This window comes from Mercenaria mercenaria, chromosome 7, assembly GCF_021730395.1.
Source record: "Mercenaria mercenaria strain notata chromosome 7, MADL_Memer_1, whole genome shotgun sequence".
NCBI classification, from domain to species: Eukaryota; Metazoa; Mollusca; class Bivalvia; order Venerida; family Veneridae; genus Mercenaria; species Mercenaria mercenaria.
The window spans coordinates 57591169-57663257 of record NC_069367.1 but is presented as its reverse complement, the minus strand read 5'-3'; the positions used below and the strand labels follow the sequence as shown (position 1 = coordinate 57663257).

At 34.8% G+C, this 72089-nt stretch overlaps 2 protein-coding genes across 3 annotated transcripts; one reads left to right on the top strand and one right to left on the bottom strand.

Annotated features, from left to right (window-relative positions):
* Positions 1-20853: 20853 nt before the first annotated feature.
* Positions 20854-30511, top strand: LOC128558624 (uncharacterized). Of its 2 annotated transcripts, none has more exons than XM_053548484.1 (5): positions 20854-21026; positions 21508-21614; positions 29036-29092; positions 29868-30059; positions 30260-30511. In XM_053548484.1, exons 2-5 carry the CDS (start codon positions 21533-21535, stop codon positions 30421-30423), a joined length of 495 nt encoding a protein of 164 aa, XP_053404459.1. In that variant the 5' UTR covers positions 20854-21026; positions 21508-21532; the 3' UTR covers positions 30424-30511. The 2 variants fall into 2 exon arrangements, with proteins under 2 accessions (XP_053404459.1, XP_053404458.1); XM_053548483.1 differs by having other exon boundaries at positions 20856-21026; positions 21467-21614.
* Positions 30512-45426: 14915 nt separating this feature from the next.
* Positions 45427-67082, bottom strand: LOC128558623 (steroid 17-alpha-hydroxylase/17,20 lyase-like). The gene is made up of 11 exons (XM_053548481.1): positions 66966-67082; positions 60859-61018; positions 60477-60554; positions 58353-58451; positions 56218-56311; positions 55812-55967; positions 55072-55286; positions 54100-54228; positions 48522-48626; positions 47690-47824; positions 45427-47281 (listed from the first exon to the last, which is right to left on the bottom strand). The coding sequence occupies exons 2-11, from the start codon at positions 61007-61009 to the stop codon at positions 46935-46937; spliced, it is 1509 nt and encodes a 502-aa protein (XP_053404456.1). The 5' UTR covers positions 61010-61018; positions 66966-67082; the 3' UTR covers positions 45427-46934.
* Positions 67083-72089: the final 5007 nt, after the last annotated feature.

The following is a 72089-nucleotide window of genomic DNA, read 5'->3' as shown; positions in this document are numbered from 1 at the left end:
ATAATAAGAAATCTTATGACGACCACATATGACTACGCCCTCATGTTTTGTGAGGTATCATATGTCACGGTACGGACTTGGTCACGTAAGAGGAGAATATGTGTCAGGCAGCCGGTTAGCTCAGTCGGTAGAGCACTCGCCCTGTAAGCGAGAGGTCCCGGGCTCGAGCCCTGGACTGACTGCATATTTTTCTCGCCCTGTGACATTCGACGCTATTTTGATGGTTCAGTCAAATGCTTGTTGAAACGAGTCGTCTGATCGGTTCAAATAAAAATAGATTTGCGAAAATAAAAATAGCAATATCGGAAATCCAAAATATACAGAAGACGAATGTGAATGGGTCATTCTCAGATCTTCGTTTAGAAGATCAAGTACTTTAGTCAGATTGGGAAACGGATCGGTTTGGGAGGAAAGTCATTCTTCATCAAGGTGGAGAAGTTTGCAATAATTTAAACTCCGTCAACGGCTGCTCTAGGTGCGATTGTTCCAGTTATCATGGGCGTTTAACATGTTTTGGTCGGAACCATGCAAAACCAATGTACCCAAAGAGATCAAAAATAGATAACTCTAACCGAATTTGAAAACGGATTGATAATTCGTGACGTCAACACCTATAGACGTAGAGGTCCTTAGATCAGAGCTAGCTCAACATCAAGATCAAGCGTTTATATCCTATCTTTGTGATGGTTTAAAAATGGTTTCGATTCTATGCTAGAAACAACACCTTCAAAACATAACACGAATCGGCTTTACATCAACTTGACGAAGTCGGCAAAGTGATAAAAACTAAATTAGAAAATAAGTTTTTACAGGGACCATTCAAGAAACCAACATTCACTAATTATCGTGTGTCTCATATCGATATTGTCGAAGGAAAGTACTGGGGAAAGAAAAGACTGATAGTTGATTATTCGTCACCACATAATAACAATCACACAACAGCAAAACTAGTTTAATCGACAAAGGTTTGTGTAGTCTAAGTTATGTTACAATTGACGACGTTATACGAGCCATCAGAGAACAAGGTCACGGGGTGCTAATGTGCAAAATAGATATTAGTAATGCTTTCAAACTGTTATCAATTAAACCGGAACAAATGCCCTTCTTCATGGTTAAATGGGACAAAAAATTATACGTGTACACAAGCATTGTATTCGTTTGTAGGTCTTCAGGTCGCCGCGGGCAATTTGTTGGATATAACATGAGAGTCTTTTCATATTGAATTTACTAAATGAGTTGGATAAAACGATAAAATGCGAGGCTATGCCGAGCATTTTATCAATTTTATTCAACGAGTTTTATAAATTCAATATGGAATGTCACAAATGTAATTAACAAATAATCAAGGCCTCAAAGTGGTTTATCGTCTAATTTACCACGGGTCAAAGTTCTGATGCGTAGGAATTCAACCACGAGGGCGATGAACCGTGGTAAATTAGACGATAAATCACAAGAAGATCTTGATTGTTTTCAGTCTGACATGCTCATTGACACATTTTGATAAATATTATGCTGGACTTAATTTAATTTATTTCTGAAAATCAAGTATTGAAATACTTAACTTAGCTTAACTTAACAAAGCTACAGGTTTAGATGGTATACCTTCCCGTTTTGTAAAAGATGCAGCTTCCATTATTGCTGAACCTCTTGCTCATGTCATAAATTTGTCCCTCATTCAAGGTGTGGTACCAGATGATCTAAAATTAGCCAGGGTTGTTCCTGTTTTAAAGAAGAATGACAAAACTTCTGTAGGTAACTATCGCCCAGTTTCAATTCTGAGTATTGTATCCAAGGTTTATGAAAGGGTTGTATATGACCAAGTTGAATCATACTTCAAGGTAAATAAATTATTGTACAAATTTCAGTCCGGTTTCAGAAGTGATTTATGAACAGACACATGTCTAATCATCTTACAGATTATATAAGGATGGAGATGGATAAATGTAATGTAGTAGGTGTGATTCTTTTAGATCTCCAAAAGGCTTTCGACACAGTAGACCATTCCATTCTTCTTATGAAGCTTCGTTCAGCAGGACTTAGTGATGACATTTTAAGATGGTTTCAGTCATATCTTTCAGATAGACAACAGCTGGTGGATGTCTCCGGTACTCATTCTGCTACTGCTCCCATTACATGTGGAGTTCCACAGGGGTCCATACTAGGCCCTTTTTTATTTCTAATTTACGTCAACGATGTGTCAGCTGTGGTTAAAATCAAGCTTTTATTATATGCCGATGATTCTGGCATACTTGTTTCAGGTAAATGTAAGTCATCTGTAGAAAAATCTTTGAAGGATGACCTGCATCTTGTCAGTCAATGGTTGGTAGATAATAAGTTGTCACTTCATTTAGGTACAACTGAGTCAGTCTTATTTGGATCTAAACATAGAATCAGGTCAAATCTAACTCTAGATATTACATGTAATGGCACAACTATTGAACCAACTTCTACTGTCAAATATCCTGGTGCATCCCTTGATCAGACCCTATCTTTCGATTCCATGGCTCGCTCCATATTAAAAAAGGCTAACGCAAGGTTAAAAAATCTATATCGGAAGAAACGTTATCTTACTCAACACACCAAGAAACTTCTTGTCATGGCCCTAATCCAATGTCATTTTGATTACGCCTGTTCTATATGGTACCATAGTCTGACTCAGTTACTTAAATCCAAGCTCCAAACCACACAGAATAAGTTAATGAGGTTTGTTCTTGACCTTGCTGCTAGGTCGCAAATTGGCCCAGAGCACTTTAAATCTCTCAACTGGTTACCAGTCAACAAACGTGTAGACCAGATTACCCTGTGTCATGTTTGTAAGATAAAAAATGGCTTAGCCCCGGACTACATGGGAGACAATTTTATCCCACAGGATACTGTGCATTCATATAGGACAAGGTTAAGTCACAAAGGCGCTTTTGCTGTTCCAAAGGTCAAAGGTTTTGGGTTAAAGTCCTTTTTCTTTTCCGGTATTTCCCTATGGAAATTGCCTGCTAGTATAGCACAGACTGAAAAATTACCTGTTTTTAAAACATTAGTAAAGAATCATTTACTAGGCAGTTTAGCATAATTACTTTAATGAGTTTTAACAACTATTTAATGTGTTTTAATAACTATTCAAATGGCTTTCGATGTATGAACATTTTAGCTTAAGCTCGCATTTTACTTTTTGATAGTTGTGTAATTTCCATCTAGACACATACCTCAATTTCCATCTAGTCACATAATTCTGTAAACTCTGTTATGCCTCTCTATGTCATGCCACCAACACAAAGGACCACAATGGAAATAAGGGTTTTCTCTTTTTTGTGTAATCCTTGGTGACGGTGTGCCTGTCATGGCTATTTATAAATTCATGTATGCATAATGTTATTATGTTGTAATTACTATACATGTTGTTTTTAATTGTCCATATATGTCACCTCCTTACCGAAATAAATCTATCTATCTACCCGAGGAGTAATGTATTGGACGTCATGCGACAATTTGACGTCATATTTTAACGTTATAATGCGCTCTTACCGGTCCGCGCGTTAACCGTTGTTTATCGTAGAATATACAGAGCTTGATTTCCGTCTTTGTTTAACTGGAAATCAAATCGAGCCATGGTAGAATATTCTTTTTATCACATGTTAGCTTTTCCTGTCGAAACATCAAAAATTCTACTTTCTTTTACTATATAAACCAGTCAAATTGACCAACGTCTCATATACTATAAACGACGTCGACGTCAAAGCTTTATTACACTAACTAGTGTATTATCATTTTTATGTAATGGCTTTATTACACTCCCGCGACGTCAAACATCTGATAATCTACTATACGAAAGAGTACTACAAAGAAAGCTTACGCCCAATGCGCAGGTGTCCTCGGGACGGATATTTCTATCCAATCAGATATTATTAATACGGTAAAAATAAGTCGGCGGACGCTGTCTATTGTATTGGAGATAACAGCAGACGTACTTAATGATAGCGCGAACATGTCTCTCTCCCCTTGTTCAAGCGTGCCTCACACATTCATTAAAGCGGCATGCCTCCAGATCGTTCAACAAAAAAAAAATATTTTAGATATCTTGAAATAAATGCTATATTTCTTAAGAAGGCTTTAAAACTTAATTACTGACAAAATTTATGTTACGGAAACACATGAGAATTTGCAGTTTTTACTACTTTTTACGATGAAAATCGAAAAGCGTTTGTCACGCTTTTACTCCAGATAAATTTTCTCGATTATAATATTTATATTTTGAAGTCATTTTTCACTACTTCAACTATAGCGCTATTGGTTACGACGTCGTTATTGCCTCGGCGGTCCGGGGTTCGATTCCCGACGCGGTCATCTTTTGTTTTTATTTGGAACTTATAAAATATTTTAGAAACAAATATTCGTATTCTAATGTTCATAATATGACCAAACTTCAATTTGAAAGAAAGATTATTTTTAGCCAAACCTGGAGGCATGCTGCTTTAATGTTTCGTTTCGATAAGGTATTGTGACAACGGGTATATAAGACGCTTGTAATCACTTGAATCGTATTCATTTTTTTAAAATATAAGTTCTGCTGAAGTATATAGAGTTATATTTATGCAGATTGTAGAAGATAGAAAGTAAACGTTTCATTTTTATAAAAAGTTTCATTTATAAATTAGATAAATGTGTTTAAACATTGTCATTGTAATGCAGGTAAGGGTGCGCCTCGACCCCTACATTGCCTATGACGGGGCAAATGACAAACGGTGTCATTCCTTAATGGGGGCCTCAAAAAAAAGATAATACCTGATAATCTTCTGAACCATATATTACTAGTATATAGAGGATGTTTGTTTCAGTGTAAGATCGAAATATATTTCACCGAGTGAACACAATAATTACATATTTTCACGAGTGAAACAAACAAATTTTCATTTTTATTGTATGTATTTTCAATGGTTTTTAAACAAATTAAATCCATTTACCTGCGCATCCTCACGTGCATCGCATTAAGACGTAATGAAAATATCTATGTTGTTTAACTGTCAAATAGTTCTTTGACGTTTCCAGACTTCTTTTAGATTATATAATGATGGAACATATATTTTTATGATCCTGTAAATATTAATGTACATCTATATCTTTACTGAAATATAGTTTGCATGGAATTTTCTATTATTCATAATTCATATTCTTTCGCATATAAGTGCAGTTCCGTACCAATGAAGAATAAAAATGATATTTACACTGTTTGAAACAGTGAACATATCAATTTGATTTCACTGATAAATTTCAGTATTTCTTGGAAAAGCATAAAATAAATTATTAAAATACCATTGTATAGTATTAAACAATCTATTGATGACAAGGTAATTCTATAGTTTTAACATGATTTGTTCTGTTACTGGCGGCACACATATTCAGTTAATCTTAACCAAATATTATATGATAATTTCATACATACTAATTAGTATATACTAAATAATTGTGTACTTAAAACAACTTGCAAACTGTTTGATAATGAAATGCACTTTAGTATATATTTATATTAATTTATTCTTTTATTTACATCTCATCTGTATACATCATATACATAGAACATAGTCAATTATTTAACAAATAAAAAGTATACAGCCGCTCTATACAGAGCTACAAGAGACAATGCATACTTAAAACCTATCAGTCAATTTAAAACCATTAACATAATGTTAATAAAACACCTAGAATTAAAATACATATAAAATACAGAATAAAAAAACAACAAAAGCTGCCAATGGACAACGTGCTCGACTATTCTCAGTGCCTGATAGTATAATATAAGCTACGAGTAAAACTTTAACATGACAATAAGCATATTCTAAGTCGAAAAGGGGCCATAGTTCAGTCAAAATGTTTGATAGAGTTGCCTCCTCCTTTTTACCGACTGGGGTCATGATGGTTAACAAGTATGCAAAATATCAAAGCAATATCTCAATGGACTTTAAGAATATTTGGGGTGGTACACAAACTTTAACATTACAATAAACATACTCTAAGTCGAAAAGGGGCCATAATTTAGTCAAAATGCTTGAAAGAGTTGCCTCATCCTTTTTACCGACTGGGGTCATGATGGTAAACTAGTGTGCAAAAAAAAAAATCAAAGCAATATCTCAATGGACTTTGAAAATATTTGGGGTGGTACACAAACTTTAACATTACAATAAACATATTCTAAGTCGGAAAGGGGTCATAATTCAGTCAAAATGCTTGAAAGAGTTGCCTCCTCCTTTTTACAGATTGGGGTCATGATGGTTAACAAGTATGCAAAATATCAAAGCAATATCTCAATTGACTTTGAAAATATTTGGGGAGGTACACAGACTTTAACAATACAATATACATATTCTAAGTCGAAAAGGGGCCAAAATTCAGTCAAAATACTTGAAAGAGATGCCTCATCCCTTTTTACAGACTGGGGTCGTGATGATAAACAAGTATGCAAAATATCAAAGCGATATCTCAATGGACTTTGAAAATATTTGGGGTGGTACGCCAACTTTAACATTTGTGTGGCCGGGGCGAGTAGGCTCGAATAGTCGAGCTAAAAAGAGACATTAAGCTATATGTCTTATTCCAAAACCTTAAGTTTGAAAGCCGAACTGAATGTCTATGATCTCCGGCTTATGTCAAAATGTGACATATCAATAACCCCACAAAATGTTGAATTTGTATACCTAACCAGTCACGCTCGATTTTTCTCAATGTTAGACGATGTGGCTTAACTCAATAAAATAAATATTAAATTTTGACAGATTTGTTTAGTATGATTTTAATTTATAGGTATCCAGTTTCCTATTTTATCTTTAGATATTTTCTTAAACTGTTGACAATCCTCAGCAAATTATTTAACTTTACTAAATAAACAACTTAATTAATTGTATATGTAGAGCTTAATAATTACATGTCATGCAGTAACAGTTTTTTGTTTAATGGTAGTGCGCATTGATACAGTGTTTGACTATACATACGTATTACGTGTGTACTATTTTAACCTTAACATGCGGTACTGTTTATAAACAATAACTTCGCAATTTTATGTTTACAAAATGACACATGAACTTATATAACACTGAAACACATCAGTACAAATATCTTCCATTGATAAATGGCGTGAATTCTATAGCAGAAGCTAATGTTTCGCTACTGTTAATATGGTGGCTGATTTCTGCCATTTTGCGTTTTCCCCCCTCGACCCCGCCGAGCAAAAACACGAGAAATGAGTTAAAATGGCGGGGGCGCGGAGCGAAAACACAATAATTAGCGGAGTCGCGGGGCGAAGAGTCGACATTTAGTAACTCTAATGGCGGGGGGCTCGGTGCGAAAACTCGACGTTTGAAAAGCGCTAATTATTGTGTTTTTTCTCGCGTCCTCGCCATTTTAATTACTAAACATCGACTTGAGCCCCACAACCCCGACAGTTAGCGAGTTTTCGCCCCGCGCCCCCGCCATTGCAATGCTTAAATTTCGCCTTTTTCACCTCGCGACTTCGCTAATTAGCGGGTTGTCGCCCCGCGACCCCGCCCTTTTATTTTTCGACTTTTCGCAGCGCGACATTTTGCATTTTCGTTTTGTATTTCTCAAATCCGAAAGACGTCACTACTCTTTCAAGAGATATAATGCTTTTGATGAAAATAGTAAGCATGACAATAACTAGAGGGGACAAACAGGAGGGCCATGGTGACCCTATAACTTTCATCTGAATCATGTTATACAAGTAACCAAAGCAAAGAAGGTCATAATAAAGATGAGCCAGGGGTATGTTCTAAAATTATTTTTAAGAATGTTGAGCCCATGTGTGTGACTGTAACTGTGAGCTTATGTTCATCTACGAAGTTTCAGGGTCTTAGGACCAAGCGTGCTTTTTGTTGCTAAAGGTCATGGTGACCTTCATTATGACCTTTACCCTCAGGGTCATCTACTGGTCAGGACCAGCATTCCTACTAAGTTTGAGGGTCCTAGCCATTAACATTGCAGAGTTATAAGCTTTTCTGGTACTTAAGGTCACAGTGACCTTGATCTTTGACTTAAAGGTCATCTACTCTTCAGGTCAGACCTATTCATTAATTTGCGAGTCCTAGGCCCAAGCACTGCCGAGTTTGTTTGTTTTTTTTGGTTCTATGTAAAACAAGTGACCATCGAGCCGGGTCTCTTTTCACCCTAGGGTCATACTTGGAACAATCTTGTTAGGGGACCACTAGGCAATGCTACATACCAAATATCAAAGGCATAGGCCCCTAACATTCAGATAAGAATATATTGAAAGTTTTTTTTTCCAATAAAACAGTCTATGTAAAACTTGGGATGACCCGATTTTGGGCCACTTTTCACCCCAGGGGCATAATGTTTTGCTATTGTTTCAAAACAGAAGATTCAAATATAAATACATTGAGAACTAGATAATATTTTTAACAAAATACTCGTTATTGTCAAGTACGGCTTATAACATGTACTTAAGAAACTTAAGTAACCCACATGTAGAAAAGCTTTGTCAGAGTGAACTTTTATGTGACTGCTGTTGGTAATGTCAGCCGACCCATGTTTTTTCGACTAGACTTTGGAGTCTGTCCTTAAAGATATCTTATCATATCTAACAAAAGCCTGTACATTTTTGTGTTGAAAATTATAATGTTTCACATGCTTTTCATTCTACGAGGCAGACATTTGATTACAAACAAGTAGTAAATCTGATAATGAAAACACCAAATGTATACCTATATTCACATGTAGGATATCTACATTTATTGTGCGGCATTTGACACTGTCGGCCACGACATTATTCTAGATGTCCTAAAAGCACAATATGGCGTCTGTGATACCGCTTTTAAATGGGTAGACTCCTATGTAAGGCCTCGTACTTGTAAGATTAATATGAACAATGTATATTCATCAGACCTCCATCTTGAATGCAGTGTGCCCAAGGGCAGTTGCCTTGGTCCGTGGCTGTGTTTCACCTAATAATAAAAATGTATGCTGGAACTCTTTTTGATGTCATTCCAAAATCCATACATGAGCTGAGGATTATATAGCAAATAAAAGCTTTCGTCCTACATCTGTTTCCGTAGAATCACAAGCGATCGGAGACCTTGAAAAGTGCGCTGTGATAATCAATGATAATCATTGACTGGATGAACAGAAACAAACTGAGAGCACTTCCAAACACTTCCAAAACTGAATTTATTATGTTTGGTAGCAGACCACCATTGAACAAATGTTTTACAAATTCCATTAACATTGCCGGTGATGATGTCAAACGTGAAAGCACAATTAGATATCTGGGTGCATTTCTTGACGAAACCTTGAACTTTAAAGATCATGTAAATCGCAAATATCGTACAGCCATGTTGAATTACCCACGAATTAAGAATTCCGAAAATACTTAACACTAAGCAGCCACTGAAATTTTAGTTTTAAAATGCAACGTATTCAAAACATGTGCGCAAAACTTGTCCTTAACACGATGAAATCTGACAGTTCTAAACAAGAATTGTATCACTTACATAGGTTGCCGGTTCAAGATACTTTCTTTCATGTATAGCTGTCAAAAACGAAGTTTTACCTAGTTACGTAAAGCTTAAGCAATGGGACATGCATTAGACGAAGACATGTGGCAGCTTTTTTAAAATGGTGAATTTTTAAAAGTGTTGAACAGTCCAGAAGCGTTGCCCCTTCATGCAGTCCCTTTCCGGAGTTCAATACATATATGAGTAAATTGACAATAGTTTTGTGGAATAATATAAATGTTTTATAGTCTGTTTAATTTTCTTTTTATTATTTTGTGATGTTGGAACTTTTTTCTCCGAAACATAGGCCTAACTCTTATGGGTAAATCAATTACATATGAATATATGTTGTGCAAATTGTTACGATGTTTTGTTTAAAATAGTTTTCATTTTTCAATAATTATTATTATTATCATTATACTAGATTTATATAGCGCCTTTTTCATGATAAACACGTTCAAAGGCGCATTACGTATAGCAAACGCAGCCACAAAGGGCGCGAAATTATCCTCTACTAGTACAGACGCAGAGCGATCTGACCAGAGGGACACAATGAGATAAAGACCCCATAACAGATAAAGAGAAATCCTTTTAGATACAGGTTTGCCTAGCTCGTTGCGAATAGACAGTCTGGTTCTTAAGCGTGCCAGTGGTATAGCACCGATACACGCGAAGCCGTCTTTCCTTGGAAGAACCAGTACAGGCCTCTAAGGTGAGATACACTCAAGAGCATCTCAGACATTTCCAGTGCCTGGACCGGCATTTGAACCCCTGACGTCTGGATTGAACTTGAATATATAACTGCAATGATAGTAAACATTTATATATCTCTGTTTGTAAGTATTTTCTGTAAGCAAGATTTTGTTCACAGCTTTGAAATAAATATTAAAACTTCGGTTTTTGAAATAAACAATATTTTCATAAAAATCACATTTTGTAAAGTCAATTTCTTGTTATTCGAAGGACATAGATATCAAATTTTATTTTCATGTTTTTCTCTCTTTGAAAATTTAAAGGTCTACTTCCATAGTTTTGTTTTTAAAGAAATTCTACAGATTTTATTTTGAACACAAAAATTGCGTGACTGTTTCTAATTTCCGTACCATGAAATGGAACAAAAATAGATTTTTAAATGGGCCGTTTAATTCATTTATTGTTGGTTTTTAACTAGAAGTGTGAGGAGATGTCATTTTATGAATCATGAATATTGATCTCCAATGGAATCTTGAGAAATTAACTGCGTTGAATTACTTTTATGTAAACTGTCCCTCAGTCTATCCCATTTTTATTCACTCATGGATTTTCAAATGTTTAGCTAACATTGACCATAACAGAAAATGTTCTGGTTGTGTGATAATGATCAATATTTCTTCGGATATAAAGCAGAAGGTCATCGGGTCTTTTATACCTGCTTGGAGCAAACGTCATTGCATTCTTTCTTCAATGCCATAATTTTATGGTGTAATTATGATAAGAAAGGGCTATTGTAAGAGTTCATGTAGCTTAATTACGGATGTTGTATTCGGCTCGAGTGAATTTCGTCAGGTCGGATCTCACGAGGCGCGCAACCCTTTCGTTACACACCTCCACCAACTAGTTTATTTTAGGTAAAGAAGACTAAATAATCCTCTGAAACAAATAACCATTTATCTAGCTGAAATGTATACGCGCACGAATGCAGTATTCTAATCAGTTTGTGAGGTGTTCAAACCCGTCAGTTACTTTCGGAGCCTTATTTTGAAAAGAATAAAATGTTCAAATTCAAAAAGCTATTTAAAAAATGAAATATTCTCAGTTGTATTAAAAATAAAGATAACATAAAACATCTTTCTGTTCGGTAAGTTATAAATGAACGAAATCTTCAATATAAGACTGATTTGTTTTTGTGTGTGTTATCTACAGAACTGTGTCAGGTCATGAACATTAATTAACGAAAGAAGTACAGCCACATGCACAATACAGGATTCACGTTTCGTATTTACTTGTGAAATAAAATAATGAAAAATATGAAAAAAGATCCTTTGGAAGCAAAGAACGCAACAATGTATCATAATAGCAGACAAGGTTTGATTGGGCTTGTTCACGTGAGCAATATCCTTCACTCGCACCGACTGAAACGGAATCTACAATACATCATGGTAATAGTGAATGTTCTAAATGATCCCAACGACCCAGATAATATAACAGCACTGAGGTATCCAAGTTGTACTACTTTTACAGATATTATGAAGGTAGATATAATAAAGAATATTATATAAATATAACTTTCATTTACGTAGGTTAGCAGGTATTGCGAACCCGAGAAACATAATGTCTACTGAGGCTATAGCGGAGTTTAACTATCAGTTCTTCCAAAGGACGTTAAATGAGACCTCATTTCATTATATACCGTAAATATATCTGGAATTGATTCTTTCAAAATAAATCGCTTTGGTTCTTAGTTTAGATTTAAATTTGTTCCGAAATACTGATAGAAGTGAGTAAAAAATCCAGTTATGATGACAAGTGGCAATGAGTGGAAGTCAAGATCTTGACCTCCGTAACTGAATCGTTAACTTCAATGACTTTGATGCACTTGTCCCTTTTATCTGTGGGTTCAATACTTGCTTGTGGTGTAGAATTTGTTCATGTGAGAAAGTCATTTAGGTTGATTACGGTAGCTTTGTGAAGGTACCTGAGGTCTTCCGTAGCCATTAAAATCTAGAAGTCTCAAAATTTCTTGAAGTTAGGTCGAGATGACGTTAAATCCAAAAATAAGAGATGAACACGAGAGTAATATTTTTTGTCTGTCATAGTTTTATTAACCTCTGGTTTATATCCTAGATTATCTAGTCTGCATCTACTGAAGGGAATTTAAAGATACATGTCATATAGAAAAATAGCTATGAGTGAATTTTCGTAGCATAATAATCATAACGCTGGCTTTATATAACATTTATTGATAATATTTATTGATCTCCCTTGTTATACTCAAATTTTCAAAATATTATCTCAATAGTTCACGCATGCGATGCATCTGTGGAGCCCGTAGACTGCTGCTCGTATCCCCCTTTCTGGGCGGCCTCCATGTTGATGCTTGTGGCGGCCGTGCGATGTGTATAAGGATTCACGGGCTCCGAAGCCGCTATGATTTTGTTTAGCGAAAAGTTATATAAATCTGAAAAAAAAATCAAAAGCCCGCAGCCCATAGACCTGTCGCAGTTGGGATTATACAATAACTGCACGGGCATCGTTAGGAGGCCGCGCGCTGATTGTCTACCCAACGTATGATTTTCTGTTGACATTGTGCCCAAAAGAAGTCATACTGAAATAGAAGACCTTCGCACGGCCCTCGCACAGCTGCCGCAAAGGTTGTAGCTTACTGTCTGTCCAGTACCCGTGAAATCGCACAGATATTGAACAATCATCGCACGGCAACCCTACAGAGGCTACACCATTGCCGTGCGACGGCCTTAATAATTATGGGCAAAACATTTTTCAGATGATTATATATATTGGCCATCTCCAGCTTGATTTCATTATTATTTATGTTCCTTCTTTTTACACTGCTGACTAATATTGGCGGCGGCACCGAAACCGTGTCTTCCCCGCGTAGCCTCTGCTCGGAAGCAGCACGGGCTTCGGACGATTTCTGTGGGAAGCTTGCGGAGACTGCACGGTGGCTGCCCTAAAATTTCACGATTTTCGTATAATCCCCGCGCAGTGTCCTCGTCTTCCAATGAGACTCTGTACAAAAATGGCACGATGCTCGTATATAGTGTGAAAATATACGCCGTAGCACGTAACCATCTACGATGCCCCAAAATCCGCAAGGAAATTCGTAGACTAATTTATCGCACGGCACATGGGTTAAATGTGAATTGGGCATAACCTTGAAACTATATCAAGAAGCTATCAATAGGCATCAATGGCAGTAAAAGTAGGTCACATAAACTGTAGCTCAATCTATTAATTTCAGAATTATTTTCCTGTACTTTAGTTTTCTCTGGACAATAATACTGACAAACTCGTTTATATGAAAACATACGCTAGGAAACAGACAGATTCATCTGCCCTCCTGTTTAGTCTATCTTTCATTTTCGTCGAAATATAAATCAAACAGTGTTACAGAAACCGATCTTATTAAAGTTTAAAAAGAAATTATCCATACATTCCGCGTCACATTATTTGAACAACCTCGTATATCAAATTGATAGCCGGTGTTTAAATTGCGTATAATTAACTATCGTTAAGTAAACAGATATACATTAATTAAATTTTAACCACGGTTTAAGATTTTTATCCAGTATATCATTAAATACCTTCTCCACTCCAACCATTTAACTTTACATTGTCACTGAAAAAGCATAAAATCCTGACTATGAATAGTGGCACCTATCAAAAAGCAAATATCTGTCAAATCAGTGTTAACAATGAAATAACGAGAAGTATTGATCTGATGATTTCTATGAAAGGAACAATTACCTTTTTCTTGTAAAAAAGAATTGGCAGAAATATGTCTAGAGCGCTTACCTCGCAAAAAAAATGTAGGACACAAACAAGCAGTAAAATTACGTTTATGTTTTTCAGTAGCTTAATGAAATATTAAAGGTATTTTGTATTCTTGTAGTTTTGCAGTGACATTATCAAGTATAACTTTACTGCTACGATACGTTATTTTAGCACGAACGAATATGAATTATAGATAAATATACAGTCTTAATTACACCAATATACTTAATAAAGACATCGACTAAACATAATTATTGACAAGAAAAATCGAAACCTACATTTTTAAATGCAAAATAAATCTATAATATTATAAAACAGTTTGGTTTTACAAACGGAAACATGATTAAATTTCATCATTTGGTTTAGGGTTAAAATGACATTGTTAATAATTGTGTTTCAGTATTTATTTGATATGAACATAAAAATGTATTCATTTTTTGTCATATCGTATTTTAAGTAAAAAATATATTGAACGTTTGAATACTTGCTTGACAAAGCAGAATGTACTACTAAATCCATTGTTCCTGATTACTTAATCACATCCCCATAACAGCTATGACTGTATAAGTCCATGTTCAACATTGAGCGTTGTGCTTTTCTAACCATGTGATTGTGCAGAATTATTAACAAAATTAAAGATTGATTTCCAATTCTTGAATATAAATAGGTGGGAAATAAATCATGCAGTGCTTTTCAAAACAGCGGAGGTTTTTAGCATGTGTTTTTAGAAATATGAAATAGTCTGAAAAGAAGGCTATTAAGAGATAAAAGGTAAGGCTGGATTTCCCGAAAGTAAAGTGCAACCCCAACACAGCCATAAAATGGAGACAAGTGGAAACTTCACAGGTCGCTCAACACGACAAAAACGAAAATGTTGCAGGCTCGGTTTGATTGAGCCTGTTCAAGCACGGTAGTGGAAATGCATGCTACCGTCCACGCCCTCTAGCCCCGGGTTGAGCAGAACTCAACATTTACACATGCTAAAAGTACAAAAAGTAATTTAGAGACATCCGCGGAGCTATGCATCGCAAAGTAGTCCAACAACAAAAGGAAGCTGTAATGGAAAAAATATAGTAGACAGTATGCTTCAAAAATCCAATAAGTGCATAATAAATATATGCAAAATATAGAAAACTCGGGTGGGGTGGTAAGGGGTAGATAAAATGTAGATGGTGGAGGAAGGTGGAGCAAGGATGAATATTCAAAAGGGAAAGCCGCGTTCCTTAAACGCAGTATTTCTACAACGTCGCAGACAACCACGTACAAAGACATCCCCACCCCTCATACACACTACAAAATAACATACACAGATAAACAGACCGGCAAGGAAAAGAAACTGCAATCACTTTTCATTCTGGCAACTTGGATATTTCTATAGACTTATTCGCAGTTGAAAATCATAAGGTTGCCTTGGGTAGAACTGTTAGAAAATTACGTACTATACATACTACAAGCAACACTGACATTAAACGAAAGCAATCACTAATAGGTAGTGAACTCGAAACTGGTTTATTAGAGACAACAACTACATTTAAAACAAACATTAAAAGCAAAAAAAGAGAAGCAATAGAACAGAAGTATAATTGAACTATGATTGTATACACACAATAGTTTTACAAAGTATAATGGTACTCTAATAGTACACGTCATAGTTTACAAGATCGTATACTAACTGCAGTCAAATAGTATACAATACATTGCTTATTGTGTACTGTAATACTAGTAGTATACTGACTAATATAGAATTAGCGTAAAATTAATAAATAATTAGTTGTTTGTTAACTTTTTCTGTTGGGTACGCAATCAGATACATTTACTGAGAATGCCAGTATTCACCTCAACGTAATAAATACCAAGCTTAGTCGTGTTAGGGTTAGCGCCGTTTTCAACAGTATTTCACCTACCCGAGATGAGATCGAATTCTAGGCCCTGGCATCAGTCGTGCTCTCTCTTTTGAACTAGCTGGCGGGTTGCTAAGTCATGTATTTACAGAAGACGACACTTCTTTCATAAGAAATGATAGACAAATGGAGACAATGTCATCAGTTCTTTAGAAACGCAATCAGCTCAAACAACAAAACATGTTACAATTTTCTCGTGAAATATTCCAATCTCTTCTCGGAGATATATTGTACGGAATGTAAATGTTCACCTTTTTAAGTCTTATATACAAAATTCCCCTTTTCGGTCAACAACACGAAGTATATATGGCTAAGAGCATATTATAAATTAACCACATGAGGTTGCCTGTATCGCTGGATCTGGAAGAAAAGATAATTTATTACACATCACAAAATACACTTAAGAAAATCTCGAACGCTCCTCCTCATAGCTTGGTAATATATTTCAAATTACCAATAATACATTTTGTAAGAGATTCGTACGTGTTTAATGACATATTTTAAACTTTCAACACAATCGAGGAATGATATGATACCATTTAGTTTATTTAAGACCTTAACCAAATTCTCGAAAAATACATGATGTCTTAAACCAAGTTTGTTATAGGACAGGAATGTTACGTAAAGAAAAATCCTTCCTAATGGAAACAAATTTGGTCTCACTCGTTTGCTATTTATTTTTATTCTGTTATGAACGAGTTCATGGTAAGTTTGTCCGCTGAGACCCAGTTTAGCAGTTTAGAAACCTTTAGTAACATGATATTTTATATGATTATGTGCAACCAATATCTTTCACAATAGTTAAAAACATATTTATTCATAAGAATTACACTAGGAGCTAATACAACATATTTAAACGCATCGTTTCTGGCCTAGCATTCAACAATTGTGAATAGTAATTTAAAAACAAAAGTACATGCTTATGCTATTGGCGACTTCACTTTTGAAATTGTCAGTTCACCCATCATTCGAGCAACATCATACGGTATCTATACATCACATCATATTCGTTTTACAAGAGCTTGCTCAAAGGTAGAGGATGTTAAACATAGAAGTCTTATTATTACCGGAATGTTATTATTGATAAAATAGGAATACCAATATCCCAAACTACTTAATGTTTCCACTAAATTGTACAATATGTCGTCCAACCTTTTAAAGAAATGTCACACAAGTCTTAAAACACTTCTAAAACTTGGTCTTACATATCCCGTATAACATGGAGTGTAGCTTATAAAATAAGGAATTTGAACTATAATGCTTATTTGCATCAAATCATATCTTATTTGAAACAGTCCATAGGCAAATATGAAATATTTGTAAAATCCGTTATGCAATTTGTTAAAACAGGCTACAACGCGATAATCGTTAAGCAAATTGCATGTTTAGTGAGTGACCCCTCCACAGACAGTCGTTATGCTTTCCTATTTGATGTTGCGATAACTACTCAAATGTGAGAATCGGCGATACATTTTCTTTTATATCCTAAAACGGACGATGGAAGGGGAAGTCTGTCTTGCAACTTGCTTAGTCGTGCCCGCAAACGCTCAGCACTTAGTGCTTTGACTATATATAACTACAAAGATGATTATATTTAAACCCTGACAACCAATACGATAAGAAAACTAAAAAAAATATTTATTTACAGTGACATTTGTATTCATATTGTCATTACAAACATCAATGTAAAAATCATCCGACCCAAGGGGCCTATATGTTACTTCATTATTGCAATATAGAATGTAATTTGATAAAATAGATTTAAACAAATACAGAAATGACACGCGATGTACGTTTAATGACAGACGAACCAATAACTGCGATCATAGTTTAAACAGTAATACAACGAATGAGTTACTGAGCCATCAAAATTACAGGAAAAATCTTATGACAAATTTAGCTGATTTTTCTCAAAAGTAGATTACGTAGGATTAATTAATCATTTCTTCTGTTATCGAAGATTACAGACATCGATACTAGTTAAATGGCATCCAAAACAGGAAGTTTATTTTATTCAACAAAATTGGTTTGACAGCCAAACAAGTATGCACATATTTAATTGTGAAATACAAGCCGATATGTTACAGAATTTATATAGGTAAATAATAAAAACAAATACAGAAGTGACACGCGATGTACGTTTAATCACAGACGAAAAAGTATAAACAGTAATACAACAAAAGAGTTCCTGAGCGATCAAAATCAGAAGAAAGATCTTATGATCAATTTAGCTGATTTTTCTCATAGAATAAATTAATCTTTTTTCTGTTATTGAAGATTACGAAATCAATACAAGTTAAATGTCACCCAATACAAGAAGTTTATTTTACTCAACAAAATTGATACAACAGACAAACAAGTACGAATGCATATATTTAAATCAAAATGGATGAAGCTTTCCTTTACAGAATTATATAATGTACAGAGCAAGCGAGTTAATACAATGTTATTTACAGTTTATAATTGAAAATAGCATGTAAACAATCACACGAAATATTCGCAACAGTTACGCTACATGTTGCTTTGTGTAAGAATTATGTATAATACTAGTATGCTTGACAATAAATCTTGCTGTTTTCCTACGATAATCACATAGAATAAATGTAGTTTTAATTTTAGTTTCTAAACGCATAGACAGCATTTTATAAATAAAGACCGTTCATATTTTCTTAAATTTAGTATCAAATATTTATAACGTAAAACATACCTAACGTTGTACCAATAACCGAAGACACTTAGAGAAAATGTGAAAAAAATTGAAACTTTTCAACAGAAGATAATTGCTACGACTAGGATTTTTTACATTCAGATGCCAGAAACTGAAATAAAACAAAAAGAAAAGTTTTATGCGTCTTAGAAAGTTTAGATATAATTCAATGATATGTTTGCACATGAGTAGGAGCAATTTTCGCTTTTAGTTGTTTTATTGGTTTTGTCATGGTGCTGGTCTTATTTGGACTAGCCTGTCGTTGGCAAGTATGTTCATGATATGGCATCGATGCAATATTCACACACCTGTTCAAAGTTTCATTTTATATGCCTTATTATTTGACAACTAGCACATTTTAAGGTATTATATTTTTAAAGAATTAGATGTCCCTTGGCAACATTTGTGCAGTAATCAAAGACGTCTGCGTAATTTGAACATTTCATGATCTATCAACACACATTTTGCTGATATATAATTGTACAGTTTTTGATTCTGATAGGTCTTTTCTCTTAGAATAATTACGGCAGTGCAAATAAGTCAGACAAGTGACAGATATGTCAGTGCTCAAACAGATAATATGAAACAATCCATATCCTTCTTACTGATCAAATGGAATTGCATCTCTTGCTGACGTTTCCTTTCTTTCAGGTAGTCTCGGTGGCCTAATATTTAAGGTTCCAAACTTCTAATTGCTTGCCCCCGCATCGATGTTGGTTCAAAACCACTCACAGGGTGGTAGAAATCTCCATGTGTGGAATGTTTCTAGCTTGCTTGCATAAGGTGCCTGTCAGTGCCTGAATCAATGGCCGAAGGGGCACCTTGGACCTTCTTCCACCATCATAAGCTATACAAGTCTCCATATGACCTAATATGTATTCTGTGACTCGTAAGCCGACAATAACAAACAAATGCTACTTGACTTTATGTGAAAGCCAGTTCTTACTAATGAAATGGAAAGACATCAACTAAATGCTCATATTGTTTCGCATGCAATAATCAGAAAATGCAAATTACATTACATTTTTGTTCATGATAATAGCCTACATTTTATGAGTCCAGAAATAAATGTTCTGTATAAATATAAAAAGCAAAATAGTACATTACGAAAACTTATCATAAAAGTATTAGGCATAAGAAATACAGATAGATATATTTGCATCGATACTAATCCTACCTGTCTTGTATTACAAAACCTGTTCTATTGTGACATTTTGGTACAAGCAAAACTGTATTACCTTCACAGTAGAACATTAAGTGGTTTTTGATATTTACCATAGATAGGCTAACAGAAACATCTGAAGTAGTTTTAAGGGTTAATCAAATACATAATTATGAATAAATCTTCATTGTTTTGATGTGCATTGTTATGATACTGTGTCTAAAATTGTTTTTACTTTTCAACTCAATTGTATAACTGCAATGGTTGTAGACTTTTAGATATACTTTCCGTAAGCAAGAGCTGTTATTCTCTGCGGGTCACAGCTTTAAAATAAATATTAAAACTTCGGTTATCGATATAAAATAAAACTTTTATAAATTTCACATTTGTTAAGTCATTTTTGTTTTGGTATTTGAAGGACCTGGAAATAAATTTCTAGGCTTTATTTTTTTCTATTTTTGAAAAGTTAAAGCGTACTCCTATGGTTAAGTTTTTAAAGAAATTCTTCAGATTTCATTTTTGATACAAAAATTGTGTTACTGTTTCTAATTTTCATACAGTACAATGAAACAAAAAATATATATAATATTTTAAATGACGCGTTTTAATTTATTCATTGTTGGGTTCGGAAACCTCGCTTAGGATGCAGACTTCTTTCATGTGAGGAAGCATCCAGCTTGATTACCAAACGGTTGTGAAATATTTCTCTGAATGGTACCAGGAGTCTTCCTCTTATATGAAAAACTTGGAATAAGTCCTAAAATTGCGTCTGAGTTACGTTAAATCCAACAAACATCGTTTAGTCCGAAAAAGTTCCTTGTTCATTTCATAGAAATCATCCGAGCCTTCGTTCACGCAATCTCAGTGTTAACACTGATTGGACAGAATGACTTCGACAATCTACAATAAACTTCCCCGTAATAAATAACTTTAACCGTGGCTTATACAATTAAGATGGTGTATCAAATAACAATGAGATAACGGGAACGAAAGTTCGGAAGATTTCTACGAAACGGATAATAACAAAAAATGTAAAATATACCTACAGCGCACCCCTCGCAAAAATGTATAGGACACGAACAAGCAGTATAAATAAGTTTATTTTCACAGTAGCGTAATATAACATAAAGGTGAAGTGTTTGATTATAGTTTAAGAGTGCCAATATAAAATAGTTCGAATATAATTACGGTTATGGCGAGACTACAATTAATTTTGAATAAGCTAGTGCTCGGATTTTAGCTGAACTCAAACGTTTGTAAGTAAACTTTAAGTAATAAATAATGATATTTTTAGAAATAAAGCAAAGAAATTTCAATCATGATTTTTAAACATTCCTTTACTATTTTTTAATAAAACGCATCTTCACTTATATTTGATAAAACGCATTTTAATACATAAATCAATTGTTAATTAAGACAGATGGGTTATGTCTTACCGAGATGTTAATGTAAATAAGTCAGGATATTTCCTAAAAATAGAAAATAAGATTTTATTACGACATTCCAAATAAGATTTTAACGATTTTATCATCGGCTGCGTTTGGACGATCGCCTATTATACCGAACAATTCATCACCTGTTTTCTAACAGAAAAAAATGAGTTTGTAAAGTGATTTACAATAACGAAAAAGCTTATTTCTATATTATTGTTTTTGGCATACTGTCCGATTATAAATATTTCATGACACATTTCCAGTTTCTCAAATGAAATAAATTTTCCAACTTGTCACTTTCGAGAAACCGTTTTATACTTACTACTACAATGGCATGTGGAATGGGTAGCGGAAGAGCAAAGGGGACAGGTAAAGGTCAAGGTCGGGGCAAAGGCGAAGATGCTATGTTTAGTAAGTATACAAAAACTAATCAATATATATATATATATATATATATATATATATATATAACAAATAAAAAAGAACCCGGAACGGGAACAAAATATCGTAAAATTATAAAATGACTTCACACGCTCGCTTAGTTTTTCTTAAATTTTAATATAAAAGTCACAAACTAGTTTCGCCGTGAATGGCTCATCAGTGTGTCTAAATATATAACAATAAGAGAAAAGGAATTAATTCAATAGAAAATATATATATAAAGAAAAAATAAACAACACTACATGAGTAACATTATATGACAATGAAAAGACTCGGCACAAGATTGAAGTCTATAAACCAAATAAATAAAATTACTTCTTTCCTTTCCAACATATATATATATATATATATATATATATATATATATCATTGTCAAGTATATAAATATATAAGAAGAAAAAGAAGAATTTATTTCAGATTCAATAGGCCATAGGCCCATGTGAACATATACATGAATTACAATTACATAACAATAGCAAGTCACGTGACAAAAATTGTGTTGATATAAACCAGCTTTAAAAGTGAATGTATAAACACAACGTTCTGCTCAAAATAAATAGCAACGGGACATTCTTAACTAGCAAAAGTAAGAAAGATTAAGGGTTCAACCACTGGCACCAGATCAGAAAGAAAATGCCTCCGTACGTGTTATACCCTACCCCTAGGTATTCTATAAGAACCATGGTCATGAACGGGAAAGTGCACTAACCCGTTTCAATCGTACATTTCTCAACTTAAACGCGCAGTTCGGTGAATGTGTACCTAGTATATTGAACAAGCGATAATTTATCTTCCATCGTGCACCAGTCACATTGTCTCAATATTCCATATTGCTGAGATTATCAACATATTTTATGCTTTCGTCAACGTTACAGAAAAAACTTGCTTGAACTTCCCTAATGAACATCCGGTCTAGAGGTCACGGCAGTGCGCACATGTTTGGCGAAACGTAAACAAACAAAAACAGATTTTAAAAAAATCACAATTTTACACTAAAACTCGAAATGATGAATGAAATTCATCTTGTATATGATCTTTAATTTGAAATCGTACATTGGTCTGCATCTGTTCTGTATATTTTATTCATTTTGCACATTTTGCTGCATTTTCACATTTTAGCGGACACGTGTAGTAAAATGACGATTGACATACATTTTTACAACAGCCAATCAGAATGGTTTTGTAATCTAGAACGGAACTTCACCAGGGAAGTTCAAGCAAGTTTTTTGTGTAATGTTGAAATTACTATAAACTACGCGTTGTTTTTTTAAGATAAGATGTATTGAAAAATGTGACTGGTACACAATGGAAGATAAATTACCACTTGTTTGATATCCATAGTACACATTCACCCAACTGCGTGTTTTAGGTATGAAATGCGCGATTGAAACGGGTTAGTATATTTTCCCGTTCACGACCATGGTTCTTATAGAATACCTAGGGGTAGGGTATAACACATACGGAGGCATTTTCTTTCTGATCTGGTGCCAGTGGGTTCAACTGATCGTCAAGTAATTTACTGTATGCGGAGGTGTCATTTCTTATTTTGTTTTGACTAGCTGAGTATGAGATTATATCAACACAAATTTACATATTTGTACAACATATGAATATACAATACTACATCGCTATCTTACACATATATCGTACTCAACATATGTAGAGACAAGGTATAATAACAAAATATATTATGTGCCATATATAGTGTTTCTAATTTCAAACGATTTAAATATGTATATACTTAAACGCTTAATTACATTTTCATTTTTACACTGAAACAATTGTTTCAATTTAAACATACTTGGTCTAATCCAAAAGTACCTGTTGATGTATTGTTTACGTAAATCGTAAAAGGATGAACATTCTAAAATGAAGTGAAACTCATCTTCAAGTTTATCACAAACTGTGCATTTTCTATCTTCTAATGGAATACTTTTTGGTCTATGCCACCTGCCAGACTCAATCTTAAGGTTGTGAGAGGAAACAACTCACCTGCTGAACGCTATCCTAAATTTCTGTACGTTTAAACATTTTAGAAAAAATTGAAAATCAAAATCAATAATCTCCCTGAAGTAAATTACTCGAGTTGAATTTTCTAAACGATCGTGCCATAACTGAAGACTATTGTCATGGAGGCGTTGCTTGAAAATATGTAGGAAAACATCGGAATTACCAACTCCCTGTGCAAGCCATACATCATGGAATCCCATTGAAGACAGTAAGTCTCGGACTAAAGTAACCCAGGAAGTCTTATTTGGATGTATATCTGCATCAGCCATTAACATGTTATATACAATTTTATTATACTTATTATCACTGCTACATATAAGTTTAAACGAATATCTAATAATTCTAATGTATCTATGATTAATAAGACTAAATCTTCCTAAGATACCATATACAAAGTCGTTCTGTGTTGTGCGCTTAACTTTTAAAACTCGTTTACAATACAAAGTATGTACTCGTTCTATGTTAACAGCATTATGAAATCCCCAAATTTCACAAGTCTTAAGAGTAGTTAAGAATTGGTAAAACGAGTTTATCAAACAATTCTAGTCTGTGATTAACAGATACATTTGAAAAATTCAGTAAGTATCTATTTAATTTGAAAATCGCCTTTTGTGCTTTACTAGCCAACGTAATTTGGGTTTCACTAAATGATCCACCTTGTGTAAATACTATACCAAGATACGAGAAAGACTTAACTATTTCAATCTGTTCATTATCAAAAACAAAATTCAAGTTCCTCGGTAACATTCCCGATATATATATATATATATATATATATATATATATATATATATATATATATATATATATATATATATATATATATTACTAGTGTTTTTCATCCGTCAATATATGTTTGATTGGATAATACATAGTTATTGTTCGAGGAATAGGTCTGCGTTGTGTTTGTAAACCTGTAAGGGATTTGTGAACAGAGCGGAGCGAGAGTAACGAGCAAGGTTTATAAACACCATGCAGACCTATTCCGGAATGATAACTAACTTATTTGTAAAACGATTGTAACATGTATATATGATTAAAAACAAGTACAAGTAATAAAAACAAATTTCCCAACTTGCTACTTGTAAAATATTTGTCAGCATTGAGGACATGACATTTGTATTGCATGAAAACTCCGTGCACATTTCAGAACGATTGAGACGATTATAGTCTCCCTCTCTGGTATTTTGTAACTTTTTTTAGTTAAGATTTAATATTATTTAGTTCTTTAATTTGCTACTTAAATATACCATGCCGTATCATTACATTATTTAAGAAATACGTGCCATCCATCTCACTTAAGCCAGTAAATGGTGCTTTCCCATTACGTTACACACAAATTGCGTAACTGGTTTCTCTTGTATATTTTTGGTAAAATAATATTAGCAGGCTGAGCATTTCTTCCAAGGGTATATTTTCTCCATCGGGGTAAATAATATACATCGATCGATGTAAACCATAGAAAACACTAGACTTTTAATATCTTGAATGTGTAAAAGTTTGGCTTTTCACATAAAAAATGTACACAGTCGTGTTGATACATGTATATATGTTAACTAAATCAAACTTATAAACTATATAACATATAAATGTTTGTACTTTTCTAAAGATACTTAAACTTTTGTTGTCTTTCTGATGTTATTGTATTTCCCCTATCCGTGAAAAATAATTCGACCAAGTTAACATGCCCAAGTTACGCGCGCGCCAAGACGACAAAACAAAATGTGCTAAGAACCGCGCGCACAACATCGAGTATATATGAAAACCCTCTATCTTCTTGGAGTTTGAAGGGTTTTTGTTAAAGTGTCATGTTTCATGAATCATTCTCCACTTTAACAAATCTCAAGATCAGTTTAAAATTGAATGTTAAACTTTTACAGCTCAGTCATGTTTAGATCAAGTTTCAAGATATGTAAATCTGGTCGAAATGTTTACAAAATTGATAATTTTATTTACGGAGTCAATCACGCGCGCAACGTAAATGACGTTTATGGACTTCTTATGCTTCTGCTGTAGTGTTACGGTCGCTTACGCATAACATGTACGTTTAAATTCAATTTCTGATTACTGCGTAAGTGTATCAACTCTTTGGCTCAGTGGTTAGCACCCGAGCGACCCCGGTTCGACGGTTCGAATCCCGCTACAGGCACTTGGGATTTTTCGTCATAAAAATATTCGTAACAAAAAAGCCGGTAGTAGGTAGTATTGAATACGGTTGTTTAGACTTTCGTAAAACTATTTTTCTCTTTTTGGCGGCCGTAAAAAGTCGCCCCGACTTCATCTCAGTGTTGTTATATTTTCTGGTCCTTCGGGATTATTGATTTCAACTCATTTAGATTTGAAGATTGAATACCGCTTAAACCGGTGCTAGGGGGCGAGGGCAGTGTTGCTTTTTCCATTACTGCCCATGAACAGACTCAATCAAACCGAGTCTGCAATTTTCACTATTTGCCTTGTTCTCGGTGCTTCCGAGGGATCTACTGTCCAGATTTTATTTACTTTACAACAGCGGGTGTTAAGTGCTGTGTGGCGGCCGTAAAAAGTCGCCCCGACTTCATCTCAGTGTTGTTATATTTTCTTGTCCTTCGGGATCATTGATTTCAACTCATTTATATTTGAAGATTGAATACTGCTTAAGCCGGTGCTAGGGGGCGTGGGAAGTGTTGCTTTTTCCATTACTGCCCATGAACAGACTCAATCAAACCGAGTCTGCAATTTTCACTATTTGCATTGTTCTCGGTGCTTCCGAGGGATCTACTTTCCAGATTTTATTTACAGTTTGTTTCTCACTTTTCGATCTTTGCAACATTTCTTTAAATAATTGGCTGTAGCACAAATTTATATACAAACTGATATGAATATTGGATATATGTTTTATACAAACAATAGATAAACAATCTGGTTCTAGTGACTTAAAATCCTATTCTTTGATACTCTAGACGGTGGAACTTTGATTGGTTTGCTTGTACGGGTTAAATATTGCTTATTATATAATACATGTTTTCTTTATGTTATATTATGTTCATATGTCATTAAATGCATTCAAATATTTATGTTTTCGGCGGTATACATGTAGGATGTTTTTATTTACTAAATAGTTCGACGAAAGAATAGGTCAAACACAATTAATAATGTGTTTTGTGTTTGTATTACATCTAAAAAGAACCATTGTGACTTTATTATAATTATTTAATCACATTGTAATGTATCAATAACACAGAAAAGAAAAGAGCCACTTAAATTATACTGTGTACTATCTCTTTTTAGTAATTTTCGATGATGGATTGTTATTATATATTATCTTGATTTTGGCAATTTGAAAATGAAAATTAGTCATTGAGAATCAGTGTGTTTTTACATATTATTCTTCTCATACGTATATCATTTTACGTTTCTTTTACTTAAAACAGTATCATGATAATACTAGTCGAAAAAGTTCTGGCTACAAATTTTACAAAGATATTTATATCTAATCCCCGACAATTTATAGGATAAGAAAAAAAATATTATAGTGGCATGTGCATTGGTATTGTCATTACACACATCGATGTAAAAACATACGACACAATGAAGCCTATAAGTTATTTCATTATTGCAGAAAAGAAAGTATTTTGATACGATTAAATATAAACAAATACAAGAAATACACGCGATGTACGTTTAATGACCTGCGATTATAGTTAAAACAGTAATAAAATAAATAATTTAATGAACCATCAAAATTACAAGCATTTCAAAGATGCTTTGAGATTTTAAGCTGATTTTTCTCAGAAGTAAATTATTAATAAATAAAATGAATTAATCATACCTTTTCTTCTGTTATCGAAGACTACATATATCAATATTAGTTAAATCACCCAATACAGGAAGTGCATTATATTCAACAAAACTGATACAACAGACAAACGAGTGGGCACAAATTCAAACCAAAATTGATTATACATATCAACTTCATGGTAATATTAAAGTTATACAAATTGAAGCATCAGTATTATTAGCAAACTGAATTCTACAAAAAATGAATGCTAATTATAGTACAAAATTTAATGTGACATAAAAATAATCACACGAAATACCACCAGCTGTTTTGTAGTCAAACCTGTGTTAAAAAACCACCTCTGAATAGAGACCACCTGACTCTAAAGACCACATGTTTTGTTTCCGATGTTAACATTTACAGTGCATTTTAACCTGTGAATGATGACCACCTACCTATATAGGCCACATTTTGGCTCTCCCGAGGGTCGTCTTTATAGACAGGTTTGACAGTCTAATAATGCTTTGTGTCACTACGATATATACATAGACAAAATAGTTTGCTGTTTTCCTAGAACGGATGTAATTTTATTTTCAGTTTCTACACGCATACTCAGCATTTAATAAATAACGACCGATCTTATTTTTTTTAAATTCAGAATCAAATTTTGACAACAGTTTAAAAGCAAAACATATATAACGTTGTACCAATAAAACTCTGACACGAAGACACTTGTCTAAAAGATAAATAGATAGATTGAATTTATTGTCGTAAAATAACCAATATAGCATAAAACAAAAAATATCCATTGTCAACATAATAAATATGAACGTTAAAGTGCAACAGTAGAAAAAATATAATCAATATCAAGGACAGCACAAAAAAGAGCATACAACTTCTTTAGTTTGAATTGATCATATGACATCGGAAAGGCAAATTTAATATTCAAGTATTGCACATGTTGGATTAGACTTACATGGCACATGACTTTAAAATTTGAATGTATTATAATATCACAGAAAGTTACTTGACATTGAACAGGTAATATGACGACTCATACACTAGACTAAGAACTAGATATTATATGCCAGAATAAAAAAATACCAGATACAAGGACTAGCCTGACACAGTTTGAATAAAATGTTTCTTCACAACATTTTCAAAATGATTACGATTATGTATAGATCTAAACCTTGACGGTAACTTGTTCCACACCTGACATCCATTAAAAGCGAAAACATTCTTACCAAAAACGTTACTTGCTAAATTAAAGTGCTTACGTAAATAGCTTGGGGCACTATTATAGTGTTTCTTATGAACATGACCAAGGAGTAACCAGCCAACTTCCTCGAAATGAGCCCTTCCAATATCAGTACGAGGACTGAGATTAAGTAGAAATAAGATACAGACGTCCGTAAGGCGAGCAATTTGAAAAATTTTCAACAGACGATTTTTACTACAATCAGGATTTTTCACAATTAGATGCTAACGCATGCGTCCAGAAACTTAAATAAAACAAATTGAAAAGTTTTGTGCATTTCGATATTGAAAACAGCATTCAAGAAATTTTGGATGAAAGTAAATGGTATGTCTGCGCATGAATAAGAACAATTTTCTCTTTCAGTTCTTATTGGTTATGTCATCGTGTTAGTCTTACTAGGACTTGTGAAGTTTGTCGTTGGTAAGTATGTTCATAGTACGGTATCAATGCAATATTTACATCTATTCAAAGGTTTATTTTATATACTTTACATTTTGATAATTCTAGCATATCTTAATGTATTATATTTTCAAAAAAAAAGGTTTCTAAGTAACATTTGTGCAGTAACCGAATCTCAGACACACACACACGCACGCACGCACGCACGCACACTTTGTGCATATCATACAATACTGATAGTGGAAGGATTGTTAAGGAGTAACACCCAGTCTCTTGTGTTAGATGCTATACTAGCTTACTATACATTATGATATAATGGGGTTATTATAACAGTAGCTTGATCTGGGATACAGTATTCGGCTCTCGTGGATTTTGCCAGATCGGATCTAAAGAGGCGCGCAAGCGCCGAGTGTGATCCGACCTTGCAAAATCCACGAGAGCCGAATACAAAGTTTCAGATCCAGCTACTGTTATAATGACCCTTTTATTATATACCTTTACCATTTTGATTCTAGTTTTGTTCTTGAACGAAATCTTCAATGTTTATCGATATTAAATGGAACTTGGTGAAGTTTTTATGTGCCCTATTTATAGAACTGTGTCAGATTATGCATATTAATGAAAAAAGTCCGGCAGCATACAATACGGAAGGTACAATACGGAATTTAAAAGGTAAAATACGGAATTTTTGTCTGTTCATATTTAATTGTGGAATACAAGTCGATTTTTTTACAGAATTTATATAGGTACTAGTATATAATAAAATAATATATATATATATAGTCTTCTTCAATAGGACTGGTTTTCCGCAATGGCTGCCCAGCTGACAGCGCAATTCCAGCATTAATAGCCGGAACAGGTGGTGGCGAGGCCGTTATCGATGCTGTTGTAGGTTGCGTTGGAAAACTTGTTGATGCCGCGAAGGGTGGTGTAACAGTTGTAGGACGTGTTTTTCTTATTGTTGAACACCTTATAGGCTTAATTTGTGGTTAGTGAGCATTGTTTTAGTTGCAGTTACAATAAGCAAAGTGACTTGTAAGATTCTTAGATGAGGACAAAATAATGTCTGAATTTTGTATTTTCGGAAAGCAAAACTTTTTAGAATAATCCTCAAAGTATATTCTTCATAGTGTAACTGAAATACTGTTGAAAGTGACGTTCACTGTCCTACATTTATCTTTTTTGCAGGAAGCATTTATATCTTTCACAATTATGCTTATTTATCTGGTGGTTGTGATGGTGCCGAGGAATGTTGCGATCAGCATTTTATGAAGTTCGCTCTCGGTGTCACTATTATAGAATGGATCCTTATACTATTTTGCTGTTGTTGTTATGGTTGTACTAAAATGTAGCAAGTGCTAGGATATATAACAATTGCAAAGACTATAGTCTTTATAAATGTATTAGGACTGCCGTGTTGAACTTGAAACTTATTATAATTATTACAGCTAAAAACATTGTAATTATATTTGATGACAATGAATTTTTGTGTCACATGTTGTGTAAACCAATGTATCACCATTGAGAACAATAAATAAATAACTTTGGCTAAAAGATCAAAACTTAATAACGTTTCTTAATGTCGTTAATTTTCTTCAAAGGAATGTATGCATTATTCTATATCATCTTCATGCATTACTAAACTTTCTATCAGGGCCTCACTACAAGTTACAAAATAACTGTCAGTGTAAGTCATGAGAAAAGCATGCATATTGTATATTGAATACAAAGGGATTTAAACAAATGTAGGTCATATTTTTTCCCTTAAACCTTATACCGTCTCCTTGGAATACTGAGAAAAGAACAACAAAACTCACTATCATTTCAAAAATTCATATTGAAATTGCGGAAAGCACTTGGGTCGCATACTGACCAAACTACATGTGTACATATAACATATCATCATCAAATCATAAATACAGCATCAACAACATAAGCTCAGTAAACTTAAGTCCCATGTTTATCTTAATGTTCATAAACACTTCCATTTGTGTTTATCATAATGTTCATAACGCTTCCATTTATGTTTATCATAATGTTCATAAACACTTCCATTTGTTTTTATCTTAATGTTCATAATTATTTCCATTTGTGTTTATCTTAATGTTCATAAACACTTCCATTTATGTTTATCATAATGTTCATAAACACTTCAGTTTTCACAATATCTTGCTCATGAACTTGAAAGATTAAATTCACATTTCCTATAACTCATTTAAGGAATCACATTTCACTGAAAACACAAATTACAGTCTACACAAATTACTGTGTAAAATACACACACTACATTCTGGAGTTATAGCTTAATCTATCATATAGAAATCAGAGCAACAAAGTATGCTATAACTAATATACCTTAAACACATGTTCATAGTGAAATTATCATATTCGTAAAAATAATCATACGCTATGACGATAATGATGTATACCATAAACATTACTTGTCACAAGATTTGTTTCACCAATTTTAGTTCTTTGTATTCTAAAAAAAATATATATATACAAAAATTTAACGTGTAGAATGGTCAGTGTCCCAAAGCTGAACTGACAACTACATTAATTACCGTTACGCACGAAAACTTCGTGCGATAGAACGCCACCTGGTGGAGACTACATACGATTGAAAGGAAAATAATTTCTTTCTAATTCGTCTGCTCAAACGAAAGAAATTATATTTCCCTTAAACCTTATACCGTCTCCTTGGAATACTGAGAAAAGAACAACAAAACTCACTATCATTTCAAAAATCATATTGAAATTGCGGAAAGCACTTGGGTCGCATACTGAAAAATTAAAAGAACGGGAAGCCGCAGATAATCAAATGCCTAAATAAATAAATTGGCGAAACAAACGTGGTGGTTGCTCTAAAATAAGATAAACAAAAACAGCAAACTCCTAATCAATAAAAATCATCACAAACCTAAAGCACTCGAAACAGACAATCTTTCTTCAAGATTATCTTTGATATAGCCATCCTTGGCACTTTCACTAACCCAACGCCCATGGCGCTTGAACATCCTATCTTTTACCGCGTTATTTGCTGCTGCAGACGCCCCACCAGATCTTAATGAATGCAAACAATATTGTGAAATATCACTGACATGTGGTAAGAAAGCCGCTTTAAACTGATCACGTCAAGTTGTATAAGACATAACTTTATGTTTTTTCCTGACTTTGTAACCTTTATCGGTACCAGTTATGTTACAAAAAAGAAAATCATCATCGATTAATCCTGCCCATTGAATATATAACTCTGTGTTGTACACAGGACATAAACAAGTGCCAGTCTTGGCAATCATTATCCATGAACCATCTCTATATTTATCTGTTTTACTTCCCTCAACAAAAATAGCTAAATATGTATTTTCAAAAATTAAATCTGATAACCTTATATTCAGTAATTCAGAACTGCGCATAAAACCTGCAAAAGCTAACAATGATGCACAAATAATTATTTGGCTTTTTAAGTTACCAGCTTCGAACAATCGATTGTACATAGCTAATAATAAATCAACGGTCATAGGTAGCTTTTTATTCGTAGGTTTTTCCAAAATTCTCTTGGCTGCTTCGAGAACATTGGTGACTGTCTTTGAATCTGTTGGAGACTTAAAATCACAAATGTCATGATACCACTTTAATGCATAAAAAGCTGTAATTATCGGACTTGGAGTGTTCGCAGTTTGAATTAAAGATGTAAGATATATGGCCACAAGCAAAGCCTTGGCGGGCAAGATGTCCCCACTCCCAAGCCCCCTACACAAAGCCCACTTTTTCCGACGAAAGAATGCGTTCTCATACTTTTAACACGTATTATCTGCTCTTGGTCTACGTAAAACGCCAGGGAGTAGGTCCACCTTGTCCGGCAACACTTCCGGAAGCTCTTCAATTTCCTTTTTATGACACTGCAAAAATAAAATTTAAATTATCATGTCAATAATCAACAGCGAGAACGGAAACAAATCTTACAGGTCACATACATGTTATTAGGAGGTGAAACAAACACCTGGCAGAATAGTATCGCATTTACACGACAGAATTATACTGACTATTTTCTATCATTTCTGAACTTCTGAGACAAAGCTGCCCTGATAACTGCCTTCAAAACTTATCATGATTCTTTCCATGGCAAATCTGCCTTCAAAACATTTCATAGCAAAGCTGCCTTCAATACTGTTCATGACACTTTTCATGGCAAATCTGCCTTCATAAAACTTAGTGGCAAAGCTGCCTTCATAACATTTCATGGCAAAACTGCCTTCATAACATATCATGGCAAAGCTGCCTTCAATACTGTTCATGACACTTTTCATGGCAAATCTGCCTTCATAAAACTTCGTGGCAAAGCTGCCTTCATAACATTTCATGGCAAAACTGCCTTCATAACATATCATGGCAAAGCTGCCTTCATAAAATTTCATGACAATGCTGCCTTCATAACATTTCATGGCAAAGCTGCCTTCATAACATTTCATGGCAAGGTTGCCTTCAACACCATCCATGGCAAAGGAGCCACGATGACGTCTCGCACGCCATCTACCTTAATATAAATATCGTAAGCAATACTGCTGAAGCAAATTTACATCCAACCGGCTCTTAAGCAAACATATACCTTACAACTTTGCATTAAATCATTCTAAGGTTAAACTAGCCTGTACATCTCTCATAAATCTAACCATTAGTAATATAAAAATGAATAATTTAAAAAACACATAATATAACTTTGTGCTCAAGGGAGGTAAATCCATTTTATTTAAGTTTGTTACTAAATTGACTAGTCTCCCTTGCATTGAAAATTTAGTTTCAAAGCCAACATTCGGAATTTCAGGTCTGTATTACCAAACATTCCTTTTCCGTTACTGCACCTTGTATAGAAGGACTTGTTAGTAAGTAAATCAAACCAATCTATCACATTGGGAATGAAATTTCCGTTTGGGCACAGATCAGGCCAAAAAATAGCCGATGGCCAACATGGGGCGACAAGAACACCGACTGCTCTGTCTGATTTCATTTTACTTATAACTTTCCCAATAAGTGAAACGGGGGGTACAAACAACCCAAAATCATTTCCCAAGTTTTCAGTGAAAGCATCCACTCCCGAAGAAGAATGTCACCAGAATCTAGAATAAAACTGGAGTATCTTGGCGTTGTGTTCTGACGCAAACCAGTCTATTGACAAATGACCAAACTTGTGTACTATCATTGACATAATTTCTTTGGAAATACCCCAGTCATCATTGTCAACAATTTTCGATAAATAATCGGCCCTTTCATTTAAAGACCTAGGATTCCATTCCATGTATAATTGTATTGATTTAGACATACAAATCTTAAAAATTTCTATGGCTATGCTTTGCAATTCTTTGTTCATAGACCCTTTTTTAACTATGAATGTAACCCCTCCATGTAGAGGACTTCTTACTTTCGTCGCTAGACCATAAACCGTGGGCTACTCCATTAAAAGTTCTGACCTCGTAACCGGCAAAACCGGAAGCGCTTGCGTCTGAATATACAATTTTAGAAAAATTGACCGAATCAAACAAGCGTCTGCCATTCAAAGATTCTAAGTTATGTTTCCAGAAGTTTAACTGGTCCAAACTCTCTTCGGACAGTTGTATATACGAATCCCAATAATGGGCATTCAAAATGTCTATACTGAGCGAACGAGTCATTATTTGGCTTATTTGGCCAATGACTACAGACATAAAAATCAACTGACCAACCAGACTAGCAACTTTCCTAACGGGTACCCTTCTATGAACTATATAGGCTTTTAAAATGTGAGAAATAGTCAGAAAGGCTTTATTTTCTCTTCGGGAATGTACAGGATTCCTTCCAAGGAATTTAGAATAACTCCCAAAAATTGAAGGATCTGAACAGGAACCCAAATAGACTTTCCAACGTTCGGAATGAAACCCGACAAAAGTAAATCTTTCTTGATTTGAGTGCCTAACTGCAAAGTTTTATTGAAATCTTGAGCACACCCAAAACCATCATCGAGGAACATTATCAATGACTTTCCCTCTCCGCGCCATTTTTTAACCAGTGGCCTAGTAACCTTTGTAAAAATGTAGCACGCGCTGCTTAAACCAAAGGGGAGCACAAGGAACTTGTAAAAGACGACATTGTTTTCCTTATCCACCCATGAAAAACCCAAATAATCAGTATGTGGTGGATAAATCTCTATGAAATGATACGCACTAGTAATATCGAATTTTATCATGTGAAAATCTTTCTTCAGAAAGGACAAAGCTATTCTTAAGTCCTCAAATTTGACGGACTGCTTCCAAATATGATTATTTACAGCTCTAAAATAAGCCTTTTCTTGCTGGAATTATCTGAGACTGTTAAAGGATTAACAATGTAAGGTGGATCTGCACACTTTTCAATGAGATACCGGTCTAATAAATCTTGAATTGCCTCAGAAACAAACTGAAATTCGGAAGTGGCAGATCTGTTATTGTTCAAAAAGAGGTTCTGGGAGGCAAAGAATAAAATGGAATTTCATAACCATTTTCTAACACATCCAAAATATATGGATTCGTTCCAATAGAACGCCAGAATTGAATATTTTGTCTTAAACGACCCTTAACAATAATGCTCTTTTGACCTTGTTCGTACTCAAAATAGTCACTAGTAAATCTCTGATAATCGAAATTATACTCATCTTTCAAAGAGTCGGTCTCATTTGAATCATTTGCCTGTCGTCTGCTGTTTCCATGTCGCCCCGCTGCCTGTGCTTGGACAATCACGTCGGAAGTGCCCGAAGTTTCCACACGAGTAGCATGGTCCTGGCGGTGCGGTGTAATTTGAACCGGAAATGTTTTTACCCGCTGCGTAGTGGCCGACCTCCGAGAAATGTAGACTGCACTGGCTGAAATGTGTGTGCGGGTATTCCCCATGGTTTAACAGATGAAAGATAACCAGAAGAGCCAGAAGGAATATCGTACGATTTGCGTCCTTTGCCGCCCCTGGAGCTCGGACGTTTCCGTTTAAGCGCACGATTCTCCGCCTTGTTGATTTTTGCTTCGTCATCCGAGTCGCTTGCTATGGGGTTTGTCTCGTAAGATTTGACTGTATCCCAGCCGCCGGGACTGCCGTCGGCAATTCGAATTAATTTGTTGCGTTTCCTCAGCTTTTCTAACAACTCAGCTAAAAGTTCTTTTGAGTATTCAAATTTCGAATGTTCGTGAGCCCAAAAAATTTGCTTGGCTATCTCTTCAAGTTCTGTATTAAATTGAAATTGAATTCGGTTACCTTGGAATTTCCAGACTTCTTTTTCCCGTCCTCAACTTTTTTACTTCACAAGCGACGTTGAGCGAGTTACCCTGGATTTCCTGTTTCAACGACTGAACTTCTTCCCGCTGGGAACGTAATTCTTCCAAAACCCGCTGTAGCTGACTCTCGACTATAGAAGTCTGGCTAGCCCCTTGTCTGGCGTCACGCTGAGATAAACCGCCATGTGTATTTACTTGTTCCGAATCCACGTTGTCATTTTCCATTTTACAAAAAATTTAACGTGTAGAATGGTCAGTGTCCCAAAGCTGAACTGACAACTACATTAATTACCATTACGCACGAAAACTTCGTGCGATAGAACGCCACCTGGTGGAGACTACATACGATTGAAAGGAAAATAATTTCTTTCTAATTCGTCTGCTCAAACGAAAGAAATTATATGTCTGCCTGATAAGTTGTTTGAATAAGGACCTATCTGATTTTTCTTTCACTTTTGATCAATGTTTAATGTTGGCTTCAGTTTATTGGTCAAGAGTTGTCCCCCTTTGATTTATTTGGGTAGATACCATCTCTAGTATATTACAATTGATCACGCAGATAAAATACGACCTTTTTGTTGATTATGATATGCACCGTACATAACTAAAATACCAAGATAGTATCAGGTGACATAATTATAACTCGGTTTTGAGATCGGAGATGTTTTTGTACTTTAATTAATGGAACAGTCCGTTATTTAGGTAGGCCTACTATTTACAAATCAGTAAGATTAAATATGACATGCATGAGATGTTCATTAACTTTAACAGTCGCCTTTTTAACCGTGAAAGTACAAGTGTTAGCATTGTTATGTGTTTGTATTTTGTGGGTGTGGGTTGGATATCTGTAAGTGACACATTTTCGGTTCAATATCTGTAAGGGTCACCTTTTCGGTTCAATATCTGTAAGGGTCACATTTTTTTGCATTTCATTCAATAATGTTTCATAAAGTAGCATAACGTTACGTGAAACTCATTGTTTTCATGAGAGTTACATATAAAGCGAAATAACATGGATATGTGTAATATATTGTAATATCTTTTCATTAAATATTTGACTGGTCATTTTATGTTTTGGGGTTGAATAAATTCCAACATAAACTTTTTGGTGTGGAATAAGAGGTATGTAAGGAAATGAAACAGAAAAAAGTCCGTCGTGCGTCCGCCAACAATTTCTAAAAAATCTTCTTGAAAACCACTAGGCAGAAATACACAAAACCTCACAGGAATGATCCTTGGGTGGTCCCCTTTCAAATTTTTCAAAGCAGAACTCTGGTTGCCATGGCAACCAAAAGAATAAAAAAAAATCTTCTTGTCCAAAACCGCATGGCTTAGAGCCTTGATATTTGGCATGTGACATTATCTTATGGTCTTCTATCAAGGTTGTTCAAATTGTGCCCCTGGGGTTAAAAGAGGCCCCGCCCCGGGGGTCACAAGTTTTAAATACTAGTAGACTTGTATAGTAAAAAACTTTAAAAATCTTCTTGTCTAAAACCACAAGACCTAGGCCTTTGATATTTTGTATGTAGCATTGCCTTACGGTCCTCTACAAAAATATTTAAAATTATGCCCCTGGGGTGAAAAGCGGCCCTGCCCCGGGGTTCTTAAGTTCTACATACTAGACTTATACAGGAAAAAAACATCTTTAAAAATCTTCTTGCCTGAAACTGCAAGGCCTAGGCTTTTGATATTAAGTATGTTGTCTTTCCTAGTGTTTTTCTACCAAAAGTGTTTTAATTATATGTCCCTAGGGTGAAGAGAGGCCCTGCCCTGTGGGTACCAAGTTTAACGTAGACTTATATAAGAAAAAAATAAAGATCTTCTTGTCTGAAAGTTCAAGGCCTAGGCCTTTGATATTTGGTAGGTAGAATTGCCTTATGGGTCTCTAACAAGTTTGTTCAAATTATGCCCCTGGGGTGAAAAGAGGCCCCGCCCTGGGGGTCACTTGTTATAATTATGAGTTATATAGGAAAAATACTTCAAAAATTATCAGGTCATATTTCCTAGACTGTCTAATTATAATTACCTGATGACCTCAAGCGTTTAGTGTTCACTTGACTGTGACCTTGACCTACTGACCTACTTTCTTGTTTTTTCAGATACAGCCTTGAAATTGGGATGACAGTTTTGCACATCGATCTTTAAACTGACTTTCAGTTACCTACAGACTTTCCTTTTTAATATTTTAGCATCAGTTTGCAATTTGAAACATATGGCTCATATTACTCAGGTGAGCGATCCAGTGTCAACCTGACCCTGTTGTTTTAAAAACAGATGAAACACCTTTCCAAATAAATGTTATGCGTAATAATAGGGTTAGAAAAATACTACTTTTAATATTGCACATGAACTGTTACATTAGAGCCATAAAGGGTGGTAATAAAAAACAAAAGATTCAATAAAACATTAAAAAAATTATTTAGAAAAAAATATATATTCTAACACGACCAGCAAATAACCTACATACATGTAGAGCAAAATCTATCTCGGGTTATTCTGCAATAAACCACTCGCGTGCAATGACGTCATTCGATCCAGGTGCATAGCACGGTCGTAAAAAGTAGTTAACATTTTTTTCTAACACTTTTAATACTAGTATGTCGTGTTAGAATCGAAATGATAAGTTCCCAAGTGTGATTTATTGTAGAACAACCAGAGTTTTACGTTTTTATGCGAAACAATATATCACTCAGGCCTACGGCCTTCGTAATATATTTATACGCATAAGAACTCAAACTCGGGTTATTCTACGATAAACCACGTTTGGGAACTCAAACCTTTTACAAATATTAAAGAAAATAATTATTAGAAATAGGATTAAGCAATACATTAATGTGTTTTATGTTCATAACGGCAGCCACATTTTAAACAAAGGCATTACGAGACTTTAAACGTAACATTTACAGTTTAGTAAATATGATTTCAAGTATTTTGAAGAAAATGAACTACAGACAATGTGAATCCGTTTCATAGTATATGTGTTAATTTAGACGAGAACTGTAATTTTCCATCCAGCACTGGATTCCACGTATCTTGGTGATGGTGGTGTGTTTGCGTGTTATAAATTAGCGTCTTTTGTTCTCAAAAATTTTTCAGTCATATTAACAACGGTGTCTGTTTGTAGCAGTGAGCAAAATACAAAACTTTATAGTGCTGCTTCACTGGAATATTATGCCGTAGACGACATAATATCCCACACAGTCACATTATACTGACATCGCTATCCTCATAATGCCGAACGCCAAGCTCGGAATCAACTAGTACCACTTTTCATGTACTTCGTATTTCGCTCCCAGGGTGTTCGCACTCGAGGTAAATTTATTTCTTCCCAGTGTAGAAAATACTAACAACATTAAAAAAAACCACACCATTAACATTATAAACAAACGATCTGATAGAAAGTTTTTCACGAATTCTGCTTTCTGTTTCATAAAAAGGTAACGGCCGACTGAATCGGATCCAATTTTTAAACGACCACTTTTGATTTCCCGGACTTCCAATCATAAAGTATTTCCTTCCACGTGTAAAAAAATACTATCAACATTAAAAAGACACCATTATCATTATGATAAACAAACGATCTGATAAAAAAAATTCACGACACAATTTTTATCCCTTTGCTGTCTGTTTCATACATCTCATTCAGTTCAAACGTGATGCTGGCAAGATTTGCTCTATATGTTTTTCAAGTTGCGAATCTATTTATATTTATAGCTCCTTGATCAGGGTGATTTACCCTTTGTTTTCTTGTATTTGCATTAATACTTTTTTGTAACTTTCTTGTGTAAACAATTCAGCATTAAATAATGTAAATTATCTTATAAGTTTTGCTGGTAAATCACATCCTTAGGAATATCTAAGGATGTCTGGCACAAGCCGGGATTCGAACACGACCGTATGGTCAGTCCGGCGCCGTCAGTAGATATCTAGCATGTTACAATATGTTTAAGTCGAAAAAGTTCATTGTAGCAAGTATAAATTAACTGGCCCTTTTTGATATTCCTTGAATATTACTGAAAATGTTTGGATTTAAATTTGAATTATTCAATAATATTTGTAAAATTTTGCTCAGGGTGAATGGAATTAATTTAAATGAGTTCGTCTACAGGGTTTGTTGTTATTGCGTGGGAAACTTACTGGTGGCTACCCTATTTGAACTACATTGTGTCAGCATGAGGAAAAGTCCCTAAAAATTATCCCTGTGCATAAATATGGTAAAACTTTGTTTTTAACGATATTTTAGTCACATTCCCCTCTTACTAGTTTGCGGCTTTCGTTTTCCGCTTGTCAGGACAATGGTATGTTGAACAGGCATTCGTTAATAATAGTGATGGGAGTGGGTATGTCAGTGTCGACGCAAAGTGCTCAGATGGTAAAATAATAATTATAACACCGTATAAGGGGTAGTGTTGCAGTAGAAGTATTTGTCCTCACTCCACTTTCCTTGTCATCTAGTCATCTATAACAGGCCCGTAGCCAGAGGTAAAAAAATAGGGAGGCACTTTCTAGGGGGGTTCGGGGGCATGCTCCCCCGGGAATTTTTATTTCGAGGGTGCCATTTCGTGCGTTTTCCTGCATTTAAAACATGTTTTTGCTACTTTTAAGGTACCTGTTTCGGACAAGATAAATGACAGTAAAAAGATCCGCGTACATGTTAGTTACATATAGATCTGCAGAAAAATAATAATTTCGAAATCGCCGCTGTATTTGCAATTATTGTCACTTAAAACACTAACTTAAAGGTATATGGTCATGCTTGCTTGTTTCAGTAAGTGTATATATGTTCATTTATAAACTTTTTACCATGGCTGATGTGAAACGAAAATTTATAAACGGGAAGATTCCATGCGTACGAACATTTAATAAGTGTGTCTGATATAAGTTCTTTACTGTTAACTGGCCATATATTTTTGAGAGAAACCTTATAACGAAATTTCGAAATGCCGTGCGTATATAATAGTGACTTTTTAGAAATGATATGTTCAAAGGCGTATAAAGAACAAAACCGCATAATTGCAAGACTCCTCAAAATGAATCAATTTAGAAAAAATATCAACAGTTAGTCAGATAAGCGCCACGCTGTATGCATACTCCCGAGATCATGGCTTAAAATAAGACTTAATCAAACGCTAAGCCTAATGTTATTCTGTTATGCCCAGTTGATTCCCATAAGTTTAGAATGTCAAGACTGTTAACTTCAACATTTGACCCATGTTATGCTTATATCGTGTTGTATCTAGACTTGAAAAAAGGACTAGGTACTGAAGAATGAGAGCCTGGGCTAGGGTTTTTACCGAATGCATGGCCCCCGCCCCCCCTCCCTGAAAATTTTGGAATCGAGAGCGCGATTTCCTGCATTTTTGGCCATTTTCACATCATCTTTCGACAGCAGTTTTATCAGTTATATACTCATAGTATATGAGAAAATACTTTCTTTTGCTCACAATTGCTGAAGTTGTCAAATTGATCTTTGACAAAAACTTCAATCAAAAGTCAAGACATTTGTTCCAGTGGTAGTCTACATAGTTCACTGCCATCTTAATGATTAAACATATTTTTCTGGCAATACAGTACCAGTACTAACCAACTACCATAGTTTCCTGGAAATTACCAGTACTTTTCTAGTTTACATACTTTATTGCAATGATCATTAAAGAACAAATCAACAGTTTAGAACACTTTTATTATGTACAACCTTTTACATAATTGGCTTTTTATGATTTCCCTGTATCTAATGATATAAATAGATATGATACAGTCTATAGTGTTACACAAAAGAATGTGAAAAAACAGTGTACATGCATCTCATTTCAAATATTTTTAATGTGTGTTGATGACAGGTCAAGAGTCGCTAGGACTTAGGGTCCAAGGACTCACACTCAACTTATCAATATCTATTTGAAGCTATATCACAGCTCCCAATTTCAAAATTAACAATGTATATTGATTCTACGATTTTTGGTTTTGGTCCATCTTTTAACAGCACTTGCAAAGTTCAAGTATTTGTAATTTTGTGCACATGCAAAATTTTATTTGTGCTTTCAACTATTAAGAGGTTACGTAAGTCAGTTACAGTTCTCTTAACGCTTTAGAACATGCTTTTTACCTCAGCTATACTGACTGATGATTAAGACGGTTTGATCTAATGGTAGTTCTTGACCACGTTTTAAGTATACGTAATGCGCCAAAATTTCGTTCTCAAGAATATGACCCAACTATAATCTGGAATATAAGCTAACGGATGCATAGCATATACGGAAACTATTCTATAGTATAATTATTCGTGATATTAAAAACAAATGAGAGATAATAGTTTAAACAAAATAAAATGAAGTAATAATGATAACAGTGTCTCAGCTCGGTTATGCTTTAAAAGATAGTGCCTCAAAACATCCTTTTTTCTCATAATCTTGGCAGAAAAACAGGGAGGCACCGACCTCCCTGTGCCTCAGTGTAGCTACGGGCCTGTATAAATACATCATATAAACGCATACAGCAATTTCAGATAACAAGGCAGTCTGAAAGACAGCTATATCCCCCTCCACTGTTATGGATAGCGAAAGGGATGGTTTTTGGTGGAACCATTAAACATTCGAATTGTGACCTTGGCCTTAGGCTTGCAGGGGTAAATTTTAAATTCTGCACATTGTCTTGATAAGGGGAACATTACAGCAAAGTCATATTAAAATCCTTCAAGGGGTTTAGGGCATACAGAGCAGACATAAAATGAAAGGCTCAAACCTTTGACCTTGAGGTTTGACCTTGACCTTGAGCAAACATGGCTCATGAGTTCTGCACATCGTCTTGTTGAGGTGATCAATTGATCCAAATTTTATGAAAATCCTTCAACGGGTTTAAGAGAGCGGTCACAAAATTGAAGGCTCAAACCTTTGACCTCGAGTTGTGACCTTGACCTTGAGCCGACATGGCTGACTTACGAGTTATGCACATTGTCTTGGTGATTTGATCATTTGACCCAAGTTTCATGATTTCATTCAAGTGGTATAGGAGATACAGAGCAGACACGAAATGGAAGGCTCAAACATTTGTCCTTGAATTGTGACCTTGACCTTGAGCTGACATGGCTGACTCGTGGGTTCTGCACATCGTCTTGATGAAGTGATCATTTCATGAAAAGCCTTCAAGGGGTTTAGGAGATATAGAGCGGGCACAAAATGTTACGGACGGACGGACAACTTTATCCCTCCAAGGTATAAAAAGGATATTGAAGGAATCAGTTCCAGACAAAGTTATGGTATACATGTATTATAAAGAAATGAGGTCTCACTAAGATCCCTTAGGTAAAAATGATAGTTAGCCTCCGCTATTGCATCGATTGGCATGATATTTCTAGGGTTCACAATATCTGCTAACCTACATAATGAAAGTGATATTAATATAATATTCTTTATCATATTCCTACATATTCTGTAAAACATATGGTTTGTATGGCTTTTAAATCATGGAGAACATTCACTTTTACTATAATAGTAGAATTCCGCTTAAGCCGGTGCTAGGGGGCGTAAATGGTAATGCACATTTCATTACCTCTCTGAAAACAGTGCCAGACATACAGAGTCTGCATTTATGTTGCTTGGTTGCGCACGATGTTTTCATAAGATCTTTTAACAGATTTTATTATTTTATTTCACAAGTAGATCAGAATAGCAGAAAAGAAATTCCATGTTATACTTTGAATGCTGTATTGTGTATTCAGTCGTAAATATTCATAATCTGACACAGTTCTATAAATAGAGAACACAACAATAACATCCATTACTGAAGATTGCGGTCTCTTATCCATATCCGAGTAGAAAGTATTTTTTCTTTAATACAACTAAAAAAGTTTCAAGTTCCAAATAAGTTTATAGTTTTTACCTTTTTTGACAGTTATTCTTTTGAAAATAATCCGGAACTCTACAGTGGAAGAAATTCGCATATTATCTACATGTTGTGGTAGGACGATATTGCCCGGGTATATTACATTATAATGTGTAAATAGTATAAATAGTGCCATGCATGACTTGACTAGCAAATGTGTTCGACTTATATGTTGGCCTTTCTAGTGCTTGGATAGCATTATGTCCGGGAAACGATAATACACAAAATAACCCGCTGAAACTGAAAATAGTTTATTTGATAAAACGACCAGTTATTCAATGACCTTGTGCAATAAATTTTAAAATGTAGAAAAGGTCATTACGATACATAGATATTTACAAATACATTGAATATATAAATACTACTTAACCAAATAATACACAAACCAAAACATCATCAAACGGGAAGCATTAAACTATAACCGACAAAACACGATACCTAATTCTTTTGGTGTCAAAACAATGAATAAAAGTTCTGAAATAAAATGTTTTAAGATTCTTCTGTAAAATGTCTAGAGATTTTTGACTGCCTAATATCTGTTTATCTATCTCTCTCTGTGGTAACATGTGGCCGTCTGTCTTCCGATTTGTCAAAACACATTGGAGTACAGACTTTGACGTGCGTCACTTGACAGAAAAAGAGATAAGCATGAAAGAGTCGACGTAGATTGTTAGATTGTATCAAAATATGTCAAAAGATATCTGGTTTCTAAGGGAACACATTTATTTTCAGTTTGACAGAACGCTTGGCTGATTTGCTTCAAGAGAAACAAATATTCTCAGGGAGTGAATTCCAGTTGTTAAAAGTTCGAGGGAAAATGAAAACCTATAAAGATCCGAGCTTGTTTGGATTTTCTGAGGGACATATAGAGTGAGACAGACGACGTGCATTTTTATTTGGAAATAAACAGAATTCTATTGGAATAGCAACTAAGTTGTGGGTTACGTTATCGAGCATAGCTAGGCGTAAGCAAATACGGCGGTAGTAAATTCATCTCAAGGCAAGGGTGAAAAACAAGGCAACAACACTGCAGGTGCGTCTATGATTGTACATTGCCCATCAAGCAAGTCGTCTCTGCGTTGACTCGATTTGTCCGTCCGTGTGTGATGACCAGACGGAGGACAAAACACATGTGTGGCGAATGCTGTAGCCTTTATTACAATACGTCTACACGATACAAACAGAACAAAATTCACACTGATATTACCTCTACAAGTTACATTAACTCTTAGAGCCTCCGAAGTAGTAATCTATTTAGAAATTAGTTTTCACTCGCTTCTTACTACTGTATTTCAGTTGTTGTATCACACATACTTCTATCTTTTCAAATGTATGAAAATATGAGAAATAACAAACAGTAATTAATTGTTGTTTTAATATAACCTTTAAATAACCTGCCAGTGTAAACCAACAATTCACTCAACAGGTTTGACTTGTCGAACAATAGTGTGGGATATATTGCTTATACATGTATCTAAATATTCCGACATAAGTTGAGCTATTATAGAAAAACTTTGCAGACAAGCTTCAACTTTCAAAACAAATACATCATAATCTGAGAAAACTGACGAGCGTTCAGTTTTCATCTCTGTGCGATATTTTCTTAACACGATTCAGTTCAGTCCCTTTAAAAAGAGAACAATTCTGGATTTGTTTAATGCAATCTGTATACAGACCATACTGAAACACTTTAATTGTATTGTCATAAGAAATTAGATACTAAATAAAAGTATATTATGTATTTTATTATCACCATCATTTTATGCATGCACTCAAAATACAACGACTAATTAAAACGTTAAACTAAGCCCTTACCATGCTGGACATGATTGATTCTGCCTCAGCGACTAGTGTAGGTCATGATCAGCTGCACACCCGCAGTTTCCGATCATGATTAGCACATTTCGCTATTCAGGCAGTATAATTTTGGTAAACACCCTTTTTAACAGTTACTGGTACTGTCCAAACTGGAAGACGGACAAGTCCCATTATAGAAATTTAGCAGGGTAAGAGTTAAAATATAGCAAAACAATTTTACATGTACAATAAAACTAGAAAAAGAAACTCTCATTATACACATTTTATGCAAAAATCTATGGTGGCAAATATAAGACATTTCGTTTTGACAAAGCAAAACTAACAACGCAACATAACGAAACAGAGAACCGGAAAAAGCGAATTATTTTACTTCGTGCTGCCGCACATGCAATCAACAAATAATTCATGCTGAAACGTTGACGCTAACACTAATACGAAATGAAATTTCTTTTCTCGAGATTACTTACTTTTAGTAGCTATATCGCTGTAACAAAATTATGTAATCAATGCCAATAACAGGAGGATGACGCAACAACTGGTTATACGACAGCCAAGTGATGAGCTACGTCATTTCTGACGTCATTTTACCCTGAGTCAACCCAATAAAAATATGTTAATTTTATACCAAAACAATCTACTAACGTTACTGTGTCTAGGTAATTATAAACATTCATTAAACGGCACTGGCATTCTTTGCGTGGTTACAAGCACTCGTCAGCCCTCATACAAGCATAGGTTTCGTTGTACTCATTACCATTGCCGTTTAACAAAAAGTTTCATTTGTATCAACATTATTTCACGCTAAAGTGCCAATAATACACAACTTCTGCAATACCCTGGTATCTCCTGAAACTTAAACAGGCCATTTGAATCTAGTAACTGATATAATCTTAAATACGCTTTTCAACAACGACTTTGTAGGGTTTACTGCCCAGTGCAAACGCATTTCCGGCAGGTGTGATATCGGGGCACAGTCCAGATACCATTTTCCATTTGTAGCGTTGCATCAGACTCGCAAAGATCAAATGCAGTTCAGGCTTTGCTACAAATTCACCGAGACACACCCTTGTTCCGGCCGAGAACGGTAACCAGTTCTTTGGCTTTGGCCCGAGCTTTCCATTCTCCTCTAGATATCTTTCAGGGATAAATCTGTCCACTTCATCCCAGGCGTCAGGATCGTGGTGCAATCCCCAATGATTGATGACTACATTCGTTCCTTTAGGGATTCTGTAACCAGCTTAAAAATACAAAATATAAATAAGTCAGTATTGTCAAACAATTTAAAAATGCATGCATTTTGTTACTGTAACAGTAATCGCTAAAACTTTGTTTCTGATTGGAATACAACAAGTACAAACTTGTTCAACGCAAGTAACTGACGATTTTCCCATACAACACGACTCAAAGATGGAAGACAAATGAACTCACGCTGTCTTCTGTCAATTCATCTCACGGAAAACATCTCATAACCTTACTTTTATAAACGTATAAAGGTCAGTCAAGTTTGATCCTACTGATTTTAAGATAATTATGAATATTCAAAGGAAAACAAAATATGACTAGCATTAAGATGATAGCTCATGTGCGTAAACTGGAAAAAAGTTTCGTATATTAACAAGGGTTCGCAGTTTCGAATCACACTTACAAACTTCAGTATCACGTGACGTCATGTGAAAAAGTCCTGTCGGAGCAACGCTTGCTAAACGCATGCTTTCGTGTAAAACAGCTTCTGTGTAACCCAAATTTGGTCGATCTGCAATTCCCGGTAATCTGCCTCTACCTAAAGCAAAAAAGAGATTTGTGAGTTTCTTGCAAGAGCGTTTTACACAAAGACCACGAGTTGTGTAAATGGTTGTGACAAATACTAATTTCTTGGCAATCATAAATGAAGACTCGGAAATATCAAACGCACCTTGTCCAACAAAGCATTATTTTGACAGTCCCGCCTAAAAAGAGCGTCAGGAAAAAACAAATCAGCATAAAATATCAGGTGTTTAATGAATTTGATACAATTGCCTTATAGCTGATCCACAATCTTTCGTACTGACCAGAAGCCGGATCCCAATTGCCGATACGACAGCTCAAGAATCTATTGCTGTGTCACTGTAAAAACCGATTCTTATAATTGAAAAAAAATTACAGCACTGCCGCTTTGAATTGATTTATTTCTGCCATGACATCAAGGAACATTTTCTTTCATTTTATACTTGACTCAAACGCTAATGGTCTTAAATCCACATCAAATATATTGTCCTGATTTATACAGACATGTCAGCTATACATGAATACACTTGACAAGAGTAACCGTATTATGGCCGAACTAAAAACAGGATCCAGGTACAACCTATATAAGTATAATCATTCAAAGGGGGAGATTGCATGGACTCTGTTTCCTATTGGTATTTCTCAGTTCCTTATTGTTTTATTTAAACAATTATTTTCTATTTTATCAATATCGTTGATAATAAATCACTTACCGACCACGTTATCAATCTCTTCCTGGACCTTTTCTTGTATGTCTTGGAACGCCACCATGTGTAACAGGGCAAACCTGAGCGTGAATCTTGAGGTATCTATTCCAGCTAGAACATGCAAGGACAATCATTGGAATAATAATTATCAGAGTATGATTTGGGCTGCTACAAGCTAAATTTCAGACAGAAAAACTGCTGATATATGTCAAGAGGGCCATGAAGGCCCTGTATCGCTCATCTGACCTATTGACCTAAAGATCATCAAGATAGTTTCATGAAGATATGGTCATAAACACCGCCTCTAGGGTGTTAACAAGTCTTTCCTTTGATTTGACCCGGTGACCTAGCTTTTGATCCCATATGACCCAGATTTGAACCTGACATAAAGATCATCAAGATTAACATTCTGACTAAGTTTCATGAAGATACAGTCATAAATATGGCCTCTAGAGTGTTAACAAGCTTTTCCTTCGATTTGGCCCGGTGACCCAGATTTGAACTTGCCCTATAGATCATCAAGATTAACATTCTGACCAAGTTTCATTAAGACATGGCCATAAATGTGGCCTCTAGAGTGTTAACTAACTTTTCCTTTGATTTGACCTGATGACCTAGTTTTTGACCCCAGATGACCCATATTCAAACTGACCTTCGAGATCATCATGATTAAAATTCTGACCAAGTTTCATGAAGATACAGGCATAAATATGGCCTCTACAGTGTAAACATTCTTTTCCTCTGATTTGACCTGGTGACCTAGTTTTTGAACCCAGATGACCCAATATCGAACTCGTCCAAGATTTTATTGAGGGTAACATTCTGACCAAGTTTCATTAAGATTGGGCCAAAATTGTGACCTCAAGAGTGTGAAAAAGCTTTTCCTTTGATTTGACCTGGTGACTTAGTTTTTAACCCTAGATGACCCAATATCGAACTCGTCCAAGATATTACTGAGTAATATTCTGACCAAGTTTCATTAAGTTTGGGTCAAAATTTTGACCTCTACAGTGTTAACAAGCTTTTCCTTTGATTTGACCCGGTGACAGTTTTTGACCACAGATGACCCAATATCGAACTCATCCAAGATTTTATTGAGGGTAACATTCTGACCAAGTTTCATTAAGATTGGGCCAAAATTGTGACCTCTAGTGTTAACAAGCTTTTCCTTTGATTTGACCTGGTGACCTAGTTTTTGACCCCAGATGACCCAATATCGAACTAATCCAAGATTTTATTGAGGGTAACATTTTGACCAAGTTTCATTAAGATTGGGTCAAAATTGTGACCTCTAGAGTGTTAAGAAGCTTTTCCTTTGATTTGACCTGGTGACCTAGTTTTTGATCCCAGATGACCCATATCAAACTCGTCCAAGATTTTATTGACGGTAACATTCTGACCAAGTTTCATTAAGATTGGGTCAAAATTGTGACCTCTAGAGTGTTAACAAGCTTTTCCTTTGATTTGACCCGGTGACCTAGTTTTTGACACAGATGACCCAATATCGAACTCGTCCAAGATTTTATTGAGGGTAACATTCTGACCAAGTTTCATTAAGATTGGGCCAAAATTGTGACCTCTAGAGTGTTAACAAACTTTTCCTCTGATTTGACCTGGTGACCTAGTTTTTGACCCCAGATGACCCAATATCAAACTCGTCCTAGATTTTATTGAGGGTAACATTCTGACCAAGTTTCATTAAGATTGGGTCAAAATTGTGACCTCTAGAGTGTTAACAAGCTCTTCCTTTGATTTGACCTGGTGACCTAGTTTTTGACCCCAGATGACCCAATATCAAACTCGTCCAAGATTTTATTGAGGGTAATACTCTGACTAAGTTTCATTAAGATTAGTCTAAAATTGTGACCTCTAGGGTGTTAACAGTCAAATTGTTGACGACAACGGACGACGGCCATAGGTGAGCTAATAAAAAAAGCTGGCCTAAGTTTCACAGTAGGTATTCCGAACGTTCATATACTTAACTTTTTTGTTACATAGAGCAAAATTAATAGTACAAAACCTTTCGGTTAAACAACAAATAAGCGTGGACAAGTTTCAAAGTAAATACGTTGCCCTCAGCCAGCAGCTATCATTCTTTAATAACGAAAAATTAAGTTCTCTTCTTACTGGGAAAAGTGTAAACATTTGTCGCGCATATCAGTGTGACACATTGGACATATCATACGCACAAACTTTCATGTATCAATTTGAATGAATATATCATTACACAGGTAACAAAACAATATATCAGGAAGACACTAACTTACAAATGAATACATTACCTATGACATAAGCCTATAAATAAGACAACTTGGTAATAACAAATAATGAATCACTGCGACAAAAGCATCACCAGAAATATATCTGTAAGACAAGTCGCCAAGGCTTACAAAAGAAAATATAAATAAGACACCATCTTGCCAAAAACAGACAAGCTTATCCGAGGATATAATTTAAACATAATTACAAAATACTACATCAATAAAGCATATGGCTTAACCTATAAAACATTATATAGGGGCACTTGACATACTAAAGAATATATTACTACTTAGCTGGGCTGTCTAAAGATTATATCAGTAGAAACAAAACACACTAATCTTATGTAGGAAAATGTCGCTTGATCATGGAATATATATCAGTATGTCATGTTGGACTTGCAAAGGAAAACATTTGTATATCAAAATGGTCCTATGTAAATTGTGCTTCCCTCCAAAAACATACAGCTGTGATTCTGAGACATGACAATTGTACAGCTGTAACTTTCAACTGTAATTTTCATAAATGTATTTTTGAGACCTGTATGTTTTAAACCTGTAAATTTCAACTGCATTTCCGGTCATAATTTTCATTTACAGGTCTTTTACAGCAGTAATTTCAAAGTACAGGTCTTTATCAGACGTTTTACAGCTGTAAAACAGTTCCTATTACCGTACAGGATACTGGATATGCAAGAAAATTGATATTCATGCACTAAATTTCACTGGGCTTGAAAGGAATACATCTACCACTCATTTACCACTATGCCGTATTGACTTACAAAGAATATATCAGTATACTACATTAGACTTCCAAAGAACGTACCACTATGCTGCATTGGACTTATAAAGAATATATCAGTATGCTACACTCGACTTCAAAAGAACTTCCCCCTATTCCGTATTGGAATTAAAAAGAATATCAGTATGCCCATACTGAACGTGAATTATATCAATAAGACACGTTAGAACTGGCAATGTCAATATGACACACTGGAGTTGCCAATGAATGTAAGAAAGAACAACTGCTGGAAAAATTGGACGGCCTAAAATATATGGACTTGAAAAGGAAGGTATCAATAAGATACATTGTACTTGCTAGAGAAAATAGATGTATTAGCACTACTGCATAAATTTGGCCTTATGATAATAAAATTGAGCTGTGCCATGAGAAAAACAAGAGGACCATGATGGTCCTGAATCGCTCACCTATTTCCACATGACCCAGTTGATAAACATTCAGACCAGCTTTCATACAGATCCCATGAAAAATATGGCCTCTAGAGAGGTCACAACGTTTTTTCATTATTTGACCTACTGACCTATTTTTTGATGGCACGTGACCCACTTTCGAACTTGACCTAGATATCATCAAGATGAACATTCAGACCAACTTTCATACAGATCCCATGAAAAATATAGCCTCTAGAGAGGTCCCAAGGTTATTCTATTATTTGACCTACTGACCTAGTTTTTGAAGGCACGTGACCCACTTTCGAACTTGACCTAGATATCATCAAGGTAAACATTCTGACCAATTTTCATGAAGATCTCATGAAATATATGGCCTCTAGAGAGGTCACAAGGTTTTTCTATTTTTAGACCTACTGTCCTAGTTTTTGATGGCACGTGACCCAGTTTCGAACTTGACCTAGATATCATCAAGATGAACATTCTGACCAATTTTCATGAAGATCCATTCACAAATATGGCCTCTAGAGATGTCACAAGGTTTTTCTATTTTTAGACCTACTGACCTAGTTTTTGACCGCACATGATCCTGTTTCGAATTTGATCTAGACATCATCAAGATGAACATTCAGACCAACTTTCATACAGATCCCATAAAAAATATGGCCTTTAGAGAGGTCACAAGGTTTTTCTATTATTTGACCTACTGACCTAGTTTTTGATGGCACGTGACCCACTTTCGAACTTGACCTAGATATCACCAAGATGAACATTCAGACCAACTTTCATACAGATCCCATGAAAAATATAGCCTCTAGAGAGGTCCCAAGGTTATTCTATTATTTGACCTACTGACCTAGTTTTTGAAGGCACGTGACCCACTTTCGAACTTGACCTAGATATCATCAAGGTGAACACTCTGACCAATTTTCATGAAGATCTCATGAAAAATATGGCCTTTAGAGAGGTCACAAGGTTTTTCTATTATTTGACCTACTGACCTAGTTTTTGAAGGCACGTGACCCAGTTTCGAACTTGACCTAGATATCATCAAGGTGAACGTTCTGACCAATTTTCATGAAGATCTTGTGAAATATATGGCCTCTAGAGAGGTCACAAGGTTTTTCTATTTTTAGACCTACTGACCTAGTTTTTGAAGGCACGTGACCCAGTTTCGAACTTGACCTAGATATCATCAAGGTGAACATTCTGACCAATTTTCATGAAGATCTTATGAAATACATGGCCTCTAGAGAGGTCACAAGGTTTTTCTATTTTTAGACCTACTGACCTAGTTTTTGATGGCACATGACCCAGTTTCGAACTTGACCTAGATATCATCAAGATGAACATTCTGACCAACTTTCATAAAGATCCCACAAAAAATGTGACCTCTAGAGATGTCACAAGGAAAAGTTTACGCACGGACGCACGGACGGACGCACGGACGACGGACGACGGACTCTGCGTGATCACAAAAGCTCACCTTGTCACTATGTGACAGGTGAGCTAACAACATAGTGGGTTTGCAACCAGCAAGGATCCAGACCAGCCTGCGCATCCGCGCAGTCTGGTCAGGATCCATGCTGTTTGCTAACAGTTTCTATAATTGCAATTGGCTTTGAAAGCGAACAGCATGGATCCTGACCAGACTGCACGGATGCGCAGGCTGGTCTGGATCCATGCTGGTCGCAAACCCACTATGTTGGTTTTCTCATGGCACGGCTCATATATTTTTTTTATTTTGGGTATTGACGTGTAAAGGAATATAGGAATTTGGAAAAATAACCTTGCCATGAATTTGCTAAAATATATCAGTAAAACACATTTGACATAGAAGATATTCATCTGTTAGGCAAACTGGACTTGCAAAAGAATATGTATGTGTTTGACATGTTGTACTGGTTGCATAATAAATCAGTCCTCGACACTGGATCTTCCAAATGATAGATATGTACACCACTTCCGACTTGCCCAAAAATTACCAATTTTCAAACTGGACTGGCAAAATGGTTTTCAAGAAGAGGCATCTTATTTTGCAAAGAATCAAACTGCACATGTCATTGGGCCAAATATTATTTCAGAAATACACATTGTACTTTCAACAAAATATCTTCATATCTCTTTCGCCTTACCAAAGAATATATCAGCAAGGGTTTGAACAAGATGTTCTTCATCTAGACCATTGGCAGCTTCACTCCCTTCCTCTTCTTCTGCTTCAGTTCTAGCAAGAATCAGGTTATCTGTGAAGTGCCGAATATTTTCTGAAAATACCAATACAAAATTAGCGTATAGCAATAAGTTATGTAAACAAGGATGGAAGCAATGCCAATTCGTGCTGCTTGTGTTTCTTTGATTTATATTTATAAGACTGATTATTTGTTTGGTTTTTAGTCAAAACGACACATTTTTGGATATATACAAGAGATCCATAATTTATTTATAGTGCAGTTAAAACAGAAAAAAGATTGTTTTAGGAAAAAAAACAGAAAAAAATTGTTTTAGGAAAACAATCCAAATATTTGACAAAAGAATAATTAGATTGCATATTACTGCATACAAAATGACTGTTATCAATGTGCAACATTGCAATGTATCCAAGAAATAAACTGATAATACCAAATGCGTGAGTGACTGCATGTGCGTGACCAGACTGCGTGCGAGTACGTGTTTTTGTGATTTTAATCATTAAATAGTTAAAATATGGACTGCTAGAGACAAAAAGAGCTACACAGACACCGACAGACGAACAAAATATGACAAAGACTCTAGCCATGACAAACACACATCTTTGGTCTCGTGTTCAATTACAAAAAGAAACCATCCATGTTTCTTTCCATTTCCATCTCGAAAGACTTTTGGTGTAGCATCCGCTTCGAGCCCTGATCTCATCATACAAAAGAGTATGATAACAGTATTACCTTTGTTTTGAACTCAACGCTTAAAGGGAAACGCTTCTCTTCTCTCATATCATCGCGGTAATAGATAACACCAGGAATGATGTGTCAATAGTGTGAGCTGTAAAACTTGTTTCGCAATAGACCTCAACAAGTTAGTTTAAACCAAATTTCATTTTTTGTCAAAAGTCAAGTATAAAGTTAACATACCTTTGTTAAATGTAGATTCTGCTTCTTTGAACTTTTTCTTTATAAAGCGCTCTAAAACCTGATCAGTAAATGCCTCCACCTCCTTAAAAAGTGCTGTTTTATACACGTATCTCAATGGTGGAAATATATCTTCCCATGTTCCTCCCCCGAGCTTCTCATTGAAGGTATCTTCTGATTCCAAAATATAACTCACTTCTTTATCCTTGAAGTCATATCTAAAATTGCAAAATAGCCACTAGTTCTTATTTCAAATCAAAATTTTTGACTTCAGTGTGACAATCCCTAGAAATCAAATTACATAATTTTATTATTACTTTTTCATTGACAAAATATGACAAGTTCATGTCAACATTTTTATCTCAACATGCCCGTAGCACAAAAAATAACATAAATATAGTATGTCAAAATATGCACTGTCTTGAGAATTCCAAAATGGCCGAGTGTTTCACTTTGAGATAACCGAGTTCAATATAAACTCAAGTGTGTACACCGGTCATTCTTTAGAACTTGCATTCAAGTAAAGCCTTTAAACTGAATTCCGTTAAGCTGCAAGTCTGACGGAACTAATGCTTAAACTTTGGAGGAAATCCTAACTGTTACGTCTTTATAAGTGCTGGGTGAAGCTTACTCGCAAAAACAGTCGATACTGTAATGGTATTAAACATAAAAGGCTGTTTTCTATCGTAAACATTTTAAAAAAAAGTTTTTATTTCTCTATGTCAAAAACATGTTTCCCTTACTTTCCTCCGAAACAAAGTCCCGTAAGAATGTTAACAACAATAAAATTGATATAATCTGCTGGATCAAATTGTCCAGAAACTTTGTCAATTTCAACAAAAGCCATTTCCACTGCATCGTGTATTCTGTGCTCCAATGCGTCTCCTTGCAAGTAATACCTGCATAGAAAGACAAACTCAAATATAACATGACATCATGAAATTGTACATTCAATTAATAGTCGATAACTTAAGTTCCAAGTACATATTTTTTCCGAACAGACGAGTGGAGGAAATTTATGGGGAATCTCAAAATCAACCTTTTCAAATAAAATGTCATTTTACAAGGATTTACTAAGTTCTTTCAAAAAGATATTTGAATAGATATGTTGTCGTTTTCTTTCAGGAAGATGTTAAGTAGTGTTTTTACCGCAATGCCTTTGATGCAATTTTTCTGTGTAGTTTCCAAGTTGGACCATAATTGCTAAAGGCTATATCTTTACCACCATACGTGAACACATCAACTAAAAAGGTGTAAAAATGAACATTATCTGATTGTTATAGATATCACTCAAGCAAAACCAAAATCTTAAAATAATATAATGTGTTACTTAATTCAACAATCTTCAGTAAAAAAATCAAAGAACATTCCTAATACAGTTAGTATGAAATATATAAACAAGAGGGCCAAGATGGCTTTAGGTCGCTCACCTGAGAAACACACCATAACACAAAATAACAGTGTAAACATGTCTGACCTAGTGATTTCATGGAAATAAATATTCTGACCAATTATCATTAAAATTGTAGCTAAAATCTTGAGTATAAGTGAGTATTTTCTGTGATTTGACCTAGTGATCTAGTATTTGACCCCAGATGACCCATATTCGAACCAAACTGACCAAATTTCATGAAGATCAATTGAAAAATACAGCCTCTATCGCATACACAAGGTTTTTGTTTGATTGGACCTAGTGACCTACTTTTTGACCCAAGATGACCCATATTCAAATTTGACTTAGATTTCATCAATGTGATCTTTCTGACTTAATTTCAGAAAGATCAATTGAAAAATATAGCCTCTATGGCATACACAAGGTTTTTCTTTGATTTGACCTAGTGACCTAATTTTTGATCCCAGATAACCTATATTTATACTTGACCTATATTTCATCAATGCAATTATTCTGACCAAATTTCATGAAGATCAAATGAAAAATACAGCCTCTATCGCATACACAAGGTTTTTCTTTGATTTAACCTAGTGACCTAATTTTTGATCCTAGATTACCCTTTTTCCAAATCGGCCTAGATTTCATCAAGGATATCATTCTGACCAAAATTCATGAAGATTAGTTGAAAAATACAGCTTCTATCGCATATACAAGCTTTTTCTTTGATCTAGCCTAGTGACCTACTTTCTGAACCCAAATGACCCATATTCAAACTCGACCTAGATTTCATCAAGGCAATCATTCTGACCAAAATTCATGAAGATTAATTGAAAAATACAGCCTCTATGGCATACACAAGGTTTTCCTTTGATCTGACCTAGTGACCTACTTTCTGATCCCAGCTGACCCCTTTTCGAACTCAGCCTAGATTTTATCAAGGTAATCATTCTGACCAAAATTCATGAAGATTACCGGTAATTGGAAAATACAGCCTCTATCGCATACACAAGGTTTTTCTTTGATTTGACCTAGTGACCTAGTTTTTGACCCCAGATGACCCCTTTTCGAACTCGGCCTAGATTTCGGGAGACAATCAAAATCCCCTTGATCAAAATCCCCTACACTGAAAAATGACAGGGTGTTACAAAATCCCCTTCATACTTTTGCAGGGGGTATCATAATCCCCTCTGTGATTTTTACTTCTTTCATCAAGTTCAAATACAACTATATACAACTTAAAAGTCTATTGCAAAAAGCACGTAAATATAATGCCTTTACCAAACATAATATAATTTGGAGTACTGGTAATTATATATCTATAATGTTAATCACAGAGGGGATTATGATACCCCCTGCAAATGTGTGAAGGGGATTTTGTAACACCCAGTCATTTTTCAGTGGAGGGGATTTTGATATACACTCCTAGATTTCATCAAGGTAATCATTCAGACCAAAATTCATGAAGATTAATTGAAAAATACAGCCTCTATCGCATACACAAGGTTTTTCTTTGATTTGACCTAGTGACCTAGTTTTTGACCCCAGATGACCCCTTTTCGAACTCGGCCTAGATTTCATCAAGGCAATCATTCTGACCAAGATTCATGAAGATCAGTTGAAAAATACAGCCTCTATCGCATACACAAGCTAACAGACAGACAGACTTAAAAGGTGGTCGTGTTTAGTTCATGGGTGTCAAGCAGCCCCTAGACCATGTGTTCAGGCCCCATTGGGGTCACAACTACACCTCATATGACAACAGTACAGCTGTAATTGGACTAGAGAGAGATCAAAGCATCAAAATTGCACTGAAACAAGCGGTATAAAATGAAAACGAATTTTCGACAGGGGAGCTAACTAGTAACCAATCACGCTATCATTTGACACTTACCAGTGGGAGTTATCATTCTTGAAGCGAAATCGGTTGATTTTTTAACCAAAACCTCCATGGCTGTATCTATTGTGTTGACAAATACCAGCGGCATGGTACCTGTAAGAGATATAAATGTCAGTCAGTAAATTGTTAATGACTTATTAAAATTTCTATAAAATCCAGTTGTGCAAGAACATCGATTATGACCTCAACCAATTAAAAAATATTCAAAAGTAGTCATTATCAAAGGAACAAATGCCATATCAAAGTATTCAGAGGTGTAGAGGATTTTCACTTACATATATGGTCAAATATCGAATGAAATTTAGTTTTTTTCTAGAAGTATGACAAATAAAGAAGTTATTTTGTTTCGGGCAAACTTCCTTACTTATTGAAATCCACTCGTTTGTAACAATGTTGGGCGTTTTTTTTAACCGGTTAAAACCGCCCCGGTCAATACTCCCTGAAGTGGTCAATACCGGTCAATACTGGTCGATTGGTCAGTACTGGTCAATTAGTCAATACTGACTGTTAAGATATTTTGCAGTTTATGAACAATTAAATCATGACTGTTTAAAAGCGTTTGGGGCTTGATTAAGTTGAATGTAGGCATTATTATTCAGGTAGTTAAATCAACCTAATCAGTACTCTGAAATTGGCCAGAAGTGCTCAATTGGTCAATACTGGTCAATGAACATTTTCTGTTAGATTAGATAACAAAATATATTATTTTTCTACAAAAAATTGTCACAATACGTGGAAAAACTGTTAATTTAACTAAATTTAATTTGTAGAAAGTATTTCATAAACGGTAGCAACAGTGTTTGATTAACAAGTAATAAATCTAATTATTTTTACTGGTATAAATAAATTATTTATTAATTTAATAAAAAATTTCTTGTGAACACCTGGACCCTTTCATGGAAGTGGTTTACTTGTGTTTTGATAGCAATTATCATATTGTCTTACAATATACAATAGATATGTTGCTGGCCTGTTTATCTAATCACTAATTAGCTGTCATGATCAATAATCCCACTGCTTGAACATGGTAACTTTATTTTAAAAATAAGTTAATGCAATCAAAGTATTCAACTGACCAGTATTGACCACTACAGGGGTATTGCGTAGGACCTAAATTTGAATTAACCAGTACTGTCCATTTCAATGAGTGTAATTTACAGTAATAAAATCTTTAATTTAAAATAAAGGCTACTGTAAGAAGATAAAAAAAACATTCAATTTGATTAAACTAGTATTGATCAGTCTAAGTATATTGTCCAAAATGGAGCCTGACCATGTGACATTGCCAAGGACCAAAACTGAATTGACCAGTACTGACCACCACACTTTTAAAGAACAAAGTTTTAAACTATTCAAATTGCTTTTTTATTTTTATATTACTATTACAGTCTGTGCTAGTCTGTGAATATACATTATGTAATAGTGTTGAATAAACCAGTATTGACTACCCAAGAGTGACCATAGTACTGAATCGACCAGTATTGCCAGTTTTAACCAGCATTGGTTTGTAAACTGTAGACATTAAAATTGGATGTAGGCCGTAGATTACTTGTAAATAGATATCATGGCATCACTCGTTTTTAATGAAATTTTCATGTGTGCTTTTTTCAACATATCTTTCTACATATGTGCGAAATTACAAAAGTAAGCAATCGAAATATATTGATTAAAACTCGAGAGAAAAGTTAGATGGTTCGTTAAGTGTATTTATCTTTCCGCAAATACAAATTATTTACATACATGTATTTTGCCTTGATAAGAAGCAACCAAGATCCCGTCCCCAACCTCGGTACAAACAAGGTTTCAACCCATGATCACAACGATTAACAATTAACTTTCTCACACCCATCTGTCCCGTCCCACGAAATTATCCATTCTCACTAAGCAGTCACATAAAACGTAAATTTCAATAAGTTAAAAATCAGCTGCCGTTCTGATAATCGATGATCACTTGTATGCAATAAGCAGGAGTGAAACTGATCAAACTGAAGTGGACATATACTAGCTTCAAATTCGGTATCAATGATACTGGTTAAAAACATGATAGCACAAATATTAAAGTCAAACTTAACTGCATATACATTGGTCAAATACTGGTGACTGTAAGTTTAACAATACCTAGTCTAACTGTGATCACTGGTCCATACTTCTTTGACCACTCAAACACTTGTTCATGCAGCTTCTTCGAATCCATCTCTACATTATAATAATGAATATGTACATAATATAGAACACATCTATGTAAATCAAACATGGTAAAATCGTCAAGTTAAAACTTGTCGTCGTACAGACAAATACTGTTAATACAAAATGGATCTGCAAGAAAGTAAACATGAAAATATGAGGTAACTTCTAGGTGAAATTTGATAAACTCATTGCAATAAGCTTTGTGCAATTTTCCCATGCAGACTCAAAGGTAAAAAAGTCAAACAATTAACACCATATATAGAAAAATATACCTATCGGCATGTTGGCATCAAGGATCACAAATGTTACTTACGTAAGGCGTTTCCAAGGAGGGGGAGCCCAGACGGCCCAGGTGGGAACTTGTACTTCCATTTTTGTATCAACCAGTACACAACAAGGCCAGTAACCAAGGCAACAAGACATGTTACGGCGACAGAGCCGGACAACAGGAATTCCTGAATCATGCTGGTATCCTGATATAGGAAAAATAATTGTTATCAATTTGTCGAAAAACATTCACAAATACAATTTGAACACTAAGCTGAAAAGATTGTAGACTCATTTATATTAATCAACTTTACGATCGTATTGCTGAAAGTTACTTTCTTGACCATGTTGACAAAACATCTATATCTGTGAAGCAGCAAGTGTTTAACCATACACGGCCGCCCGACCCAGGGACCGTGGGTTCGAGCCCCACTAGGGTCACAACTACTCCCCACATGACATCAGTACTGGCTTTTCCAGGAAATGGACTCGAGAGTGGTTCAAATAAGCTAGAAGTTGTCGTAACAATAGAGCTAAAATAAATTCAACAATCGTCTTCATTATTGTGTCAAAACAGTCAAGCGAATTTAACTTTTTAAGAACCTGACAGATACCTACACATGGACAAGAGTTGTCATTCTTTGCGATTACAGTTCAGTTTCTTAACACTCACATTTTTTAAAATAAACGTTTGGTTATTTTAAGGACTTACAAATACTTTTAGACTTTATTTAATAGGTTTCTCTGATCTTTGAAAGTCTGAGGTTCTATCTCAAGATCTTTGAAAGTCTGAGGTTCTATCTCAAAATCAGTATAGGTCGATGGCGTATTGATCCTACTATTAACTGATCACTCCAATTTCATTGTGTTTTCTTATATTAGTAATTTAAAAGCTGTAATTATATCTATCTCTCTCTCTATATATATATATATATATATGTGTTGCTTGTTCGGTTTTTGTCCTAAGTATTTAGATAGGACTCTCCGTCAATAGTTATATCTTGTTGAAAAATTGTTTTTTATAAATAACTTACAAGATCAATCAATTACATGATGGCACAGTGATAGACTCTGACCCTACACAAGTACTGCAAGTTCGATTCTGGTGAGGGCTGTCGTTAATGTCATTAAAATGTTGTTGCCGGACTCATTTGCACTATATTTATAATTACATTAATTATGATCTATACAATTTATATAACTGCTATAGTCTCAATAACGTATTACTGAACTACATGAGCTATGTGCAACCGACATTTAAATGTTTAGACACGCTAAATTTTATAGTAAAATACATGCAGAAAACCATACTAGTTGCTTAATGACGAATTCAAATGGCTGTGTCGTACATTTGTCATTAATTTCATTGTCATATTTTACCGAAATCACACGACAGATTTATGCACGACATTTTTGCAGCATTTTCATCTTGTAGTGATTGCAAAGTAGAATCTGTCATGACAAAGTTAGTTTAAATATTACATTAATATTGCATTTTGGGGTGATTTTAAGTGTAGAAAGCTGCCAGGGAGAGTAATTCGCTTCTCTTTTGTTCTGTTCTGTCATTCGAAAGAGCGTTAAAACTGTCCATACTGGCGATGAAATACTTGGATATGCTGGCAGTAAGTAATTCATCGTTTCAAAGACTGTTTTAGTCGACGTTTTTTTTTTTACAATCGTGCTGAACGCGATCAAATTTCCCACTAGTCTTACAGATAAAACATAAGAAGTTTTTATTGTTAAGTAAAGATACACCCAACAACTTTCCTAACTCCATGGTGCACATTTAGTTTTTTACCCTGTTAAAAGAATCAAAAAGTTGCTCAGCGAAGGACTAAGTTTCACCTAATAGTTAACCACATAAATAGGAGTATGGTCATGATGGTTGGAAAGGAAATTTTTTCAACAATCCGAGCATGAACATAGAAAATACTGTATCCGGTGCAGGCTGCACCATGGTAAAATATTTTTTTAATCTTTTTACACATTTTATATCTTAAACCCTTAATTACATGTGTTTCTTTGAAAGTGTTTCAAGTGTTTAATTTTAATGTATGAATGGTACAAACACTACATGCTGAGAGTAGTTAAAATATTGTGACTATAAATAAATCAAGTCTGGCAATAGCTGATTTTTCAGAAATTAGATAATATATACAGAACAAATTACTGATCCGATATATTATTAAGGCCACATCAAACTGAAAAGTTGTTCATCAGATTTTTTTTTTCTGAAAAAATTGAGGCGGCAAGCAAAAACAAGAGCACCGCCTTGCGGGTGCTATTGCTCATCTGATTTTTTTGTATACCTCTGATTTTCTAAGTCTAAAAAGGGTCATCATTCTTGCAAAAAGCAGGATAGAGTTATGTTTCTTGATGTACAGCATCTGCTTATGATGGTGAAAAACAGTTGCAAGTTTTAAAGCAATAGCTTTGATAGTTTATGAGAAAAGCTGACTTAAACATAATACTCGACCAAGAAAACTGATTTTCTAAGTCCAAAAGGGGCAATAATTCTTGCAAAAAGCAGGATGGAGTTATGTTTCTTGCTGTACAGGCTCAGCTTATGATGGTGAACAAGCGTTGGAAGTTTTAAAGCAATAGCTTTGATAGTTTAGGAGAAAAGATGATTTAAACATAAAACTTAACCAAGAAAACTGATTTTGCAAGTCCAAAAGGGGCAATAATTCTTGCAAAAAGTAGGATGGAGTTATGTTTCTTAATGTACAGGGTCAGCTTATGATGGTGAACTAGTGTTGCAAGTTTCAAAGCAATAGCTTTGATAGTTTAGGAGAAAAGTTGACCCAAACATAAAACTTAACCAAGAAATCTGATATTTTCTAAGTCCAAAAGGGGCCATAAATCTTGCAAAATGGAGGATGGAGTTATGTTTCTTGCTGTACAGAGTCAGCTTATATAAATGATGGTGAACAAGTGTTCCAAGTTTCAAAGCCATAGCTTTGATAGTTTAGGAGAAAAGCCGACCTAAACATAAAACTTAACCAGGCAACGCCGACGCCGACACCGATCAAGTGATGACAATAACTCATCTTTTTTTTTCAAAAAATCAGATGAGCTAAAAATAATTTATTTTTGTTTTTTTTTATTTTGGTTTTTGAGAAGATCAGGAGTGAGTGAAGAGTGAAGAAATATATTTGTCTTGATTTGGCTCTCGATTGACTAATAAAAACCTTAAAATAGAATGTACAGCCCATTTACATTAAAAATAATTCACCTGGGATTGAGAAAATTTGACCTGCAGATGCACAACAAGGCAAACTCGAAAGGTAATATAATAAATAACATTGGCATACAGCACAGTGTAATCAAATAATACATTTTTTTGAAAATGCTGTTGAAAATATGTAATATACAACAATGCATAACCTTAAAACATAATCATGACATAGATAATATCTATGGCACAGTTGGCACTCGGACATACACACACCGAAAAAAGTATTAATGTGACTTGAATATTTACTGCTACGAAAATGTAGCATTTTTAGCTCGACTTTTCGAAGTTTTTGATCAAATATCTCTGTTACTATTAAAGATTTTGACTTGAAAGTTAAAGTAGTTATTTACTATCAAAGTCTACACCAGGAGAAACAATCCCCGCAACTCTAAATTTTGACAGATTTGTGTCCCTTTTTACCTTCTAAGAATAGTTTTGTTTAAGTTTTATATAACGTCTAATAGCTCCGTTTCTTTCAAAGCTTTAGACTATTATGTCCCTTTTACTGGCAATGCTCTAATTCAGAGTCAAGTACTTAGAAAATCTGAGTGTGCTGTGTTACTGACAGCTCTTGTTATAACTTTAAATTTTCAGATTTATCCAGGGTTCTCACCAGGCTATTATCGCCTGTCGCGTGCGACATGCCTTCAGTCTTTGAGTTGTATATTCGACATCCCTTATTTCCCCCGTCATCCCTTAACTGCCAAAGCGACATGTCATAACAACCCGATTAATCCGATAGTGTATTCGAAAAGCTTCCACGTGCTTACCCGATAGTTTAGGTAAAGCGATGCCAGTTAAGATAACCGATAAACCAATGACAGCTTCCTATGTGTGGAACGTGTGACGTAAATTTCATCGTAGCTCTGCCTTTAAATCCTTTGACAGGCGGTATCTTGTGATGTGTACATGAACGTGACTTCGTAAGTTTTAAGATTATACAGTAAAACACCGCTCGCTCGAGGTCGCAAGGGGATGAGCAAAATGCTCGAGTTATCCATGGTTTCGAGCGACCCGAACATTGACCAACATAAGTAGAAAATAGAATTATGTTTTACCAGTTGTCATCGGCATCATTTGCAGAGTAAACGGTGATGCGTAATAATAACATAATCCTGACATTTAAAACGTTATCTATGATAGACGTTTCAATACGTAATTTGTAAATGGCACATATGAAGAAACAACTAGGACTTTTTATTTTCATTTATCAACAGGTGCATATCAAAATTATCGTCTCAGTTTTATGAAAAATCTATAATTATCATTTCCTTCATTTGCATGCAAACAACTGCTGATTAAAATACTAAGATTTCATAACAATCAATTATTGATTTCTTAAAACTTCTTTTCTGCGGGATCGAGAAGATCGATATCTGATCAATAGAACTTTTCTTCAACCTTATATCAATAGTTAATCTCATTAATCAGATCAAATATACCGACAAACAAACATTTAGGATATTCGTGGAATACACCACACAATTCTCACGGCGTGTGAAAATATTTAATTAACCAATACATTCTGACCACCGAAGATGTGAAAAGATTTGACACCTCTGCTCGAGTTTGCCAGAAGAAGCAAATAGTAAATTAATACACAGGGACCAGCTGTCATGCTCGAGCCATCGAGTTATCGATGCTCGACCCAGCCATGGTAATTTCACATAGGAAATAGAAGGAAATTGGCCAGGACCACATGAATTGCTTGAGCGAGCCCGGTACTCGAGTCATCGATGCTCGAGCGAGCGGTGTTTCACTGTACATGTCATTAGATATAATGACAGATGATTCAACAATTATCGTCCGAATATTTTTCGCAATCAAGGAAAGGCAATGTAAGTAATTAAGTCACAAAAGACACAAATCGTGCAACACGGTAAAATACTTTTGAACAATTATCGCTGTAATATTAATGTTTTTCACATGTATGAAATGTGTTTTCTCGGGCGGAATATCGAAAAGACAATGCAAGAATTAATGTTTTCTGTCGTCGCTTTCAAAATAGTACTTGTAGAGAAAAGTTTGAAATACCCTCTGTGCATTATTTCATCACGAACGGACACTTTGGTAGAACCACCAACCTTCTGTAAGCCAGCTGGATGGCTTCCTCACATGAAGAATTCAACGCCCAGAGTGAGGCTCGAACCCACATCGATGAGGGGCAAGTGATTTGGAGCCAGCGACCTTAGCCACTCGGCCACGGAGGCCCCAGTCACAATTTCAGAATCACCCCCCCCCCCCCCCCAGCCACGCCAAATGGCCAAAGGAAATCGGGCATTGATCCAAAATGGAAACCAGCGTTTCCCTGGATGACAGTCTCAGATTGTGTTGTTTTACATGTATGTACAACAAACAGTTGACATTTTCAAAAACTTAAAATGGATAAGTTTTCAGCAAATAAACTCCGCAGGAATAGAAGACATAAACTTTAAAGTACAAATAGATCTGTGTGCAGTGCTAAAATTGTGTTGTTTCATGTACAATAAATAGTAAATGAACATTTTTAGCAACTTAAAATTGATGAACTTTTAATTGTCATTCAGTAAATAAACTCCATAGGATTTTTATGACCCAGTATCTTTTCTTGTACATGTAAATGATGCTTATTAATCACTGAAAATACCACTATGTTTTACACTCTGAAATGCACCAGAATGCACCAAAATGAGTTGTAGTAACACAAAATTTTCTGGGGTGACCCCCATACCCCCCACGTGGATTAACATTATTCTACCCGAGGATTTGAAAACTTGAAAAACTAAACTAGTCTCAACACAACTCACAATGTCAATTCCTTACCCCACCCACTTTCGTATGCAAATGCTGATAATTTGGACTGGAAAACAGAAAAGTGGCATGCATCAATATTTACCCTTACGAAAATAATTACCAAAATAATGTAGACTGATTACCAAAATAATGTAGACTGATGTTATCAAATAAATTAGTTTTTTTCATTCGATTTTCAATGAAATAAATCCGATTTTTTGTTGGAACACAATTTGGTAAACATTTGAAGAAAATGGCGTAACTGCATCAAGGGGAAATAACTTGTATGCAACTATGAATACAGTGCTTTAGGGTATAGCGGATAGCTAACTAATTTTTTCTGCATTCCAATTCAAAGAAATGAAAATAGTAGTTTTTTTTTTCAGTGTATCAGACAGAAAACATCTAATTCTTCTTAAAACATTCAGCTTTTAATAGAAATTGATGTGTTTTTTCTCTCCATGCCGTTGTTTACATATGCACTCATTTAGGTGTACAGGATAGCTTTGGTCATTTTTTCCATTTTTAGTTTAAAATCCACATCTTAACAAACTTTCCAAGATTTCCTTACTTTAAATCAGAATAATAATGTATTCTCTTTTCAAAAACATTCAGCTTTTTAAATTTCTATCAAATACTTTTCATTCACTGACGTTTTTTACATATGCACTGATTTAGTCTATAGGGGATAGCTTTATTTTACATTTGATGACATATGAAAAATAACACAACAAGCAAATATTTAAAATGTATGTCAGAATGTCTGTTTGCATGCCAGTAAAAGAATGATATGAAAATTTATACAATAATTCAAGTCTAAAGATAAAATTTATCAATCTGTCCTCTATACCCTAAAATCCGCTATACCTTAAAGCACTGTAGCGTATGAATTTATTGTGTTTAAAGTCCATTAAGAACAATCTGGGACTGGAATTATTTTTTTACGTAGCGCACTAGTCTAAATAATGAGACCTCGGGTAGACCGATTTTACATTTTGATCTTTTACGTTGTCTAGAGGTCTCGGAGGCGGATATCGACAAGTCAAAAAATATAACGATATTCAACTCTCGAGTACAATTATTTGGACTACGTAGCGCACCAAAACATTTTGGCTTGATTTTTTTCAATGGGGCGAGCGCAAGCCAAAAACAAAAAATATTTTTTTGTGTGTGTTTCTGAAAATACACGAGCGGCAAATCCGATGAACAACTTTTTAATTTGGTGAGGCCTAAATGCAGTTGTATGGCATAAATGTTAATAAATAAAATAACAACTATACAGAAAACTTTCACAGCGAATTTATAATACACAGCCTATACAAATAATTGAATGTGTTAATTTGTACCTTTAAATAAGCCTATAGCAATATATTACATGATTTTTCATTGTCGATATCTTTGATAATTTGAAAGTATGGTGCTCTTCTAGAGACATGGCCCTTTAACATGGTAGCTTTAAACAGGTTAAATTAAACATGATAAATACAGAATTATACACCAAAACGTCATACCTGCTACAGGTAAAATCCGTGTTATGTCCACTATCCGTACTGGTCAGTGGTCATTTTCGTCACTGAGCAACTACAGCATGTACAGGTAAAATAACTTACAAGTGTTTGATCTAGGTCATGTTTGTATCGATTAAAGGTTTCTATCTATAGTGCATACTTCTATTATTTACACACTTTTTGATGCTGTTGCACAATGCGGACCTGCATGACAATACGCAATCCATTTCTGTTATACTTTCTTTACAGGGACGGATCCAGGATTTTGTTTTTCTCGGTGGTGGGGAGAGTGAGAAATTTTGGTAGTTTAAAATTTTGTTGTTGTTTTTTTTGTGCGATCTAGCCTGAAGGAGATGTGACTGCTTTGTTCAGGTCACCCGCGCCTCCTCGCACCTTCCATAAATCATATTAAATGTGGACGCTCGAGTGAAGCGAGAAGAAAATATCATGCTTTTTATATTTCATTTCCTTAAGAATATTCATTCCCTTGAATAACGATTATATTTCGTTAGCAGAAAGTTTTCTTTTGCTACTTGGATAATTATTCTATAGATGGTTGTGATGTTATTATTATTTGAATATCTTTAAGCTTTCAATGCCACTGTAGCTTTTGAATGATAAAGTGGTAACAGGTCTTACTTTTGACAATCATAGTCTCTTTTATTTTATGTTAATACTTCCTTTCATAGTTATGACATGGTGACCTTCTCTTTCTGTCGAATGTAATGATGATACAGCCATTATTAAACAGGATAAAAAGTCAACGGCTATATATGAAATTATATATAAAAATAAACTAAATATTAGACTATTAGCTAAGCTAAACGAATGCTGAAGAGGAATTACGTTTAATGCCATTATTTTCGCCCTAGTATTTATATAAGAAGCATGTGCTGGCGAAACGAACAAAGTCCAAAACAAATACTAGTATTAATTATAATCACTAATGATGTGCGAGCGAAGCAAAATGAAAATTTGACAAGCCCTTTAGTTTTTAATTGCAAAGAAAAGACGTGTGCCTGGCATATTTTGAGGGGATCTAACTCCCTGCTCGGCGATACGCTAGTGCTTTTGCATGATTGTAAAAAACAGCGATAGTCACAACAAGAAAATGAATGACATTACTTTCTGTAAAAACAGTATATAGTCCTATCATGTCAATTGTCTATTTTTTTAATGATGGTAAAACATGTTCTTCTAACTTACATGTTTAATAACAATAATAAGTCTGTCTCCGAAAAATATATGAATATTATAAATTTAAAAAAGTGAGATATTCATTTCACCAAACATTTACACAAAGGATTTAGTAAATTAAACAAGCAACATTTTGAGATGCATTACCTTTCAGTGTTGAAAGCAAATTTAAACAGAGCTGAATACTTCGACTACACAAATACGATATATTTTGTGACCTAAAATGGGTCGGTGCGTTTGGGTTATATACTGTATAAAACAATGGAATGTCTCTCTGTCCGAAATTATTGAACTAGCACTCATTAAAATTCACCAATATTTTCAAGTGGTCTATAATACAAAAGTTATATCCCGTAATAAATATCAACATTATTAAAACAACCAAAATTATGGTGGCTGATTTAAGACATTTTGTTATGTCGCCTTGGTGTAATTTCCGACTCGGTTAGGCGCGCGCGACAACGCCACATGACGAAAATAGCAACACGACACAATTCGTGTTTTCGCGCAGGCCAATGGGGACTGAAATTTTTCATTGCCTAGCACCGATTTTGTGTCGGCGTTTTTCAAAGTTTTCCAAACAACTATAAATTTATGGAAAACTAGCACTGAGCCTTTGGCGGCCATGTTTTCGAACGAAATCAAATGATTTGAAGGAATTTAGTGGAGTGTCACCCAAATTGAATTGATGTGAAACTATATCCAAATCTGGCCAACAGTTTCAGAGATTTTCAATATGTTCTATATACGAAATAAGGAAAACTAGTCACATAACCTGGCGGCCATATTTTTATTGGAGCATAATGACTTTAAGGAATTTGCTGGAGGACCATCCAAGGAACATTTCTTTGAAATTGTTTTAAAAATTAGACCAGAGTTTCTGAAAAGATTTTTTAAAAACTTGTTTTCAATTTGGTTGGCATGAAAAGCGGAATTATATATGGTAGACCTAGATTTGAAAAAGGGGATTACCCAAAAGACATTTCTGTTGGCGTAGTAGTTTCGGAGATGTTCTTCAAGTTAAAGAAATTGTGAAAGACGTACGGACGGACGACAGACCACAGACATCCAACGATCCTAGCAATGGAAAAATAAAACTTGCAGCAAACAAATCAAAACGAAGGTAAAACATTTCTCGTGCTTTGATATTCGTGTGCTGACTAATTCGTTGTGAATATATACGACACGGCTTATAGAGGTTAAGTTGAAAAGCTGGCCATAATGGATCGATCCGTTGACTAAATACTAGATTTTGAGCCATTCATGTTTACAGATCTGAGTTTTAATTTTTAAACCTGGAATCAAAGTTCAATAACCAGTTTATTGCGATTAAAACTATTCTTTTTAATCACGAGCGTACGGCTGGGCATACGAACGTACGCACGGATGCATCTTATTTTCTAAAATAAAAGTGCATTCACATTAAACAAGAAATCCAGAATAAAAATTGAAGGCTGAAAACTATTTCTGTACAAAGAAAAATAAATCAACTAAAATTTTATAGAGGAACAGTGCAACTTGCTCGACTTAATTTACTTAAAACCTCTATTGTCCGGAATAGAAGCGAGGATGTTTTTAGAATAATACCTTTGAATTTGTTATCTAAGAGATAATGAGTTGACGGAAACATGATAGAGTATCTAATATGATTAGTTTACAATTTTTTCTTGTAAAATGCTCATATAGTTTGAACAATACAATGTTATATAACAATTATGACATTACATTGAATTACCATATGATTACATGTAGCAGTTGTGAACTATATTCATTTAGCTGCAGAGAAGGAAACCTCCGTGGCCGAGTATTTAAGGCCGCTGTCTTTAAATCACTTGTCCCATCGCCTTTGCGGTTTTGAAACAGCCTTTGGGTGTAGAAGTGTTTTATGTGAGGAAGCCGTCCAGCTGATCTACGGGAAGGTCGGTGTTCTGTCCAGTTTCCAAGCAGTGTTGCCTCAAATAATGATCGGAGGGGCACCTTGGATCTACCTCTTTTTAATGAAAACCTGGGAAAAAACTCTATCTTGCATATAATTTTGTCGATATGACGTCAAAATCCAAAAAGGAATTAGAATTAACTGTAAGAGTTGAACATATTACCAAAACAGATACTTCATCTGTTCAATTTGAAAATCATACATGTGATAATATTTTAGCATAGTATTATCCTAGTGTTACAGATATACCCTTGATTTTCATATGTAAAAGAAGAGATGTTTTATCACATATCGTATTGAAACTTTGCAAGGAAAGAACATGAAATAACTGAGATTTCAAGATTTTATATACATGTTTGTGTGTACATTATGTGCAAAACATACGTTCAATGCAGGCGTGTTCTACATAGTGGGGGAATAACTTAAGGTGGTGTAGTAGAAGAAATTTTTAACGAAAACTTATACCCCATGGGTCTATATATGTCCTGGAAAATATTTAAGCGGGGAAAGGGGTTTAGAGGAACGGGAAGTCTACTGTTACACGATCAATATTAACAATAAGAACCATAAGAACCATTATTACCAAGACAATTTCTTAAATTGGTCACTATAAATACCCTATACTT

What these genes read in the sequence shown, in the direction of transcription:
- LOC128558624 (XM_053548484.1), top strand. Translation starts at nt 21,533, where the DNA reads ATGGCATGTGGAATGGGTAGCGGAAGAGCAAAGGGGACAGGTAAAGGT. An exon ending in AGGCGAAGATGCTATGTTTA is followed by an intron (nt 21,615 to 29,035) that starts GTAAGTATACAA and finishes TTTCTCTTTCAG; the next exon opens with TTCTTATTGGTTATGTCATC. An exon ending in CCTTATAGGCTTAATTTGTG is followed by an intron (nt 30,060 to 30,259) that starts GTTAGTGAGCAT and finishes TCTTTTTTGCAG; the next exon opens with GAAGCATTTATATCTTTCAC.
- LOC128558623 (XM_053548481.1), bottom strand. Translation starts at nt 61,009, where the DNA reads ATGATTCAGGAATTCCTGTTGTCCGGCTCTGTCGCCGTAACATGTCTT. An exon ending in CCTCCTTGGAAACGCCTTAC is followed by an intron (nt 60,555 to 60,858) that starts GTAAGTAACATT and finishes ATTATAATGTAG; the next exon opens with AGATGGATTCGAAGAAGCTG. An exon ending in CCTTGCTGATATATTCTTTG is followed by an intron (nt 48,627 to 54,099) that starts GTAAGGCGAAAG and finishes TGCATGTTCTAG; the next exon opens with CTGGAATAGATACCTCAAGA.